Genomic DNA, 72,089 nt, shown 5'->3' on the forward strand with positions numbered 1-72,089 from the left:
AAGCTACCTGTGGCGTGTTTGATATGCCAAAAACAGTAACAACAAGTTTCACAATGGAAATGTTACTGGTGCCCGCTTGAGCAAATCGATGAACCATGGGACGACAGTGCTGCAGTGCTACCTTCCCAGCTAGGCAGCAGCCAAAAGTCAACTGTGACCTACACCTCCCAGATACATACAAGAGATTTCCATTTTTTTTCTCCAAAGTGAAGTAGAATGTGTGAGGATGGTTTTTGCAAGGTGGAAGGGAGGGAGGAAGGGAGGAAGGTTTGGAAACAAATAGGCAGAATCCACTGAACAGGCAGAACCTAATCTGCAGAGAAGGGAATGAGATTGATATATTTCTTTTCTTTTTTCTTTTTCTTTTTTGGATGGGGGATGCAGAGGGGAGGGATCTGGGGCCACTTGATTGAGTCTATTCCTGGCTCTGCTCAGGAGGGACCTTTGCTAGGGCTCAGGATCTGTGGTGCCAAGGATCGAACCACGGTCAGTGGGATGCAAGGCTAAGCCTTACCCGCAGTGCTCTCTCTCCAGTCCCAACATGAGTGTTTCTGAAGGACGATAGGAAGAGCTAAATTCCTGCTCTCTCTAGACTAGTCTGAGAATAACAGCTGCTCAATTGGAAGGACAGGGACAGGAATGGTTTGGGTGTCCTGGGAGGTTGGGGAAGCAGAGGGAAGAGAAGAAAGGAGGCAGGTGGAGGATGGTACCTAGGAAAGGAAGTAGGAATAAAAAGGCAGCAGGAGGGGAGGCTGATCTGGCAAGCAGGTGAAGTGAGAAGGACCAGAGGTGGGCATTACCTCCATTCACAGCAGTTGCTCCAAAGTTCTATTTGACAAGTTGCCATATATTCTTATTTAGTCCCCCCCAAAATGGTTTTATGTGATATCTGACATACCGTAAAAAACTTTCTGCAGCATCTTTCATTATGTAGCACTGTAGCACTGTCGTCCCATGGTTCATCGATTTGCTCAAGCGGGCACCAGTAACATCTCCATTGTGAGACTTGTTGTTACTGTTTTGGGCATTTCAAATATACCAGGACTAGCTTGCCAGGCTCTGCTGTGCAGGCGGGATACTCAAGGTAGCTTGTCAGGCTCTCTGAGAGTGACAAAGGAATCAAACCTGGGTCGGCTGCGTGCAAGGTAAACACTCTACTTCTGTGCTATCGCTCCAGCCAGTTCTTATAACCTTACATTATGAAGAATAACAATAAACCAAGCACAGATGAACCTACCACCCACTCAATGAGCCAGAACAGGACCAGAGCCCTGGAAAACCCCAGGTCCTGAGGCCCATCCCCCTCCTTCTAAGGGAAGCTGACTTTGAGTTTTATGTTTCCTTCCCTTGCTTTGTAGGGAAGAGAAATGAATCAAATATCTACACAAATACTTGCATTTCTTCTTTTTGAGCTAAATACAAATAAGATCACATTATATTATCTTCTGTAATGTGTTCGTGTCACGTAGCACTGCTTCTGCTATGGGTGTTGGTACATGTATTGATGATTCATATTTGCTGCAGCGGAATGCCTAAGTAACTTGGTCAAGTTCACCAGGGATCGCTTTTGTAGTGAGCACATTTTGTGTTTAACAAATTCTTCCCTTGGGGCTGGAGTGATAGTAGAGTGGGTGTTTGCCCTGCATGCAGCTGACCTGGGTTAGATTCCCAGCATCCCATATGGTCCCCAGAGCAGTGCCAGGAATAATTCCTGAGTGTAGAGTCAGAAGTAACATCATATGCTCTTTGTTACCAACAATAGGAAACATACAATCTAATGATGCCATTCCGACAGGTCTGACTGTTGGGGGAAAAACTCCAAATAATGATAGTCAGTTTCCTGTCGAAAATTGAATGTAATCAAAGTAAGGAAAGAGTAAAGTGAAAATCATCTGCCACACAGGCAGAGGGGGAGTAGGGAGGGGGGTATGCTCGGGTTATTGGTGGTGGAACTTGTACACTGGTGAAGGGATGGGTGTTTGAGCATAGTATGACTGAGACTCGATCCTAAAAGCCCTGTAACTGTTCTCACGGTGACTCAATTAAAAAAAAAAATCTTGACAATAAAAAGTTTATGGTAAGATTTTAGTGAAAAAAAAGAAAAAAAAGAAGTAACCTCTGTGCATGGCTGGGTGTGACCCAAAAAAGAAAAAAAGAAATTCTTCTCTATCCTGGGGAGGAGTACAGAGGATATCCTGGAGAGACAGGACAGGGGATAAGGTGCCCATCTTGCATGTGGCTTACCTGGTTTGCTCCCTGGCACCGCATACGGTGTCTCAGCATTGCCAGGGGCACTCCTGAGCAAAGCCAGGAGAAGCCCCTCAGCACCTTTGGGCATGGGCCAAGCCCAGACTCCCCTGAGAAATTCTTAGTCTGAAAGTCCGTACTTTACTTAAACACTATACGAGCCTTTCCTATGATTGTTACCTTTAAACTAAGGCATTTTCTTTTAAGTTTTTAATATCTAATTTTGGTTTAGAATCAGGGATGCAGCTTTAGGGCTGGAGCACATGCTTTGCATGTGGCAGCCCTGGCTTTTATCCCTAGCACTACATGGTTCCCTGAGCACTGCTGGGCGTGGCTCAACAAACAAACCAAAATATTTAGTTTATGTATGTCAGAGAGAAGGATATGATTTTTTTTAAAGGGGGGCTGGAGTGATAGCACAGCGGGTAGGTTGTTTGCCTTGCACATGGCCAACCCTGGTTCGATTCCCAGCATCCCATATGGTCCCCCGAGCACCACCAGGAGTAATTCCTGAGTGTATGAGCCAGGTTATCCCCTGTGCATTGCCGATGTAACCCAAAGAGCAAAAACAATATGGATAACAATTATATCAACATGAAGTATGAAAGAGTTCATACTGCTCATTTACCTAAACATTAATTCAACAAATATATACTGAACAGTTTATCATGTATTAAATACATTCCAGGCATTCAAATTTTAATATAATCAATATCACAGAACAAACATATATTTATTTAGTTTCCTTATTGATATTTCCTTTTCCCATGGGAAAGTCTGTTTTTCTTTAAAACAGCAAATGTTTTTAATCATGATTGCTTTATAATGTTACTATTTAGTAGGACTAATCCCTCCACCACCTTCTTTAAGTGTCTTGTGTTACCTGGGAATATTTTCTCTATAATAAATTACAACAAAACAGCTTGTCAAGATTTCCCAAATCTTGGGTTTGCCATGTGCAAGGCCAATGTCTCACTCTACTCTTCTTCAGCTCCCCTTCAGATTTTTAAAAAAATATTTTTTACCAGGGCTGGAGCAATAGCACAGTGGGTAGGGCATTTGCCTTGCACATGGCCAACCAGGTTCGATTCCCTGATTCCCTGATTCTAATTTGAAAGAAAGTAATCTTGAATAAATGACCAAATACACCTTATGAATACACTCCCAGCACCCCACCCTCCACACATACACACACACACACACACACACACACACACACACACACACACACACACACACGATCAGCTGTGTGAAACACTGATGAGAGATTAAGGACTGACAAGGTTGGGGTTATGTCCTTGACAAAGATTACTTCAGTGGAACTCAGTGAAGGTGAGCATCGCCCAGGGGAAATGCAATTTGAGGTGAGGTGTGGAGAAAGGATGTGAGAGGCTCCTGAGGTGTCCAGCTGATAGAGGATGTGGGTGCACGGGAGGCACTCTGCCTCCGTGGGTGGGACTTAGCTATTCCAGCATGTGTTTACGCTGAGAGGACTGATGCCTGTCGTGTAAGAGGAAGATATAGAGGGCTCAAGGGAAGGTGGGGGTGTTAATTCTTTTGTTTACTTTTTTGGGGGAAAAAATGGAAAAAAAGTAAGACCAATAAACAAAAACTAATTCTAAATAAGAAATTTAAATTTATTTAAAATTATTTAGAAATTTAAAATTATTATTTTACTAGGTAATTTTTTGGGGGGGTTTGTTTGTTTGTTTTTTCTTTTTTTGCTTTTTGGGTCACACCTGGCGATGCACAGGGATTACTCCTGGCTCTGCACTCAAGAATTACCCCTGGCGGTGCTCGGGGGACCATATGGGATGCTGGGAATCGAACCTGGGTTGGCCGCATGCAAGGCAAATGCCCTACCGCTGTGCTATTGCTCCAGCTCCTACACGGTCTAATCTTTAAAATTCCAACAAGAGACTCTGTATAAGAGTCACCAGAGTAGTGGGGGAGAGTCTAGCGAGAACCAGGCTGAGTTCCTCTTTGGTTCAGGAGACGTTACTCTGAGGCTTGCTACATGTCACACCCTGTGTTAGCACCCAGTGCTTCTTTTCAAAACTTCTAATTTCCTTCATAAAAATCATGGCTAAAATTAAAGACAAAATTAAAGACAACGTCTCACATAAAATGAAATGATGTGTGAAATATTTTGGTATGAGCATCTGGGGAAAAAAAAAGTGGGAGGAGGACTGTCAAACCTATTTCCACACTTAAGATGACTGTTCTAGCACTACGGACATTGCATCAGCAGGAGGGTAACAACTGAAGCAGAGTGATAGTACATTTTCTCTTCTCAATCTTCTTTCTCCTTATCAACTAAAAATATGTCTTGGTCATTAAGAAAATAAGGAGGACTTCTTCTCCAAAGAGGGAGTCAATTTACTTCCTCCCCTCCTCCCCGCCATTGCCCCCCACTTTTTTTTTTAAATCACAACTGAATACCAAGGACATCACATATAAGCCAAATAAAAGAATTTTCTGGGAAGTAGAAAAATGAAGACTGGTCAGGGACTTGGTTGGGGAGGGGGGGGCAAAGAAATATACAGCATAGTGGTGAGATTGCTTTATTTTCTTTTTACCTCATAACTTTTAGACCTAGAACTGAAGAAAGTGGCAATCTGGTCCAGACCCCACCCCATGAAAGTCTCGATGAAAACTGATTCTGTACTCAAAAAGGTATTTTCCTGTGACAGAAAACACTGACAATAACCACTCAACCAAACACCACCAAGAAAGCCGGGGGCACATCCACAATTCCACTTGCTGTGGCCGATGGCCAGCCTAAATGTCCACCCAGGGAGCTACACAGAGAAGCTGTCTCCTCTCGGCTGGACTCAGTTCTGCTGAGACTGAGCAGCGGTACAGAGAGAGGGCACAGGGGTAATATGCTTGCTTGCACACAGCCAGCCCCAATTCAATCCCTGGCACAGTATAACCCAAACACTGCTAGGGATTACTTCTGAACAAAGAGCCAGGGAGTAGCTCCTAACTACTACTGACTGAGGCCCAATTCTTCCTCCCCCACCATCAAAAAATAAAACAAAATAGGACACTGAAGACAATTCCTGTATCTCATATCATAAAGCCTCCAATTTGGGTTTTTTTTTTAAAAAATCACTCATGCCACTGAAAACAGATATTTGAGTGAAAGAATGAAAATCAATAGATGAAAACACTGAGATAAACAGAATCTAATATTCAGTAATGTTAACAGAAATACTTCACCAAGCAATTATAAAATGCTTGAAACAAATGAGAAGAAAAAAAGAGAAAAAGAAAACCCCAAACCAAACTACAATACAGTCTCAGTAAGTAAATGAAAGAAGACCCAAATGGAAACTTTAGAACTGAAAAAGCCAATAACTAAAGCTCAGAGGATGGGATAAACTAGCATACAGAAAAAATAATCTGTGGGCTGGAAGATAGAATAGAAATTACCCAATTTCTAGAGAGAAAATAGACCACAAAGAAAAAGAATGGTGGGAATGAACAAAAAAAAGCGAAGGAAAAGTCACAGAGCCCTAGAGGGGAAAAGCGTGATGGATAAAATACTGCCAGAAGAAGTAAGAGTAGAAAACTGCATTTGGCTACATATCTAAATTGACAGATTTTTGAAGTGGAACAAACCCCAAACAGATAAACCTGTTTTGCCTGATACACCTTTTTTTCCACTGTTTTATTTTTAACATGTCATCTCCTTATTTACATAGGTTTCAGTTAACACAGATTTAGACAATGAAATCAAAAGCTTGATACATCGGACCAACACAACTGCATACTCAAAGGAACAGACTTCTGTTGGCCACAGCAGTGTCCCTTATCACATTATTCCAAAGGGTCAGCGGCCACCTCAGAGTATCAACCAGAGGTGCGGGACGAGTAAGAACAAGAAGGGCTAAAGGGGATGAAAAATAATACAACAGGTTAAAATCCCACCTTTCTTCCATCAGATGACCCAGGGACACAGCTAATTTCCGAGAAAGAAAACATAAGTATTAGGAAATAGTTAGGGCACAGAGAGCTAAAAGTGCTGAGCGCAGACTTGGCATGCAGCAGATCTAGATCCCATCCCCAGCAACACATGGTCGGTCCCCCAAGCACCGAAAAGAATGATGGTCTGACATTACCAGAGCTGAACAGGCAGATCACCTTCAACCCAGAGATTCCACTGGAATATTCAAGATACAAAAACTTTAAGCCACAAAATGGATAGTGTGGTATAGTGATTCAACGATTAATGAAGTCCAACTAAGTCCAGCAACATGGATAAACTTCAAAAAAGTGTCTAACAGGGACAGGGAGATAGTGCTGGGATTAGGATTTAAGGCTACTGTTGCACATAGCCTTGCCCCCGTTCAAACTCAGATACCAAATATGGTCCCCGAGCACTGTCAGGAGTGATCCCTGAGCACAGAGCCAGGAGTAAGCCCTGAGCACCACCAGGTTTAACTCAAAAACAAAACTGAAAATGTCAAACAAATAAACATGATTATCATTTTATAAGCTTCAATGGCAGACAATCAAAACCATATAGCCTTTAGGACCCTAAAAGCTACAAAGAAGGGGAGAGATTAACTCAATATTTAGAACTGAAGGAGGACAGTGAGGATTCTCAGTGTCTTGACCATTGCCTATATATTTTCTGACACTTCTACATATACTACTCTCTCGCTTGACAAAGCTATTTCTGAATGCGAGAGTAGGTTGCAATATAACCACCCAAAATTATTAAATTCTAATTCTTACCATTTGAAAGTGTTAACTTATTTGGGAAAGGGTCTTTGCTGAGTGACTAAGGATCACAAGATGACTCTGGATGGGGGCCAGAGAGATAGTACAGTGGGTAGGACACTTGTCTTGCATGCAGCCAACTCTTGATTTGATTCCTGGCACCATGTATGTTCCCGAGCACCACCCAGGAGCAATCCCTGAGCATGGAGCCAGGAGTAAGCCCTGAGCACAACTAGATGATCCTAACTCCTCTGCCCCCTCCCCAATAAAAAAAACAAAAACCACAACATGATTATTCTGGATTATCCAGTTAGTCCTAGAAAGGGCATCATAATTGTCCTTTGCAATGGCAGATACTCAAGAGATGATGTGAACAATCTCTTGGAATGGAAGCAGACTAGAGGGACGTAGTTACTCGTGAGGGAAGCTGACAACCACCAGAATCTGAATGAGGCAAGGGGTGGGTTCTCTCTTAGGGCTCTGGCAGGAGTGTTGCTAAGGAGAGTCTTTGTCCTGCCCTGAAATGTCACACATTTACGGTCATATTTACACAGTTGAATAGTTTTTCATTAATATTCTAAGGCATTAATGTACAACCAAAGGAAGCAGACAGAATGATGCAGTTGAGCTTTTACAAGGTAAAAAAGCAGAGAATAAATATAGGCATGGCAGTAAATATGCTAGGCAGGGGGAAAAATGATGCCAAAAGAGTGTTAGAGAAAGTGAGGAGAAAAGGTACCAATCTCAACATCAGAGATGCAATGAGACTCAGTAAAGCAAGAAAACTGAAAGCAGGTAGGTTGTGGTCAAAGAAAATTCAGAATAAAGCAAGATAACTGAAAGCAAGTGGGTTGTGGTCAAAGAAAATTCAGAATAAAGCAAGATAACTGAAAGCAAGTGGGTTGTGGTCAGGGGAAATTCAGGAGAAAGGTAAAGATAACTTTAGAGCAGCATTTTACAACAGAGCAGTCCTCCGTGGCTACCCAGGAGAGCCCACGGCAACCACAAGAAGAAAACAAGGTCAGAAAATGCATGAGTTATGGAGCTATGGGGCCGGGAATAGCAAAGGAGATGGGGATAGGCAGATCACTCTGCAGGTTCTGAGGATGACACTGTGATTTAGGTCTGTTCACGGATCTTTGATCTCTGTAGGGTTGTACCTCCTCCTTCTCAGTTCCACAGAGAGACTTGAACTCAAGTAAATCAATTCTCAAAGCAGTCTAGCCACAGTCAAAATTGCTTTTCTATTCTTCCGAGGGAACAATGACTTGAAGCTCCTTTCTGTCAACTGTAAAGCTAGTTTTTAAGATATGTCCAGAGTAAAGATCCAGACGATCCTTATTGTCAACAGGAAGTAATGCTACTCAGATGAGAATAGGTCTACACATCACCCCAGGAACTTGTTAAAAAGGCAGATCTGGTTCAGGAGATCTGAATGGAGACTGAAATACTGTATTTCTACTACCTTTAGTGAAAACATCAGATGAAATATTTTCCTCTAAAAAAGGTGATTCTTGGGGTGCTGGGGAGATAGTACAGTAGGTGAGGCACTTGCTTTGCATATGGCTACATTGACCACAATCCTGGTTTGATCCCAGGCACTGCATATGAACGCCTGGTTGAGAGCAAGGAGTAAGCCCTGAAAACCACCTACTGTGTCATGAAAAACACCCCTCCCCTCAGAAAAAGCCAATTAAAAGGAATGAGCTATTGACACTTGCACCAAGGATCCCCAAGTCATTGTTGAAAGAAACCATAAAGAGAACACTTATTATATGACTCCATTTACAGACCACTTGGAAAATACAAACTAATTGGGACAAAGATCAGTGGTCTCCGAGAAACAGGTAGAAAGGATGTGTGAGAGAAATTGCCAGGAGTCATGAGAAAATTTGGAAGTGATAACTATAGGCTCATTCTTTTGCCATCATAACAATGTCACACGTAAATATTCTTCTCAGACAAGCAAAATCCTAGTTTCATCAGTAAGAAACTCTTTGTAGGAGCCAGAGCGATAGTACAGTGGATGTTTGCCTTGCATGTGGTCGACCCAGGTTGGATCCCTGGCATCCCATATGCCCATATGGTCCCCTGAGCACTGCCAGGAGTAATTCATGTATGTAGAGCCAGGAATAACCCCTGAGCATCTCTGGATGTGACCCAAAAAGAAAAAAAACTCTATAGAATTACTGCATGCATAATAGATTGTTTTCTAAAGAGGTGCATGAGTGCCTAGACTAGAACCACTTCTGGTGAAAGCTGGCCAGAAATATGGCTCTGATGTTTTGATGCTGGGGCCAGGCCATGCTTGGGGTCACACAGTACCAGAAATCAAACTCAGGGTCTTATACATGTGAGGCACATGGTACATCACTTGGGCTATAAAGGCTCCATCACTTTCATATAATTTTGTTTAGATTGAGGGCCAGAAGTGCCTTGCACTTATTCTACTGGACATAATTCTTACTAAAGTTGTATATATTAAGACTCATGTGATTATAGAATAGTGAGTAGTGAATATAGACACAAATAATATGGAAACAATATATAACAGCTTACTAAAAGATGAACAAAAGTTCAAATAATGGGTCTGAAATTTTTCATCAATAAATATTCATTACAAAAATTAGATCCCAATGGTATTTAAAAAAATCTCTCACAAAGGGGAATGCCCTGCCACAGAGGCAGGGTGGGGTGGTGGGGGATGGGGTGGGGGTGGTGGGAGGGATACTGGATCATTGGTGGAGGTGAATGGGCATTGGTGGAGGGATGGGTAAACAATCACTGTATGAGTAAAATGCAAACACAAAAGTTCGTAAGTTTGTAGCTGTACATCACAGTGATTCTCTAATAAAAAATTTTTAAAAATCTCTCAATAGTTTAAAGACAATTTAACTCTTAAGACACAAAAAGCACAAACTGGACTTGGATTGATAGTACAGCGGTTAGGGCGTTTGTCTTGCATGCAGTCAACGCAGGTTCAATTCCTGGCATCCCATATGGTCCCTTGAGCACTGCCAGGAGTAATTCCTGAGTGCAGAGAAAGGAGTAAGCCCTGAGCATCGCTGGGTGTAGCTCAAAAATGGGGGAAGGGGGAAGAAAAAGCATAAACTATGAGGAAGATAGCTAAATTGTTTTCAGTTTCTGTTAATAATCTTGTTTTTTTCTAGTAGAGACATAGTTTATCCTTAGGATAGGACACAAGAAACTAAGTATGTATTTTCTTCTGATAGTAAACTTTGTTTGACAAGTTAATTATCATTCAAGACTCATAGGAATCTTATAATCCAAGACAATACTGAGATTGCATTTAAATAAATATGCCAGGGTTCCTTTGCAAACTAGGAACTATAATATGGCTTGAAGATGAATATAGTTAGTCACCAAACTATACTAGGGATAAGGAACAATAAACCATTTCAGAGGGTTGTAAAACTACCGCGCGCTCGCAAGCACACACACACACATACACACACAGAGCGAGACTGTAAATGGTCTGCAAGGTCTAATAGGTCTAATATATTCATTATCTGGTCATTTACTTAAAAGTCTGTCTGATGCTAAGTTAATACTTATGGTAAATTCACCCAGAGACCAGACGTTGCATGCCTCTAACATAAAGCTGCAAGCTAAGTTAAATCAATATGAAGAACAATCAGCAACAATTACAGGAACACAAATTAAAAAGCATCATTTTGCCAAGCCCATAAGATTGCAACGGTTCAGTAACCGCAAGTGTTGGCGAGAATGTTTGTATTCTTGAGTACTGGCAACGAGAACTCTCAGATATTGGTGGGAGGCTGAATTGGTATAAACATTTGACTATTCTGACACACCTACACTCCGAAACACCTACACTACAACCAAAGATATGAATGCTCACATTCTAACAGGGGGACTCCTAGAGTAGCATTCGTGTTTCACAAAAATATTTATTTCAGTACAACCCTTCCATAAATGATTGTAGGGCAGGGCTGGGGGCTGGGGGGAGAAGGAAATATATCTTAAGAAGAAGGCTGTATCTGTAATGTTCTATTTCATAAAAAAACAAAAGCAAAAAAAACCCAGCTCTGACATGAAACAAAATGTTACCATCTGTTTAATCTACTGGTGGGTATTTATTTAATTTTTTATACTTGTTTATTTGAAATACTAATTAAAATATTGTGTGAACATAATATGCCTAACAGTACTGCCCTTGTTTACAGTTGAAAATTCTTTTTTTGACTGTTTTGGGGACATACCTAGCTTGCTCAGGGCTTATTCCTGACTCTGTGCTCAAGGATCATTCCTGGAGTTCAGAAGGTGCTATGTGATGCCAAGATGTGAACCAGGGTCGCTGTGTACAAGGCAAGCATTCTACCTGCAGTACTCTCTCTGGCCCCTACAGTTGAAAATTCTTTATCCAGGCAACTTCGATTCTCAAAAATATATCCTATGCATGAAAAATTCTCTACTAATAAAAGCTTTCATTACTTCTGTCCTTGGAAATTTCCTATAAATTGGTTAATTTTGTAGTTTTTTTTTTTTTTTTTTGCTTTTTGGGTCACACCCAGCGATGCTCAGGGGTCACTCCTGGTTTTGCACTCAGGAATTACTCCTGGCAGTGCTTGGGGGACCATATGGGATGCCAGGGATCGAACCCGGGTCGGCCGCGTGCAAGGCAAACGCCCTACCCGCTGTGCTATCACTCCGGCCCCCATTAATTTTGTAGTTTTTTTAACAAAAAATTCGGGGGTCACATCCTGCAGTGCTCAAAGCTTACTTCTGGATCTACACTCAGGGAACCCTCCTGGCAGAACTTGAGGAATCATATGGGCTGCTGAGAATCAAACTTGAATTAGCCACATGCAAGGCAGGCACTTTGCCTGCAGTATTATTTCTCTGGTCTATTTGCTTTTATTTTTATATTGCTAATTGCACAATGAGAGTACTTTAAGTCTGCCTCATGAGCTGGGGGAGAAGGCAGCTGGAATAGAGAATGCATCACTAAGTCAATGATAGTCAGGGGATCGTTCGGGATGGGAGATGTGTACCAAAAGTAGATAAAGGACTAGACGTGATAGCTTCTCAGTATCTGTATTGCAAACCATAATGCCCAAAAGTAGAGAGTATGGGGGAAATTGTCTGCCATAGAGGCTGGGAGAGGGTAGGATGGAGGGGGGGGGGGGATACTTGGGACATTGGTGGTAGAAAATGTGCACCTGTGGAGAGATGGGTGTTCAATCATTGTATGATTGAAACTCAAACATTGAAAGCTTTTTAACTGTATCTCATGGTAATTCAATTAAAAAAATTTAAAAATAATAAATGTACTTTAAAAGTGGAATAACCTTCTGAACAATACCTTATGATCAAAGTTAGTATCACCAGTAATGGGACAAATTGGTAGTACCGTCTCCTGATGTGATAATCTGAAGATATTTATTATTATTCCTTCCAAAAATGCACTACCTGAATCATACAAAAAAAAAATTGGACAAATCCAAACTAAGTGAAATTCTAAAACACAATAAATTATACTCTTATAATTCGTCATGTCGGTCATGAATAACAGAGCAAGAAACTATTCCAATTTAAAAGACAAAATTAACATGGCAGCCAAATAAATACAAGGTATGATTCTGGAATTGGAAGAAATAAAGGTTGCTCTTGGGAACTTAACCCCAATACTGGGACAGTTAAACAACTGCTGTCAGACTTGAACTTTACTAACATCTGTTACAAAAGAAAAATACCTAAACATTTGGGATTCTACGGAATATAGTGATACCCATGCAACCCAGAGACTGCTTCTGAGTTGATGGTCAGGTGGTCAGCAGAGCTGCCTTCCAAAGCTTCTACCTCTCTCAAGATCCCTCTTCAGTTCGATGACAGGTTTATCAATCTCCAGGTGCTACTGCACTATTGTGTTAGTAACTAACATTTATAAAATACCTGTTATATGCTACATACTAAACACCATTTATAATAGTTTAGGTAGTTACAAGACTTAAAGTTTATGGTATCAGTGTACTTTACTTATACATAAATGAAATTTCACCACCAAAATGTCCCTAACTTCCACCACTGTCCCTATGCCACCCTTGCTATGATCTTCTTTCCCTACACCCTTCCAAACAGTGCCAGGTATTATTCTAGGTATTCTATGACATTCGTTAACTCCCTTGCTCCTCATACCCATTCTTTGAGATTAGTACTTTTACTTGCATTTCCTTTTTTTTTTTTAAACTTTGCAATTTCAAGTAAACAAATTGAGGAATTAAAGCTGGTAATTTGCCTCAAGTGAACTAACTTAATTCCAGGCAGTCTGGCCCACAGCAGGTACTCTTAACAATCTTTGCTGTCTCTAAGGTAGCCAATTAATTAGAAAAGGTTGTAACACAAAAACTAACCTGAAAGTTACAAACAAGCATGTTTTTAAATAAAAAAAGGACAGAATCAAGAGCTCTTAAAGCACTTTTTTGTCTCTTATTTCTTGCCAAAAGAAAATTGGGGGAGGGGTGGAGGGGGTAGGCCCACACCGACAGTGCTGGCTGAAGGAAAATGGGTATGAAATGGGGGCTTCTCTTGGCTCAGTGCTCGGCAGCTGCTGCCAGTGGTATGTTAGGGCTGGGGGGAGGATTGGACCTTGGCTCTCTCTTGCAAAGCACACTGAGCTAACTTCCAGGCCACCTTATAAAAATAGTTTTAAAAATACTGTGATTATGTGTTTTCTGTTTTGGAAATCAATTCCATTTTCTACTTCTCATGCCTTTAAGTTGTTTTTTTTTTTTTTTGCAATACAACAATCAAAGCACTTTTTTAACTTTTTATTAAGTTGTTGCATAAAAGATACACATTTTCGTATTGACAATTCTTGTCATTAACAAAAGCAACAAAAATGAGGCAATAACAAGAGACGCTTCACATATAAACAACCATGTCTTAAGAACAGGAAATCTTGCCCTGGACAACAAAAAAAAAAAAGCAAAAGTGAATAAGCCTACAATTCAGAATATATCCAAAGGTGTGTGCAAATACAGTGCACCCATATAGCTCACTGACGTTCCCCTGAACAATGCATAATTCCTTAATTATCCTTTAGTAAAGAATGAACATTAAGAAACAAAATTTGAATCTCATTTCCACAATATCAATGCTAACTCAAAATAGCAACGTCACTGAATTTAAATGCTGATTCATGTTCAAAAGTAGAAGACAATCATAATTTCTTTCTTCTATTTTTTTTTAGTGAAGCAAGAAGGTAGTTTTTATTGAATGAATTAGAAAGATGTGAGGGGAGAGAAAGAGGAATACATCTGAGTTCAAGAGCAAACACAGGCTTCTCCAGAGTGAAAACAAGGGGGGAAGTGGGAGAGGGGGGGGGGAGAGAGAGAGAGAGAGAGAGAGGGAGAGGAAGAGAAAGAAAGAGAAAGAGAAAGCGAAAGAGAGAGAGAAAGAGAAAGAGGTGTTCAAGGGAGAACACAAGCTAGGAAGAGCAAGCCCATATTTTTTTTTTTAACCCTACCAACAGGACCTAAAAACAAAAAATGTTGGATCATTTTCCTCTATCTGCAAGACCAGATTTCAGCCTGCCTTTATGTAGCAGGAGCAACAAAGGACAGCAAACATCATTCAGAGTAATGCCCATACATGTCAAAGATCTACTTGGAACATGTTCTACTTATGCAGCAAAACCAACATAATGGAATCTCATGCAACAGAAGTACTAAATCAACTGTACATCTATTAGAAATTTCCAAACTCCACTCCCCGAACAATTTTAGTACACCATCGGTACTATAGGTCATTTAGAAAAACAGCAATAAAACATACACCCAGTGTTTGCAATTAAAAAAAAAATTGTAACATAAACAATGCTCAGATATAAAGTCCGAATTATGCTTTTTTTCTCCTAAATATGTCTTCTATAATTAAGGCTTTCTTAAACAAAGATAGGTCTTAAGTATATGATCTGTACAAGCTTACAGTAGTGTATATACCAAATAGCGATTTTCTTCCTATTATGATATGACAATATAATTCTGTTCTGAGTGAAGGTACATGTTAAGGCTAAGGTGTAAACACTTTGGAAGGCAAACAACTTAGTGAAGAAATTACCATTCATTTAAAATTATGTATCACCTCATAACAGACCCTGAATTTTACATGTGAGAATACATTTACATCTTTAATTTTTAGGAAAGGCACAGGCTTTATGTAAAAAAGCAGCAAAATTTTAACCCACCAATTTATTGAAAGAGCCATTACTTTATTAGGAACAAATAATGGTTTTCAAGATGTTGGCAACAGGTCAATAGTACAGACATATTTCTCATCCAGTGTATTTCTCCCTTGCATTAGACTCCGGCGGGAGGTGGGACACCTCCTTGGCTTTGGGAAGCAGCTGCATCTGATGGACTGTGTAAGTTGGTCTCCTTGTACACAAACCATGCATTTCCTCCCCAAAGTATCATATTCAGAAATCCACAGATCTGAGAAATAGAAATTTAAACAAAACAGTCTACTTAAAAATTCACATCTATGTTAGTTTTCCTTTGAAAGCTTGACATTTCTTTTTTTTCTTTTTGGGTCACACCCAGCAATGCACAGGGGTCACTCCTGGCTCATGTACTCAGGAATCACCCCTGGCAGTGCTCAGGGGACCATATGGGATGCTGGGATTTGAACCCGGGTCGGCCGCGTGCAAGGCAAACGCCCTACACACTGTGCTATCACTCCAGCCCAGCTTGACATTTCTAGACAGTGTACTACTACTTCACTTAAACTTAAAACTCCACAGAAAGAGAAGCCTTTCTATTTAGCTACCAATTTATAGATATTTGATTATTCCTAGTGACAAGAAGTTCAATCTCCATGTGTACGATATAAAATCATGACTAGCAGAAATCTTATTTTTACATGCTCATTATTACCTAGAGGATATTATTAGAGAAATGTAACTAAATCCCTCTCTTTATTAGAATCCAATCCTACTGGGTTGAGGAATATTTGCATTTCTCCAATCTGAATGGTTATAAACTGCCCCTATTTCCCTTATCCTATTTTCCTACTTTTCCCCTTCCTTCTACCATGTCCCCTACTCCAAGAGCTGCAATCAGAAGAAAAAAAAGGAGCCACAAAAGAACTTTGCTTCATATTCTGCATTAGTCAACGCTCGGTTTTCATAGATAGAAAACCTGACAAAGTTTCTATCAGAGAAGGGGCTGAAGCAATAGTGCAGGGAGTAGGGCATTTCCCTTGCACAGCTGACCCGGGTTTGATTCCCGGCATCCCACATAGACCCCGAGCCCTGCCAGGAGTGAATACTGAGCACGGAGCCAGGAGTAAGTCCTAAGCACTGCCAACCCCCCAAAACAACACACAAACACACACACACACACACACACACACACACAATCTCAAAGATGACTAAACTAAGACTGATTTTCAAAGCTTCTCAGAAATAAATGAAAAGAATAACAAAGATGTGTGGAAAATATGGAGTAATGACACTTGAGTAATATTGCTAAAGGCCAAATACTTGAAATACAAAACCAATTGCTAAAACTGTTGCTTTCAGATCATTGTCAAGATAAATACAAAACTGACCTTAATGTCACAAAATTACTAAAATACCTAGCCAAATTTCTGTATAAAGTCAGGAGGGATCATCTTATGCTAACCAAAATATTTTCCTTAAAAAGATATGACACCTCAGGGACCGGAGAGATAGTACAACAGGTAGGGTGCTTGCCTTGCCAATGGCCAACCTGGGTTCGATCCCAGGTACTCCATATGGTCCCCTGAGCGCTGCCAGGAGTGATTCCCAAGTGCAGAGCCAGCAGTAACTCCTGAGCATAATCAGGTGTGGTCCAAAAACCAAAACCAAAACCAACAAAAGATATGACACCTCCCTAAAAAATATATTTGACTCTCTCTCCTCCCCTTTCCCCTACTCTGGACTAGGCCTATATTTAGTATATTAATAATATATTTAAGGGGCTGGAGTGATAGCACAGCGGGAAGAGCATTTGCCTTGCATGTGGCAGACTCAGGTTCGATTCCCAGCATCCCATATGATCCCCCAAGCACCTCCAGGAATAATTCCTGAGTGTAGAGCCAGGAGTAACCCCTGTGCATTGCCGGGTGTGACCCAAAAAGAAAAAAATATATATATACCGAGAGTATCTTGCCCGCAAAGCAGAGCCCAGCAAGCTACCCATGGCATATCCGATATGCCAAAAACAGTAACAAGTCTCACAATGGAGACATTACTGGTGCCCACTCCAGCAAACCGATCAGTAACGGGATGACAGTGATACAGTGATATATGTACACACACACACACACACACACACACACACACACACACACACACATACATATATATTTAAGAATGTTTATCTGTGCTTTGGAAAATTAGATATTTATTTATATAGATAACAATTTTTTAGAGTAGATTTTAGATTCAAGAAACTGGACACTATTAACTTTCCTAGAGCCACAGCAAGTCAAATTAGAGAACAGGCTCTAGAATTAGAGTGGGTTCAAAGCTTGGATCTCTACAAAGGAGTTAGGCCACCTTGAGGAAATTAACAGATGACCTACATATTTCCATCAGTTGTATGAAATATTAAATTGTAAAATGAAGACAGTAACACCACCTTCCATACCTATGACAGTAACTGGGTAAGTAAGTAAGCGTAATGTTCTTATCATAACACTTGCTCTAGAGTCTTAATAAATGTTAGTGACTATTAGTACCTTTCAAAGTCTTGCCTGCTTAGCCAATTCTACTGAAAAGAAAGATCTGAACATGATTGGTTTCAAACCTGGTTACTAGTAGTAATTTTCTAAACCAATTCTTAATCATTATTAAGGTAAACACTGTGTGTGTGTGTGTGTGTGTGTGTGTCCCCATTACATAATAACTAGGATTATGATGATTTAGTAAAAATAAACATCAATCTATTCATGCAGAGGCTTATTAAAAGTTACTGTTTTTCTAAACTACTGTAAGGTTTTTCTAATAAGTGATGAAATACTGTATACATACCACAGATACATTTAGGGATCCCATACTAGACACAGAGCCAAAAGAACACTTCACAGATTGACCAATACATGGGTCAAGTTCCTCGACAATATTGTGGCCAGTAGCGATTTTAATATCTGTAAGAGCTTTAGCCCAGGCTGAGGTGCTCACCAGCCACAAAAAAGTCGCCACAAGAGTAATGATAAAGTCCTAAAGTAAAACCAGATAAGTATGAGTTAATAATGAACAATTTGAAAATACAAAATTTCACATCTATGATAAAAATAACATTGCATTCAACCCTAGGTTCTGAGGACTGGCATTCACAACATACTTAATTTTTTTTAAATAAGGGTCATAATCAACAGTTAACACTATTTTTACTAGCCTAGCGATCAAGATACAAAAGCAAGCTAGACTAATTTAAAATTGAAGGAGTTTAAGAATTTTAGACTATACGCTTTGTAATTTTGCACAAACAGCCCACACCACAATGTGACCTCTGCCACAGTCAGGACAGATCTCATCGTTACCAATAAGTACATCCCTCCATAACTGGCTTCAGTCGACCCACTCCCCAATGTCACTTCTATTTCCAGCTTTACTAGCACCCAACTCCCCATATCCTTTGAGCCCACCCATTACACAACCTAGTATTAGCACTTTTTCACTGTTTCAGCCTGGCTCATGACTCACTGTAGTCAATCTGACTTGTGATTTTTCACTTCAATTGAGGGGTGGGGGATTGAGTGAGGGTTCTCTCAGGCAATGCCAAAGAGACCTGGGAATCACGCCAGGTGATACTCAAGACAACTGGGCCAGAAGACCCTGGGAAGCAAAGCACTAGGGGGCCCTGTAGAGCTGAAGACCACCAGGCCTGCCCCTAATGGTCGCCAGGGGCCTCTAGGACCAACCCAGAAATATAAGGCAGGATGGCATGCAAAGCCAGGGATTAAACTAGGGCCCTGACCTCTATGCCACCTCCTTAATCCCAATGCCTCTTAAAAAATTACTGATCACAATATTTTATCAGATGAAGACAATCCATATCTTCATGTATATTATACACACACACATACACACATGAATATATTCAGTTCATCATATTAAGGGAAAGTTTTTAGGGGGCAGAAAAATAGTCTAGGGGTCTTAAGTCTTGTATGTTTGTCTTATATGTGACTGACCCCGGTCTATACCCCAGCATCAATGAGTGGTACCCCCAAAACAACCAGGAGTCAGTCCTGAACACAGAGCCAGGGTAAATCATGAGCACCAACAGGTGTAGCCACAAAACAAACTAAAACCATAACAAAATCCCCCCAAAATAACTCACATCCCCCACCCGAAGTTTTTAAAAATCTCAAGATACTTTACTAGTAATTTCTACTACTTACATTACCAGTAACAGTACAAAGTTTTAAATATTGTAGAGAGTGATCCCTGAGTTTATAGCCAGGTATAAGCCCTGAACACTGCTGGGTATTGCCACAAAATATGCCAGAAAAAGAAAAAGAATTTAAGTTATAGAGAATATAATTATCTATTATTATAGTTCCCTTTAAATTCAGGCTGAAAAAATCTGCATAAGTTATAGATTCTCACTAAGAAATTTGTTGACTACTGTAAATTTAAAATGTTTTATATATCTTGTTTGAAAGGCACCTTACAACCAAAAAATTCTATGAAAATGGTTTGACTTTTTTCTTAAAGATAAATGGAGTAAGTATGATTGATAAAAGACTGATGTATTCCTTACTTACCATTTGCACTCCTAAGATCCAGGTAGCAAAAATTAAAAATAAATAAGTAAATAAATAAAACCTGCTATCTTATTTAATGATTTTATCATAGTCTTTCCTTTAAAGTAATTTTAAAAACTAGTAGATGTCATTGGTTTTCCATAGATATACATGACAAGTATCACTAAATACATCTGTTTTCTTCTCATATCACTAATACTGCCTTCATAGTTATTCTTTTACAGTGGAGTTCCAGGCTCATCTCTGGTTTTGCCAATAAAACTCCAAGTTACACTGTAATCAGATCTCAGAGATCTTATGATCTCAGGAGAAGCCAGGTATTAAGGTTTCAAATCCAAATTCTTTGTTGATTCTCAAAGATGTAGAATTAGCTCATGACTGTCATGAATGCTAACTACAAAAATTATCTGGGTGTGGGGCCAGAGTAATAAACAGTACAGGGCTGATCCAGGTTTGATCCCCAGCACCCCATATAATCCCCTAAACTCTACTAGGTGTGATCCTGAGAGCAGAGCCAGGAGTAAGCCCTGAGCACCACCAGTGTGGCACTTTCCCCTGCCCCCCCCCCCCAAAAAAAAGGATTATCTGGTTGAGATTTTAAATTAGGGAATTTGAGAACACAGCCCAGTAATGTCAAAGAACTTTACATTCCTGCAAAGGAACAGAGAGCAAAGATAGATATTTTAAATTTACTTCACAACTAAACTCGGTATAGTAGCAAAAAACATATTCCTAAAACAGATAAATGACTTGAAATGGCTGCATTCCAAAATAACTTTATTTTAATAACTGAGTCCAATTTGGTTTTTGGGCCAAAGATTGTTCATTACCAATCTAGACTATGAAGCTCAATAGACACTTTTGTGGCATAGAAGAGTCTTTTGAGAAAAGGTGGTGGGATGGGTTAAAAAATAGAAAAAACAAAACAAAAAGTCATAAATAAAAGGACAATAGTAGAATGCAAAAAAAAACTATTAGCAATCAATGATTACTTCTTAATCTTATTGTATTATCTTTTCTGGAACTGTACACAATGGAATTCATATACTTTTTTAGATTTTTATGTCTAGCAGTTTGTGTTCATTGTTAAATTTTAGACTTAACTTGTGTCTTTTTTTGTCATTTTTATTTATAATTGTTTTACTCTTAATTTTAGGCATTCAACTAAGTGTAACAATTTCATCATTTATTTCCCAATCCATTTGGAATTTTCAAGAATATTGACACTAAACTTTTTTATGTGAAAAAAAAATAGAAAAAAGTTATGAAACTACCAATAATAGTGACAACAATACTTAAAGGCTAAGGTACTAGCTTCTATTTAATTTCCCATTACTTGCAACCTAATATGTTCTATCATATGCTTTAGTGTTTTTCAGGTTAACATAGTTACAAACAAACAAATCTCTGCAATCCCAAGAGTATGTAGAAAATGCACAAAAGGGCTGAAAGAATTGAGTCAAGCTTGCCCCCATGAGAAAGCTCAACTTCATGCCAAACAGTCAAAATATGGCTCTGGGTTGTGCTAAGAATTTCTACTGCCAGTATTTATGTTCAAATATAACATATACTTACATATACACAACTTACTTTTCTATAAAACAATAATTACTTACAATCATGGGAAGCTTTCGACTATCCCGATACATGTTTGTATAACCGAGATAAAGCAGAAGAGCAGCAATGCAGTATAGGAAGACGAAGACTGCAAATGTAACATAGAATTGTGCAGAAGAAGCATAATCTCCAATAAGGACATATTTACTCCAGTCTACTTGACACACATTTTGTTGCGAAGATGACTGAAATGATGCCTGATTCAACCTATAAAAAAAAAAAAAAAGGTTGAGGCCTTTCCACTGCTGCACGAGCATGACCCCAGAGGCCAGCTAAACTACTTTGGGCACCAGCAGCTTCTTGCAGAAATGTCTCTAGACTGTGAACTGAGCCACTGCCCCATGATGCACCAGGACGGAAAGGGTTTTTCTCTCTCGGCTTTTCCATTTTATGAGCACCACAAAAGGGAGGTAAAAGCTTGCAGTGATGCAATTTCTGGCAGAAATTTCCCTGGACTTAGTTGCTAAAATACAGAAATCCAAAACCGCGCAGCCACGACAGCATATCTCTTAATATGCAACCTCATATCTCTTAATTGCCAGCAATGGAAAAACATTATCAAATGGTTCCTTTTCAACAGGTCTGACTTTTGGGGGGGTGAAACTCCAAACAATAATAGAGAGTTTTCTGTTGAAATATTGAGGGTAATCAAAGTAAAGTGAAATCTATCAGCTACACAGGTAGGGAGGGAGGGAGGAGGTATACTGGGGCTCCTGGTGGTGGAAAATGTGCACTGGTGATGGGATGGGTGTTGAGCATTGTATAATGGAGACTTAAGACTGAAAGCTCTGCAACTTTCCACATGGTGATTCAATTTAAATAAATAAATAAATAAATAAATAAATAAAGGTTGAAATAAATCCATAAATCATTGGCCTCTCCCGTTACAGAAATAACACAGACTGGAATTGAAGTAAAATTTTGAAAGATATTTCCAAATACATTAAAATACTTTTCTTTCAAGAAAATTAAACATTCAAGTAAAATTTCCGTAAGAAATGTATATAAATGAGGGGCGAGAGTAATAGCACAGGGCACTTGCCTTGTTTGTTATAGCACACCCAGGTTTGATCCCCAGCATCCCATATGACCTGAATCCCCCAGGAATGATTCCTGAGTGCAAAGCCAAGAGTAACCCGAGCACCACTGGGTGTGGACCCCAAAAAACAACAAAGAGAAATATACACAAATCATACCTGGGAACTTAATTGTGAGATTGAATATAGGCTGAATTAAATACTGTCATACCCAGTTACTGTCCTTTAGATAGTCCCCAGATACTACAAAAAACTAAGGGGCAGGAGTGATAGTACTGCGGGTAGGCTGTTTACCCTGCAAGAGGTGCAAGAGGCTGACGAGGCTGATCCAGGGTCAATTCCTACCATTCCATACGGTCTCCCACACTCACCAGGAGTGATTTCTGAGCACGGAGCTCAAGGTTAAGTGATCCCTGAACACAGAGCTCTGGACCATGCAGTCAGGTGTGGTCCAAAAAGAAAAAAAAAAAGTTGGTGGGTTAGGAGCGCTGGGATAACCCAAGACAATTGTATTCTAGAAGGAAAAAGTTACTATGTGGAACATCAGAGAAGCCCATTATAATGATGCACAGTTTTAACCCTGGGTTAACTGTTAACATCTTTAATTTCCCCCACCCCTAAATCTGCTGTGTATGCTTTCTTGTATAGGATATTAGAAAAAGGAGAAGCCTGAATGAGTACCAAACACCTGCTAGCTGACAAGTATTTTCAAGTTTTATTTAACATAAAAAAATCATAAAAGGTAATTTTCCCACTTTACTGAACAAAAAATGTAAATCCAGAGAGGTCAAGTTAATAAGTAAGGAAAAGAAGATTTACACAGGATGCATGTAATAAACTTCCCAATGAACACTGAATTCAAAGGAGTAATTCACAAAAATCATTTAAGAGTAAGCAAATGGTATTTCATGCCCATATATAAAACCTAAGAACTACTCACTTTATATACATGCAACCTATATAAAGAGCACCATCATTGGGAACTGCAAAGGCATGAGAAATCTGGATTTTCCAGGTTTGTCTTGCTTCCACATAGCTAAGGTGAATAAACACTACCCTGTTTAATTCTACTTAAAGGTTCCCAATGGAATACACCAGAGGAATGTAATACAAGTGTTTCCAAATGCTCACTCTCCTTTCCTATATTTCTTCATCTCAGAACATGGAAACAGTTTATAGACACTGGCCTATGTACCACACTTCGAGTAGCGATAATCACTACTTACTTACAAAGGAATATGCAACATGAAATTTTCTACTCCCAACAAGATCGATAACGGTGGAAATATTAGTTAATAAGAAAGTGAGGTTTCGAATTTTAGGGGAGGGGGGCCTAGGCCACACCTGGCAGCACTCCTTACTTACTGCACTCCGGGAGCCATATGGGATGCTGCGATCGAATCTGGATCAGCCGTGCGCAAGCCAAGAAGAACCGTACCCATGGTGCTATCACCTTGGCCCCCAAAGTGAAGTTGTTTTAACCATAAGAGCAAACAAATAACTCACCTGAATGGATAACCAAAATCCGCTGTAACCGTATGATTTTGATTTTCTTTAGGACAAGAAACTACAATACTTGTTTTTCCCTTAAAACCTCCACATGTGGCAAAAGAAAAGATAGAAGCAACCTAAACAAAATGAGACAAAAAAGTGAAATATGAAAAAGAATCACTGTACCCAAAATATGGATCATTAAACTTTTTAACGTATTATCAAAAGCTGATTAGCACTCTAGAAAGACTAATCCAATGTCATCTACTTAAATTTCATTCTGAACAAGGTTTAATCAAAATATTCATATACAGGGTCTATTTCTAGTTTCTAATAATATTTCACCTTGCATTAGAACAGCTTTTCTCAAGCATTTCTTGGGAAGTATCTGAGATTCTCAGAGAGGTCACGAGGTTTAAAATATTTTCAAATATTTAACTAAGCCTCTTACATTGTACTGGCATTTCCACTGACTTGAGCACAAGCATTTAATGAAGGGAAAATTAGCAGCATCAGTTCTTTTACCTCCTGGCACTCACAGTTCAGAGAAAAAGTCACTTTCCCTCATGAATAACTTTGATGAGTGGGGAAACCACCCAAGCACATGCTGAGCATGGGGGTGCATCACCCTGTCCCCAAAGAACCACTCGATAAGGCTGGGGATGCGGTTCAGTGGGAAAGCAAAAGCACTGCCTGGGAAGCGTAGTTCAAACTCCCTCACAGCAAGAGAAAGAAATCACTTTGATGAAGTAGTAAAAAATTCCAGCTACTAAATTCTGACTCTTGAATATTCATAAATTCTGTATGATAAAACGGTATATGCAGATATACACCTCCACTGCTGTTCAACCTAGAATAGCATTTAAATTTTCAGTACGATTAACTAGTTGTATTTCCCACCTTTGGTTCTCATGGAATACCATTGTCACCTGAAAAAAATAATTAACAAACTATGGTTTTTCCAAAATGATTTTTGGCAGGTGCGCCTTCCTCTTCCAGACAAACTGGCAGCATTTATTGCCACAGGTGTAATTCAAGCTTGCAAATAATTTACTATGTTTATCTTAAAATAAATATTTTAAATGTTTAATCTTAATTTCAATTATGGTAATACCAATAAATACAATGCACATAAACAGAAGTTCTTTGAAGTTCCCAATATTTAAGAACATAAAGGTGGGGCTGGAGCAATAGCACAGCGGGTAGGGTGTTTGCCTTGTTAGTAGCCAACCCGGGTTCGATTCCTAGCATCCCACATGGTTCCCCTAGCACTGCCAGGAGTAATTCCTGAGTGCATGAACCAGGAGTAACCCCTGTGTTTTATTGGGTGTCACCCAAAAAGCAAAAAAAAAAAAAAAAGAACATAAAGGGGTTCTAATCAAGGGTACCTGAGAACCACTGTATTAAAGCACTGCTCTATTTTCTTAATTTTCCTTTCTATATTTTATCAGAGATTGACATGTGAGTACATGCATTTGTGCATTTTGCAAGCACTGACTATATGTCATCTATGAAAATCTGTTCTATCCAAGTGTTCGTAGTAAATATTGAGTGATTCCAAAACAAACAGCGCGTAGGTAAGTAAATAAATCTGTTTTCAAGCTTTACATGTACATCCAATCATGATTGGCAAAATGCTATCTGAATTCCCTTCCTACTTTTTATACTTGGGGGAAACAAGTGAACACAAATGATAGCAGAGTTAAGGAAAGATAAATTTCCTCAAAAGTCAGTGTCAGGCTTAGAAACATTAAAAATATATGCCCCCTCTTCTACAACACAAACTATTAGTACTTTCTGGTATGTTCCTCTGTGCTTTATCATAAAACTACAGAATTAGAATAAAATGTAGTCCTTTTGGTAAAAATTTCAATCTATTTGAGATTCTCCAACATTATGTATTTTATAATGGAACAATGTACATTTTTTAAGTCTGCTGTTTAAACAAATGGATGTGCATAATGTTCAAAGGGTTACAGAAGTTCTATTTTCACACTAATTTTCATGCATAATAATTTATACTGTGGAGGGGTGGGTGTTGGAATATTGTATGACTGAAACCCAATCATGAAAGCTTTGTAACTGTATTTCACAGTAATTCAATAAAAATAAATAAATAAATAAAATGTCAGCACTATCATCAGCACTGTTGACCCCTTGTTCATGGGTCTGCTCGAGCAGGCACCAGTAACGTCTCCATTGTGAGACTTGTTGTTACTGTTTTGGGCATATAGAATACACCATGGGAAGCTTGCCAGGCTCTGCCGTGTGGGCGGGATACTCTCAGTAGCTTGCTGGGCTCTCCAAGGTCAGCCATGTGCAATCACTCCCAAATAAAATGTAGGCACAAAAAAATTATCCTGAAGAAACATATTTTGAAGTCCTTTTGAATTTTCTCATTTAGTATAAATAAAAGGACTGGAGTGATAGCATAGCAGGTAAGGCGTTTGCCTTGCATGAGGCCGACCCAGGTTCGATTTCTCCGTCTCTCTCGGAGAGCCCAGCAAGCTACCGAGAGTATCCTGCCCACACGGCAGAACCTGGCAAGCTCCCCGTGGCGTATTCAATATGCCAAAAACAGTTAGCAACAAGTCTCACAATGGAGATATTTCTGGTGCCCACTCAAGCAAATTGATGAACAGGATGAAGACAGTGCTACGACAGTATAAAGAAAATCAGAAACATGGGCCAGGGATGTGACTCAGAGGTAAAACAGATGCCTGCATGCAGGAGACCTGGGTTAAATCTTTGGTACCACCCCCATCCCACCTGAAATAATACTCAAATCTGATAAATGACCCTACTGGACTCGTTCTTCAGGCCTGTGTCTTCACTTGAACATGTATTTCTTCTCTTCCTCTCTCACAGCTCAGTTTCATTCAATAAAAAACTATCTTGCTTCATACATACAAAATAGATAAGTGGCCAATTTTTATTTAAGAATCTAGGGGCCCGAGTGATATTACAGTGGGGAGGGTGCTTGCTTTGTACATGGCTGACCCAGGTTCAATTCCCCACATCCCATATGGTCCCCTGGGCCCACCAAGAGTTATTCCTGAGTGCAGAGCACCACTGGGGGGGTATGGCCCCAAAAACCAAAAATCCACCTCAAAATCAAATAACAATTATTAATATAAAGTCTAATTGTCAAACCTTGTATTATAAACATGCATCTTACAAAAGAGAAAAGTTACCTAAAATATGCCATTACTTTTTAAAGTTTAATTTGGGGTATTTTTATTAATGTATTAAAAATAATTTATTTATAATAAATTAATAAAAGGTGAATTATCAAAGTCATTAAGCACTAACCAGAGTACTGGGTGTAGTAATCATAACCACAGGATCTGGGTAAATCAAATATTCTAAGCCTCAAGTAACATAGAGATAACAGTGTTTATCCTCAAAACTGGTCAGAGAGAAATACAGGAGAACACAAAGGAAATAGCCAAGACCTAGCACAAGTGCCCAGCATAAACAAGGCCCACGGCAGCTTCCAGCACCACATGTCCTGTCCACCACAGATACTGTCCATGGGCCTGACTGTTCGGGGCTTAGCTCCGCACTCCTGGGGATGATCACTATTATAAAATATCCAGAGACGGTTAAGAACTCTAACATTCAACTCAATTAACCAAAAATCCTTATATTACTGTCCAAATAGTATATTTTTCACAATTTTAGTGTGGAATTAGTAGAGCCAGTATTTAAGATTCATTCAGGGCTAAATATTTATCACTTGTGCACCCAACAAGAAACCGTCCAAGCAATGCTTACACTAAGAGGAAATAAAATTTTCATGAAAAATTTTACCTAAATAATAGGAATACCTGACTATAAACTAAAAGTGAAATCAAAATTTACTAGAGACATGTTTAATTCTGCTTTAGTAACAAAAATGTTTAAAAGCTGCTTTGATATAGTTAATTCACAATTTTTACTTCTTTGTTAATATGGAACTGTTCTTACCTAACTTTTACAGTCATCTTGGTAGGCTGCTAAAGACAAAAACCATGCAGACAAATAGAAAGCACAAAACATACCATTTCTTTTTTTGGAGTGGGGAGGGTGGGCCATACCCAGCAATGCTCAAGAGTTACTCCTGGCTCTGCATTCAGGTATTACTCCTGGTAGTGTGACATAGGGGGACCATATGGGATGCCAGGATTTAACCTAGGTCAGGTGTGTGCCTGACTCACCCACTATTCTATCGCCCCAGCCACAACATCCCATTTCTTAAGTAGAAAATATGCCAAGAGAAATCCTAGTGTTGTTGCCATACCACTAATTTATGTGCGTTGATCATAAAGAACTCTTCATTGCCTGGGTCTAGTCTTCCTAGAGACACGGCATCCAGTGCTGAAGAACTGGGAACCGTTCACGGGCACTAATCAACACGGACACATTTATGTGACAAGGCAATCATTCCAACACCTTTGTGAGTATTGCTATTCCCATGTAAGTACTACAAAAAGTCAACTTTTAGTACATAAAGAGAAGCAAGTCATCACTGCTAGGTTATAATAACTAGATTCGATTTCTGTTTGGTTTTGTTTTTTTGGGCCACACCTGTGCTCAGAGTTTTCTCCTGGCTGTGCACTCATGGATCATTCCATGAGGGGCTTACAGGACCACATGCACTGCCAGGGAGCAAACCTAGGTGCACCTCCCCTCACCCCCACCCCACTCCCACACACTCCTCTGTACTAACCCTCCAGCCTCAGATTATTTTCTTGTCTAATGCCTTCTAGAAGTTTGCTGGTGATAAATACATTTGGAGAGCTATTCTTTTAGTCATGTAATTGGCTTCTGTCCGGATTTTGGATATGTGTAAAATCACTTAATATTTTTTTTTTTTTTTTTTTGCTTTTTGGGTCACACCTGGTGATGCACAGGGGTTACTCCTGGCTCTGCACTCAGGAATTACCCCTGGCCGTGCTCAGGGGACCATATGGGATGCTGGGATTTGAACCCGGGTCGGCCGCGTGCAAGGCAAACGCCCTACCCGCTGTGCTATCTCTCCAGCCCCAATCACTTAATATTTTTTTAGATAACCCTTCAGCACCTCAATCAATGCCTTATAAAACTTGAAGTATGGGTCTTTATCTTCTCAAACTTTATCATTTATCTCATAATTCACCCCCTTTTTTTATTTTAAACATTTTTATCATTAATCCCATCTCTGACTCTGTTCTTTTTGTTTTGGGGCCACACCAGGCTGTGCTCAGGGCTTACTCCTAGCACTGCACTCAGAGACATCACTCCTGGCAGGCATGGGGACCACAAAGGATTCCAGAATCAAACCTAGCTTGGCTATGTTCAAGAACAGTGCCCTACACGTTTTACCATCACTCCAGTCCCCTTTTTCTCTGTTCTTAATCTTTAACCTCCAGTAACTTTTCTCTTCTTACAACCCATATATATTTAGTTTTCCTCATCACTAAGATGAGGAAAATGATGCCAAATCTCTCCCATCTTCAGAAATAGTGGTTTATTCTGTCTTCTTTCTTAATCCATTCAGCTTCTTCATTTTACTTTAAGTGTAGTGAGGAACTACACTTACTAAAGCCACCACTAGTTTCTTGATTACCAAGAGATATATTTTAGTCCCAACTGATACTGATACATTTACTTTAATGCCCCTATTGCAGCTGATACTGTTAAGTAGTATTTTCTTGAAATCCAATAGTGATGCCAAGATGCTACTTCCTTCCATCTTAGCCATGCTTTGTGTCCTTCTCTGGCAGGTATCTGTGGAATACTTTTCATGAAAAGATTTTGAAAAGATCCATAGTTTTAAAAAGTCACTTTAAAAAATGATTCTATATTTTTTGGGGCCGGAGCGATAGCACAGCAGGTAGGGCATTTGCCTTGCACACGGCCGACCCGGGTTCGATCCCCAGGATCCCATATGGTCCCCCAAGCACCGCCAGGAGTAATTCCTGAATGCAAAGCCAGGAGTAACCCCTGAGCATCGCTGGGTATGACCCCCCAAAAAAAGCAAAAATAATAATAATAATAATAATTCTATATATATATATTTTTTTGCTTTTTGGGTCACACCCGGCGATGCACAGGGGTTACTCCTCGCTTTACACTCAGGAATCACCCTTGTCGGTGCTCAGGAGACCATATGGGATCCTGGGGATCGAACCCGGGTCGGCCGTGTGCAAGGCAAACGCCCTACCCGCTGTGCTATCACTCCAGTCCCGAATAATTCTATATTCTTAAGTTATTGCATTTGGGGCTAAATCCAGCTGTGCCAGGAGATGAAACTGTTCTGGGAATGGAATCCAGGGTCTCTGCACATGCAAAGAAAGTGTTGGTTCAAAAAACATTGACTGAGCCAGATCCCTGCCCCGTAATTTTTTATATATGTTAAGTTTTTGGGTTCCACTTGTGCTCAGGGTTACTCCTGGCTCCGGCTGAGGGATCAGTCCTGGTGGGGCTCAGACAGAACCAGGATAAGTGTCTGTACTAGGCAGGCGTTTATAGGGCACTATACAAACTCTCTGATCCTGCCTTATTTTTCTTTTTAACTGTAGATCCATTTAGCTAATTGCCGACACAACATCTTCACTTTCATAATCTAAAGAGCCTGCAATCAGCATATCCCTAACTTACCTACATTCCACCAAAATTTTGTTCATTAATGATTTATCTCAGAGGTATCACTACCAATCCAAATTAGAAATATAACAACAGGGGTTGAAGCAATAGTATAGCAGGTAGGGCGCTTGCCTTGCACACAGCTGACCCAGATTCAATCCCTGGCCTTTCACATGTCCCCTGAGCAGTGCTAGGAGTGATTCCTCAGTGCAGAGCCTGGAGTAACCCCTGAACCCCTGAAAGTAACACCTTTCAGGTGTGGCCCCCAAACCGGAAAAAAACGGAAAAAAAAATGAAAAAATAGAGCAATAGTCTGAGTCTTCATTCTCCAAATAAATTCTACTTTCTATGTTTCTAATGAGTTTACTTTAAGGGACTTATTCTCAACCAACAGATATTCTTTCCTCCAAAAGTGACGTTTCCCAGTCATCCTCTACAATGATGGAAAAAAATTAAAATTTCTGAAAGCCAAACCTAATGATATGATTCACTTTTAAAATCCTTGAATAAGTAGAGTTCCTACCGTGCACAATAGGCATTCTGGGCTTAAATGGAAACCATTCAGCGAACATGAAATTCTGAGCCCTGCATTTTCCCATGGAATAAATCCAGACTTCATTAGGTTAACCCTAGAGAGTTAAGATTTCCCACAAGACAAACTCCAAACCTTTGAAGCCTTTCAAAAGCATTCCAAACCTCACACTCCCTTTCCATTACGTTCCAGCCCAGCACATGATTTAAATTCTCAAATAAGGATAAGGTGATGGTATTTCATGCCAATAAATCTAAGTTCCGCTTAAAAACAGGTGCCTGAAAAACAACTCCCCTACCCCAACAGAACTAATTGTCAAGTGTTTTTTGACCTACGATATCCTAACACCACCAACCAACTGCTCTTTTGACCTGTTATTCATTGTCTATGCCTTGTATTTTTATGGAGTTTTCCTGTTTGCTTTCATGTATTTTCAATAGTTCATAAAGAAAAGACCTTGTTTTATTCTAGTGCTGAGCATAAACACCAATATCTAAAAAAATTTAAATATTTATTGAATATCCAATTATTAACAGTACATATCTTTTCACAAATGGTTCTCCAATGTAGTAAATCATGCAAACAGACCAGTCTTTCCTTAAGAAGCTTACAAAGGAGGACCTCAGAAATAGTAAAAGGGGTAGGGCTTGCCTTGCAAAAGGTAAACCATTCACCAGACTTCAAGTACTGGCATCACACTTGGATCCCCGAGCATAGCCAAAAGCAACTCCTGAGCACAGAGCTAGGAGTAAGCTCTGGGCACAGCCTCGAAAGAACCAAAGAAGAAAAAGAAGTTTAAACGGAGATTTTTTTTTTCAAAATATATCATCACTAGCAAATTTTAAGCATGAATCTTTTAAAATAGTAAGGGGAAAAAGTCTGTGGTTTTAAAATTTGCATATAATGTCCGTACTTAGAAACAAGTGCCTCTTCATTTAAGTGAAAATTTAAATGCAATGCTCAACTAGATTAAATCTAAGCCTTCTTCACCTTTATATTTAAATGTCCTAGTTAAAAACACGACTTTCCTTCTGCGATTTTGAAATCACATTTTCAAAAAGCAATTTTCTTTGAGGTTAAAACTAGTGCAACCAACCCTAAGTTTTACACATTCGCCAAGTCCTTAAAAGTAGACGTTTGGGAGCTGGAGAGATAGCACAGCGGGTAGGGCGTTTGCCTTGCACGCGGCCGACCCGGGTTCAAATCCCAGCATCCCATATGGTCCCCTGAGCACGGCCAGGGGTAATTCCTGAGTGCAGAGCCAGGAGTAACCCCTGTGCATCGCCAGGTGTGACCCAAAAAGCAAAAAAAAAAAAAAAAAAAAAAGTAGACGTTTGTGTGAAATCACGACTGCAACTTTCAGCAAAGTTTTCAAAAGGGATGGTGGGTAACCTTGGGTGTGGAAGCCGAAAATCGGGACAGAATCTCAGTTTCCGTCAAACATCCTTGGGGAGGATTGTTTGGAGGAGGAAATCGGCCTTGACCTTTCCCACTTGCTCATTAAAATACAGGATCAGAGGGTTTTGGATGTCGCTGTAATGCACTCTTGGGGGTAAAAAAAAAAAAATCGGCATTTACAGCATGCCTGCACTCTGGCCAGCAGCCAGCCGCCGCCTGCCGGCCTGGGCCTCAAAACCCAGCCCCGCAGCCCGCAGGGAATCACCGGGCCAGGGCCAGAGCGGTGTTCGCTACCTCCTCCGACACACGGGCCCTCACCATGAGTCGCAGGTGACTTCAAGTACCAACCTGGGCGAGTCTGCTCAGGAAAGGACATAATATTAAAGAATGTTTCCTGGACAGATTGAAAACAAACAATGTTGATGCCTAGGGCATGGCACTGAAGGCCTTTTTTGTTTCAAAGAACAACATGCACCGGGGATTATTCCCGGCACCTTAGGGTCCCTCCGAGCACCACCAGGAGTAATTGCTGTGCACAGAAGCCAGGAGTCAGCCTGGACACCGGCGGGTGTGGTGAAAAAAAAACAAAACCAAACCCAACCCAAAAGTAAATCAATAAAAGAACGACACGCACCGGGGCCTATTCCCGGCACCCTGGGTCCCGCTGAGCACCACCAGGAGTGATCACCGCGCACAGACGCCACGAGTTTGCCGGGATACCAGCGGGTGTGGTTAAAAAAAAAAAAACAAAAAACTAAAACTAAAATCAATAAAAGAATGACACGCACCGGGGCCTATTCCCGGTACCCTGGGTCCCTCCGAGCACCACCAGGAGTGATCGCCGCGCACAGAAGCCAGGAGTCAGCCCTGGGCACTAACGGGTGTGGCGAAAACGAGAGAGAGAGAAAAAAGAAAAACGGGAAAAAAAAAAAACAACACCCAAAAGTAAATCAATAAACGAACAACACGCGCCACCACCCGCGCCCCCACTCGCTTCCCAGACCCCCCAGCACCGAGCGCTCTAGCGCGCCCGGGGACACCGCTCCCGGCCCGGCGCTTTCGAGGCAGCGCGGCCTGGAGCCGGGGCCGGAGCCGGCCCGGGCGCAGAGAGGCCACTCACTGGCCCGGCCCGCCGGGTTCCGGTGAGTCCGCACAGCAGGAAGTGTCCCCGCCTCCCCTCTGCGGGAGGCCGAGGGGCCCCGGAGCGGACGTCTGAACTCGGTCGCCGTGTGCGTGTGCGTGTGCGGCGAGCTGCGGGTGGGAGCGCGGCGCGCCCGGGGCCGGGGTGGCGGCGGCGGCTGGTGGAGGGGTTGTTGGGGGTTGGGGGGGGACACGCGCTGATTCCGTCCGACACCCGACCTAGCGTCCGAGTGCCCGGGCCCCCTCCCGCGGCGCCCTGGGCGCGCACTGTCCCGTCCACCTCCCCGCGTCCAGGGCGCTTGCACTCACCCACTCGAGAACCTTGATGAAGCCCAGCGGCTCCTTGAGCGGGCTGAGGTTGAGCTGGAAGGAGGACATCCTCTGAAGGAAGGAGCGAGAGAGAGTCAGGACGGCGGGGCGGAGGCGGAGGAGGCGGCCAGGACGAGGAGGAGGAGGAGAAGCAGGAGGAGGAGGAGGAGGGGGACCGCGGAGACTCGGCAGCCCCGCGACTGGAAGGGCAGGCGCGGCCGGAGGGCGGAGTCCGGCGGCCGCGGGGCGGGGCGGGGCGGGGCGGCGGCGGTTAGAGCCCTGGAGGGATGAAGGTGCCGGGGAGGGGTGCGGGGGAGCGGGGCGGGGACCCGAGGGCGGCCCCGCTGGACGCGAAGGGCCGTGAGGCTCTGGGCAGGGGCGGGGCCTGTCCCGGCCGCACCTGGCCGAGCCTGCTGAGGCGCTGGCGGACTAAGTAGATGTTGGACGCCATGCTACTGCTGCGTGCGCCGCGCCCCCTTCCCTGAACGTCAGCCCCACCCTCCACCCACCCACCCCCGCCCCCACCCCCACTCCCACCCCCGCCCCCACCCTGGACGCCGTCCGCGCAGGCGCAAGTCCACGCGCCGTCCGGTGCCCTCCGCGCAGGCGCGTGTCCAGTACCTCCCGCCGCCCTCTCCCTCTCCCTGTGCGCCTGCGCAGGTGTGACCAGCCACCGCGCTGGGCACATCCCAGCTCCCCTCTCCCCCCTCTTCCCCCCCACCACTCTCAATCTAATCAGCTTTTTTTTTTCTTAAAGGTTCCTGATAGGTTGGGGTTTTGTTGTTGTTTTTTAAAATCAAGCAGGGATTTTTTTAAATTTTATTTTTATAAAGTTGTTCAGTCATTTATTACCAATATTCCAGTATCAATCCCACCACCATTACACCTGCCCACAACCATTATTTCGAATTGTTCAACCACCACCCAAGCCTGCCCCCAAAGCAGGGCCGAAATAATTTTGTATTGCTTGTTATGAATCATCCGTCATTATGAATCATCTTGTCATGAAAAATGACAAGCAGGGATCTCTTATTAAGTGAGAACGAGTTCTTGCAGAACAGATTTTTGAGCAATCATGCTAGGTGGTTCAGAGTTCTCTTGGAAGCGCTGTTCGCTCAAATGTTTGTTTGTTTGTTTTTGTTGTTTTTTGTTTTACTTTTTGTGGCACACTTGGTGATTCATAGGGGTAACTCCTGGCTCTGCACTCAGGAATTATTCCTGGCTGTGCTCAGGCCGCGTGCAAGGCAAACGCCCTGCCCACTGTACTGTTGCTTCAGCCCCGCTCAAACGTCTTTGCAGGGAAATTTATTGTAGACATTGTTAGCCTTGGAGTCAGCGCTGCTAACTGTACTTGTCGACAGTTCATCTTGGCTCCAGTTTCGCAACTCCCAGCATGGAGCTTCCCGCATGGTGGGCTCCAAGTGGCTGGCTTCCTCCTCTCATCACACAGAAAGGCATCAGTGACAATGCAGAAGGTGACCAGTTGTGGTACTCAGTGCTCCTTTTGGGAGGGGAGGAGGAGTACCAGCACTTTCTACTTGGTTTCTCTGCCTTTTCTCCTAAAACCCAGATACTGGAGCTCTAAAGCAGTGGATTTCTAGCTGAATCTCCAGTCTTTTTTTAAAAGTTCTCCATTCTGTTGGGGTTTTTGGGGTGAGCACTGAGGGGGTGGGTGAGTAGTAGTGATATTTGGTTTGTGTTTCATGTTAGCATAGATTGATATTTTCACTCTTCTCTTCCTCCCCCCTCTCTCCATTTTTAATGTTCTGTGTTGTTGCAGTGGCAGGGTGTGGTACCCTTGGGCTGCTCTCACACTTGGTTAGGATGCCAGCACACATTGTGGTTGCAGTGCTCACAAGGGTTGGACATTTGGCTGCAACTCACCAGAGATGGGACACCATGTTGCAGGAGAAGGAATCACAAACTGAGGGGTTATGGCAGAGAATCAGGTCATCAGGCTTTCGAAGCTGGTGCTCTATCACTGAGCTATCTCAAGCTCTCAGGTCACTCCGAATGCTCTCTCCGAAGGTGCTGTGCATTGATAGACCAGAATCATATTCACGTTGCAATTTTATTCACTTAAAAAAATCTAAACTAGGGTCAGGAGATAGTATGGTAGTTAGAGCCCATGCCTAGCATGGGTCCAATCCAATTTCCAGTCCCAGCATCGTGTGGTCCTCCCCATGCCTCACTGGGTGCAGCCCTGGAGGTCCCAGAACACTCCAGGGTGGCCTCCAGTGTCCCTGGCACCATAGGGCTTCAGCAACCTCACATCCTTGGGCTTTTCTATTGAACCAACGCGGTTGGCTAAGAAATGCTGGTGGAGCCCGGGACTTCCTAAGCACCCCCGCCAAAAATTTGAAATATACTGATGCTCAGCAATCTAGGTTGGGATTTCCCGCCCCCCTTTCATTTTTTAAAAGATCTTTGAAATTAGGTTTCTCAACTTCTAAGAAGCTTGATTTTCTGTTGCCTTTCTTCCGCATGCCCTTACTCCTCTCCTGTTTCTTATTCAGACCCTTTAGTTGAAGGTTCGGTTATTGTTTAGTGCAAGAGTCAAAATCCTTGAACGCTTTAAGAATTTCTCTTCCCGAGACATATATCTCTAGTGTTTAACTTGGGGTGAGCAGAAGACTAGAATCTGATCACTTTGTCAGAACTCATTCGCCGGCTCTGCCTGGAGGAGCCAAGCAGAGGTGAGGTGCTGCAGCCACAAATAGCCCAGCTCTGTTGCTGTCAGTCAGCTGAGCCCGGGCCGCACCTGCCTCTCTGTGAAGAAGCTGGCGGCGGCTGGCAGAGCAAGTGGGATCTGATGAGCAGCCAAAGAGCTGTGCACTTTTCAAATCCTCAAAAACAAGAGTGTTTAGAGAGTGGCTGTGCATGGATGGTGCACTTGTCCAAAATCTGAGAAGAACATTCAGGTGATTGTTTCACCTTGGCTACAACACTGGTCATTTTCTGATTTGTTCTTCAAGTCTGAAGAGGAGACAGAGGTTCTGTGTACAGCCTGTTCCATTCTTAACCAGGGCTGTTACGATTTTGTCATGCAAAATCGTCCTGACTATCAGAGGTAGTAGTATTGAGTCCTATTGTGCCAAACCATGATTAAGTAATTTACATAATTTACCAGTGTTTTACTTTCTCTTTCCTGTTTGTACAAGATGTGCCAGGTTATGATACTTGGGATTTAGGAATGTGCAAAAGGCCAGAGGTCAGAAGAAAGTTGTATCGGGAAATCATGTCATTGGCTAACTATAACATACTGTATTTCTCAATAGTAATACAAAGTTCTGGTCATTTATTTGGGAATATGAGACTTTGTAACTCAGTCTGAACTAATATATTTTTCCTGAAAAGATATTGTTTGAGGAACTGGAGCAATAACACAGAGGGTAAGGCGTTTGCCTTGCATGCAGCCGACCTGGGTTTTATTCCCAGCATCCCTTATGGTCCCCCAAGCACCGCCAGAGTAATTCCTGAGTGCAGAGCCAGAGGTAACCCCTGTGCATTGCCGGGTGTGATCCCCTCCCCCCAAAAAAGCAAAATATAAAAAAAAGAGTGTTTGATACCAATAACTACAAAATCTTGATTTTTTTGCCTGCAACCCAAATGTTTCTTTTTACTGATAAATTCAACAATCATTTAGACAAATCTAAAAACCATTCTGAATTTATTTAAATTGTGTAAGGGATGGACTCAATGATTCAAATATATTAATCTCGAGATAATTAAACATATTTTCAAATTTGCTTCACTTTAAAAATTAGATTTACAGGGAAAATACCACGAAAGCTCCTGTGGACATTCAGCCAGTCCCCTACCCCTAATCCTAACTTCTTCATATTCACTGATACATGTGTCAAAACAAATTCATGTTGACTTCTTGCTATTAACTGAACTATAGAATTTTTCAAGCTTCCCTGCTTTTCTGCTAATGTCTTTTTCTGCTTCAGTATTCATTCCAGGATACCACATTGAATTTAACGAGGTCTATTTTTGACCGGGTGTTCAGGGGTGGAGGGAGATGTGGAAGACAGAACCATTTCTATTCTGTTTGAATAGGTCACTGTCACTGTCACTGTCATCCCGTTGCTCATCGATTTGTTCGAGCGGGCACCAGTAACGTCTCTCTCATTGAGAGACTTACTGTTACTGTTTTTGGCATATCCAATACTCCACGGGTAGCTTGCCAGGCTCTGCCGTGCGGGCGCAATACTCTAGTAGCTTGTCGGGCTCTCCGAGAGGGGCGGCGGAATTGAACACAGGTCAGCCACATGAAAGGCGAATGCCCTATCGCTGTGCTATTGCTCCAGCCCCTGTGGAATAGGTAATAGAATATATGAAAGGGATTTGGTCTTGTACAAATGATCCTGCGGCAAATGATCCAGACAAATGATCCAGACAAATGATCCAACCCTCTGTGCTCTGTGGTTGCTGCCTGGGCATAGGGACCTGCCTCAGCTCCCTTCAGTCTTGGGTGCTTCCAGAGTTATGGCTGTGACCCACTGATGCCTGGAGGTGAGGGGCATGCCTGGAACCTGGCGTCGGCTCCACAACTGTGTGCCCACCACTCACTGCTCCTCATTTCTGGAGCATGAGGGAGCCCCCTCCCCGCTCTTTTGGACTCCTTTAGAGCTGTGGTGCAAGTCAGTGGTTGAGTAGGGCTCGGGGACCAGGGATCTGGCTCAGCTGGTAGAGCAGGTGCATTGCAGTGTGACGCCCTGGGATTGCTCTCTGGCACCACACGTACTCCTGAACACCACGTGGGGTGTCACCCACTACAAGAGGGCCCACAGCAGCTACACCAATAAAAACAAGACTGGGTTATCAGACGCTTGGGTTTTAAACCCTGCCTTTACTTTGTGACCTTCAACAAGGAGGCTAACCTTCCTAAGATTCCATGTTCTCATTTCCATTTGCAGAAAGGAAACAGGAGTTGTAGTGACATTTACATTTTCTTATCTTCAAAGATCAAAGACAAGAGTACCCTTACGGCACAAAGTTAGCGTTTAGTTAATGTTACCTGTTTGTTCTGCGGAGCTCCAAACCATAGGAGCTTCAAATGTCTATGAAAGACTAATCTGGTGATAAAAAGGGAAACATAAAAGAGAAAGAAACTAGGCAATAGATTTCTAGAAAGCAGCAAAAATGTAATTTTTCCTTGCAGAAATCCTGAGGACAAAGGTCACACTAATCTCTTCTGTATGGGTCCAATTTAATCCATTTGTGGTTTTAGTGATCATAATCCTCATGACCATTTTAAGCTTATCTACATTTAAGTAATGAATAAACTGGGAACATGCTCTAATTTGTAGAGGTTATTTTTATAACAATAATCACAAATACTGTAATTTGATTTCTAAGGGAAAAAAGGCAGTTTGTATAATGTTTGACATTTTTCAAAGACCTTTCAGAATCTTTTGATCTTTCTTTCTTTCTCTCTCTCTTTTGACGTGACCCTTGATTTCAGGGAGGGAGTAGGAATAATGATCCCAATTATTTGCTGAGAGGGAAGCTCAGAGGGAAGAAAGCATGTGAGCAAAGCTTCCCAGAAGAACCTGAGTCAGCTTGAGAAATGTGAAGGGGGTTCCTCCAGCAGATGAGGGTCCGCAGCAGAAGCACAGAAGACAGCAGGGCATGGTAAGAGAGAAGAGGAGAGTGTTCTATGAAACCAAAGGCTCGGATAGGTCTGAGGCTTTGGGTAAAGAAGACAGACTGGAGACTGGGCCTCAGATGCTACTCTAGGAGTTTGGGCTTTCTTATTTTACAAAGCAGAGCGATAGCACAGCGGGTAGGGCGTTTGCCTTGAACGCCACCGACCCGGGTTCGATTCCTCCGCCCTCTCTGAGAGTTCGGCAAGCTACTGAGAGTATCTCGCCCACACGGCAGAGCCTGGCATGCTACCCGTGGCATACTCGATATACCAAAAACTGGTGCCCACTCTAGCAAATCGATGAGCATCGGGATGACAGTGATACAGTGACAGTTATTCTACAAAGCAGCAGTAAGTTGCTTTGAGGTGTAGGAGGGTAACAATGAGATTTCAGGTTAGGAAGATCACTCTGGCACTGTAGAAGCTGGGAAGATTTTAAAACAGATAGCCAATATTTTCTATATTTATGTGTCATAGAAGCGTAGGTTCCAGATATGGTGACAATAGGCAAGAGTAGACAATTGGCATTTAGCAACACAGTACCCTTTGTAGCCAAAGCATGAGATTATGAAGCAAAAGTCAGTGAGTCCTGACTTGGCTTCACCAGGTCTACAGACTATCCCAGATCACTCTTATTTAAGTTTCTATTAGGCTTCACTTCTGTGTAATGAGAATGCTTGGCACCAATTTGACCTGTGTTCATTAATGTCCACAAACTGCATCCGACAATAAATCAGTTTGGGGGAGTAAGGACAAATCTGAATATATTGGAGACTGGTACCTCAGAAAACAAGTGGGATGGAGGGTTTAGCAGCTTTTAAGAAAACAGGGTGCATATGGAAACTGTAGGACTTGATTTGTTTGAGCTGCCTGGATTGCAAGTAAAGGTTTGAAGAACATCTCCGTTTTATGAACTCCCTGGAAGGCAGAGTGCTCCACAAAAGATTTATGTAGAGATTTCAAGTTTAATATGGTATTATAACCAGTACACACACACACACACACACACACACACACACACACACACACACACACTCTCTCTCTCTCTCTCTCTCTCTCTCTCTCTCTCTCTCTCTCCTGAATCTTTATGGCTGAATTGTTTATTCTATATCCAAGCATAGAAAACTGACTTCCTGCAGGGAAAGAACAGGCTGTGATAGAGCCGGGACAGTGAGCTGAGCGGATGAAGGGCTTTGTTTCTGGTTTGCTGGGCAGAATTGCCTGAGGATCCAAACTTCCTGCATGTAGCTTAAGAAACACAATGTTTCCTGTATCTAGTATAATAAACACGGTAGCCCTGCCCTGCCCATCTTGGCCTTGCAGAGTAGCCCTGCCCTGCCCATATTGGCCTTGCAGATTTTGTGTTAGAACAAGTATTTACAGATACTTGATTAAGAGGAAACGAATCTCCCAGATGTCCATCCCACTTATACAGTTCAATTTTTGTTTTGCTTTTGTTTGATTTTTTTTTTAAATTTGTTTGCAGCGACAGGCTAGAACCCAGGGCTTCACATATGCAAGACATGTGCTCCGCTGTAGAGCCAGCTCCTCAGTCAGATGTCTGCTTTAAATGAGAGCCAGTCACATGCACAGAAAGTCTGTTATCTTTTGACAGCAAAAATAATTTCTCTAGCCTAGAAAAGAGGACTGATTTTCAATCCTCTAGGAAGAAGGGAGTCAAGAAATACCTAAGAAGAAGCTGACCGGAAAATCCCCAAGGAAATGAAAGCAATGAAAGTTTGTTACAACTTCTCTAGAAGGTAAAAGAAAGTTTTTATTAGTAGCCTAGTTAATTGGTTCTTTTGGAGAATCTTTTGTATCATTATTTGCATCATAAACCTTGTCTTTTTTAAAAAAAACATATCAGAGGTTTGTAGCTTTTTAAAAATTTTATTTGTTTTGGGGCTGAAGCAATAGCACAATGGGTAGGGCGTTTGTCTTGCACTCGGTCAACCCCGGTTCAATTCCCAGCATCCCATATGGTCCCCTGAGCACCGCTAGGAGTTAATTCCTGAGTGCATGAGCCAGGAGTAACCTCTGTGCATCGCTGGGTGTGACCTCAAAAAAAGCCAAAAAAAAATGTATTTGTTTTTAATTTTTTTTTATAGTTTCCATCCATCCCATTCTTTTTGTTTTGTTTTTTGGATGAGGGCAACATCCTGAGTTGCTGAGGGCTTATTCCCGGCTCTGCACTTGAGGATCACCCTTGGTGGAGCTGCGGATCATATACGTGGTGCTGGGGATCTAAGCTGGATGGGTCCTGCACAAGGCAAGTGCCCTCCCCACTGTACTCTCACTCCAACCCACCCACTCTTTTAAATACAGTAATCAATTTGTAATTGCCTTTCAAAGTTTATTTAATTGGTCTTTGCACCTTCAAACTAATTATTCATGCTACTTACCTTGCAGAAAAAATCTTTCTCCCTGTTTGCTTGTTTCTCTCATTAAAAAAAAAACTTTTGTTATTTCTAGCAGGACCTAATGATGAGAGGTCTAAGAATTTATTAACTTTGACTGTGTTATCAAGGCATAATCCTGAGAGAATGAGAAATGCCTCAACCTCTCCAATATTCATCCAGGGATAGATCCATTCACCCATCTATCACGCTGTCACATGAATCTTAAAATCCCATCTTAATTCATTAGTACATAATACATGACTGAGAGTATCAGCTTTATCATTTGAAATACATTCCCACAGATGAATTACTGCCTTCAGGGGTTTATTGCACCCTAACCACCTTAAGGAAGCTTATCTGATGATCATTTTTATCCTGGCCACGAGAAAAAAAACAAGAGTCTAAATGGGAAGGTAGGGAAGAAAAGAGATAAATCTGGAGCACTGTCATACAAGGACAAGTAAAATGAAAAACTCTAGGCTGCCACAAAAGTTACTACAAGAATTAAAAAGTGAGACAGTGGGAGCTGGAGAGAGATGGAGGGGATAGTAGGAACCAGAACTCAAGAAAACTTGGATTCCTACACCAGTTCACTTGGGAAGACTGAATTTTCTTAGCATGTTTAATTTCTCAACAGTTACCCATTATTTGAGAAGATAGATCTAAAGGCACTCTTTTTCATATTTATTGATAAGCCATGTGAGCCATGATAAGAATTAATCATGCAGGGTAGAACAAGGTATTCTTGTCCTTAAAGAAGAGAGACAGAAACAAAAGAGAAACACACTTGTGGTTCCTTTTCTTTGTTCCTCATTCCCTTCTCTCTCCTGATGTTTTAGTGATGGGGCATGGTGACTGGTACTCCCACACTTAGTTGTATCTGCTAGGGATGCTTCCCAGGGCCTTGTTCCCTACATTCCTTGCCCTTGTGCTCCTGGGGCATTGTACCTACTTAGTGGTGGCACTGTGCATGTTCTAGTTGTAGAGCTCACAAAGGGTCACTGTGATGCTCACATAAGTGCGTCCTAGGGGCTCTTGCACCTGCTGTATTGCTACTCATCTTTTTCAGTTGTTGTGCAACCAGAAAGCACGGGCTGGGATGGAGATGACAGGTGGAACTGCCAGGATCGCACTCAGCACAGGCAGTAGCTTCTGTGATCCCACACCAGCTTTGTGATCATAAGGCAGATGCCTGAGCACTGAGCCAGTATCAGAGTCCTGAAACTCTCTTCTCAAGCTTGTGATGCAATGAAAAAAGAAAGCACACACTTCTAATTGTTGTTGTTGTTGTTGTTATTGTTGTTATGTTCTCTATAGTTGGACTCCCCTGCAACACCGCTGGTGAAGGAGAAACCTGTCAGCAGTGACTGGAGTCTCTGTCATCTACATGTGTGAATGAGTGCTCCTCACTTAGGGCTGCAGAGATGCACACCTGACTCTCTCAGGACCCTTTGAGATTCTGTCAGCATTTTAAACGTTGAAGGGCTCCTCAGAGCCGACTTTGTGAGGTGAGATTAGTTGCTGCCCATGTGGTTTGATTTTAGTACTAACCTTTTTTTAAATTGAATTACAGTGAGATGCAGAGTTACAAAGTTATTCATGATTGGGTTTCAGTCATATAATGTTCCAACTCCCATCCTACCACCAATGTAGTTTTCCTCTCCCCCCCTCCTCTGTATGGCAGGCAATTCTCTCTCTCTCTCTCTCTCTCTATCTCTCTCTCTCTCTCTCTCTGTTTCTCTCTCTCTGCATTATGGCTTGCAATACAGATACTGAAAAGTTATCATGTATGACCCTTTACCTACTTTCAATAGTCAGTTCTTTTTCAGAGTGATTATCTCCAACTATTATTGTCATACTGGTCCCTTCTCTAGCCTAACTCTATCAGTCAGTTCATTAATGTTAATACCAGCCTTTTGTGTTATCCCCGCCCCTGTCACAGAGCTCCTCCTCCAGATGCCTTTTCAGAATTCCAGGCAGATGATTTGAATAGCCTAAGGAAAAGAAACAGAAAGGCAATTAGTCCTAGAACTGCTGGTGACAAGGAGGTGTCCAAGGAGTATACTCAGAGACCCAGGGGGATAAAATCTCACACACAACACACACACACACAAAAAAAAAAAACTGCCAGAAAATGTTTTAATGTTTCAGGTAGGAAAGTCAGCTCACAAGAGTCCGAGATAAGAAAACCCAAGTAAGTAGCCTCCAAGAGAGCAGAATTAATTCCTAGAATTAACTTGAAGTAGAACGTGAAGAGTGACTTGATATCTCTGCTTGCCCAGTTATCAACTCCTCCAATACATTCTTTTCTGCATTTAGTTACTAGGAAGGAGGAAGCTGGGAAGGTGATGTGCTATTTTTTTAATATTACAAGAATATAAAATATTATAAAATATCGAAGAACATAGAATTATGCCCTGTTCTCATTGACTAGTAAAAGGCTTCATACAAAGGCAATGAACCAGTGTGATCAGATAAAACTACTGTCTTCTCAAGTGTTTCAGTGGGTGAACACTTTTATTTCTGCCCAGCATCCTCATTGGGGAATATTCCCACTCCGATTGCAAAGGATGGGTCAGCCATCCAGACATAATCCTTCAGAAACAAGGCATCCCCTGGTCACAGCCATCAGTTCATGAAAGATTACACAATGTAAGTGGGACGCATCACTAGTTTCTGTGGCTATTTCTATGGCTGTCTTGAAAACTACTATCTCTCTGGGCTTCCAGGCTGAAAGTTCTAGAAGATGGGAAGCACAGGTCCACCTTACTTCCAAGTGGTATTTGTAGTTTTTGTTTGTTTGGTTGATTTCTCTGGTTTGTGTGCCAGACCCAGTGACACTCAAGCGCTTACTCCTGTTCTGCACTCTGCAATTACTCCTGGTGATGTTCAGGGGAACAGAAGTGATGCTGGGAGCAAGCCAAATGCCCTATTCATTATATTATTGCTCTGCAGCCCCCCACCCCCATGGAGTTTTAACTCACAGAAAATGTATCTGACAAGGTGTTTTGTTTGTTTGTTTGTTTGTTTTTGTTTTGTTTTAGTTTTGTTTGGGGACCACATCCAGTAGTGTTCAGGGGTTATTCTTGGCTCTGCATGCAAGAATCACTCCTGGTAGTGCTCAGGGGATCATATGCTATACTAGGAATCAAACTGGGTTTGGCTTCTTGCAAGGCAAGACATAAAACCCACTGTTTTATGTCTCTAGACTGATGAGGGATTTCACAGAGTTGAAAACAATCACTATAAGAATATAGATACATGTGTGGTTGCAATAAGAATAATATTTTATAAAGCAAAGGAATTCTGTGGGGGGTTCTTATTGTTGTTGCTTGTTTTGGGATTTGGGGGAACACTCAGCAATTTTTCTTGGCTCTGGGCTCAGGGATCACTCCTGGCAGAGCTTAGAGAATAATGTGGGGTGCTGGGAATTGAAACTGACTTGGCCACATGCAAAAGCAAACAGCCTACACACTGTGCAGAGGCCACCAGTGGAGAGGGAATTGGAAAAGTGAGATTCTTATGCTATAGTCTCTCTTGGACAAAGCTGAGTACAAGGACAGATCTCTATCAGCTTCTGAGAATGGGGCAATCAGGGCTGTGACTCACTGCAGAACCAGTTGTCCTTGTGAGAAAAGGCCAGATTCTCCCAGGAAATTTGCCCTCGAAGGGGAGATGATAACACACAACCAGGCAGGGGCTACTTGAAGTTTCTGGCACTTTAAGTAAACTGTGAAGTGTAGACTTGCCCACTCGCCCAGCAGTCTCCCTGTGCCTCCAGCCCCTGCCCCCTTTACCTGACTCACCAGGAGAAAATGAAGTGGGGAGACTGAGAGAGCATCCAGGACCCATATGATTGTCTTCTTGTCTTCTCACACATCAGACTAACATTTAGATACCTGCAGGCAGGGCCATTGTCTCCCACTCCTGGATCGCCAGGTCAGTCCCTGAAACACAGAGAGCAACTCAAGAACAACTTGAATTAGTCAGAAATGACGTACATGGATGGAGGCCAGGAAATATTCAGCCTGAGAAATTCACTGCTTCGGAATAAAGAAGCCTCATAAAAATGCAAATATCCAGAGGAGAGATAGCATGTTTCATAGCAAATCAGCAACAATCATTTTTTTTGGCAACTATCAGAACAAGGGGAACTATTAAACTTGGACTTGGGAGCTCCAAAATAGTCTCAGGGTAATAAAACACAAATCTCTGTAATTGATTTGGAAGAGTTGAGCTCCTAAAATGAAGCATTCTCTTACATCAGATGTAACTGCTCACTTCTGGAGGGGTGGGTCCCAAGGGAAATTAGGACAGATAACCAAAGGGGTCCACCCCAGCCATACCCATCACACAGGCCCTGGAAACCATATCAGCGGGAAAGTGATTACATGGCTGGTCCTATATTCATTAACTCTGGGATTTATGCAGCAATTAAAAGAAATGAACTGTGCTAATTCACAACCATGTGAATATATCTTAGCAAAGAAACAAGGTAGTAAATGAAAAAGGTGAACACTCAAAATGTATCTGACAAGGTTTTTTTTTAATTAGTTTTGTTTGGGGACCACATCCAGTGGTGTTCAAGGCTTATTCTTGGCTCTGCATGCAAGAATCACTCCTGGTAGTGCTCAGGGGATCATATGCTATACTAGAAATCGAACTGGGTTCGGCTTCTTGCAAGGCAAGTGTCATACCCACTGTTTTATGTCTCCAGCCTGATGAGAGATTTCATAGAGTTGAAAACAATCACTATAAGAATATAGATACATGTGTGGTTGCAATAAGAATAATATTTTATAAAGCAAAGGAATTCTGGGGGGGGGGTTCTTGTTGTTGTTGCTCGTTTTGGGATTTTGGGGCACACTCGGCAATTTTTCTTGGCTCTGGGCTCAGGGATAACTCCTGGCAGAACTTAGAGAACAATGTGGGGTGCTGGGAATTGAAAGTGGCTTGGCCGCATGCAAAAGAAAACGGCCTACACACTGTGCTGTCTCTTCAACCCAGCAAAGGAATTCTGGATGATGGTTCCCAATAGGAGAACATAGCTAGGTGACAGAGAATGGAATACAGGACCACGTGATTAAATGGTTACGTTCTTGCTTTATTTTGGATGGTGGGTTTATAGGCATGTGTTATGTTGTTAATAACATAACTGTCACTGTGTCACTGTCATCACTGTCATCCCGGTGCTCATCAATTTGCTCGAGCGGGCACCAGTAACATCTCCATTGTGAGACTTGTTGTAACTGTTTTCGGCATAACAAATACACCAGAGTAGCTTGCCAGGCTCTGCCGTGCGAGAGAGATACTCTCAGTAGCTTGCCGGGCTCTCTGAGAGGGAGGGAGGAATCAAACCCGGGCAAACACCCTATCCGCTGTGCTATCGCTCGGGGGCTGATTAATAACATAAGTGATTAATAACAAAATTAGGAGTCTGGGTTGCCTGGAGTCAGCCATTAGGGGAATTTATCTTTGAAGAAAGTATTGCAGAGCCACGAGTGAGGACTATGGGGAGGGAGGCAGGGAAGTGGGGCGTGAATGAGAGTGGATGCTTGAGAGCTACTTCACAAAGAACTCTGGGGAGACAGGGCTGGAAGGCAGCAGCCGCATATGTCCAGCCCCTGGGCCAGGGTGTATGGTGCATGTTCCCAGAGACAGTGCTCCGCAGAGGTCACTGGGCGGGAAAGGGAGAGGACAGTTCTCAGCCTGGGTCTCCAACCAACAGGCAACTTTCTGGCCACCACATCTTGGCCACATGCCAATTTCCCTAGGTCAACAGCTCAAATCTGGTTCTTTTGTTCATGTTTTAATTTTGGGGGCCACACCTGGTGATGCTCAGAGACTACTCCTGGCTCTGTGCTCAGGGATAACTCCTGATAGGCTCAGGGGACCATGCACTGTAGCACTGTTGTCCTGTTGTTCATCAATATGCTTGAGTGGGCACCAGTAACATCTCCATTGTGAGGCTTGTTACTGTTTTTAGTATATGTGCTGCCAAAGCAAGCACTGACTTGTAGCTGTTTTTGGCATATCTAATATGCCACGGGTAGCTTGCCAGGCTCTGCCATGTGGGCGGGATACTCTCAGTAACTTGCCAGACTCTCCGAGAGGGATGGAGGAATCGAACCCAGGTTGGCCACATGCAAGGCAAACACCCTACCCGCTGTGCTATTGCTCCAGCCCAGGGGACCATATAGGGTGGTAATGACTCAACCTAGTTCTGAAGCTTGAAAGATAAGCTTCCTACCCACTGTACTGTCTTTTCGGCTCCTTCAAGCCAGGTTTTAAGGAAAGTCCTGGAGTATGAAGAGAAAGTCACAGTCTCAGGACATGCTGCCTCTTAGCAGAGAGGCCTTAGACTTCCCACAACCAAGATAGAGCAAATTTCCTGCCTGTGGAATCTTGCCTCCGTGCCAGGACCCATGGGTCCCAGGGTCCAGGACGGGTCAGAATGGCCCCAAAGGAATGTAACAGGGGCTTCTATGAGCAGCAGGTAGAGCTCAGACCAGGCGTGAACACGTGGGACTGTGGAGAAGTTCCTTCGTGCCTCCAAACTTCCTGTGGGAATGTGGGAATAGCAATGAGTATTTGCAGGGTCAGAGAGCTAGTATAGCAGGTAGGGCATTTGCTTCGCATGTAGCTGACCTGGATTCGATCCTTGGCATCCCATATGGTCCCCCCAAGTGCCATCAGGTGTAACTCCTGGATGGACAGCCAGAAATAACCCCTGAGCATCTCTGGGTTATGTCCAAAAAATAAAGATCTGCCCCTCCCCCCAACAACAGCAACAAAAGGACCTGCAAGTACTGTTGAGTGAATTCAAGGGATCCTGCATATAATGCCACCACCAGAGTGGTTGGCCCCTAAGAAATCCTCAGGAAAGAAGTAGCCCTGTGTTCTACCCCATAGCATGGAGCATAATGCATTGATTGCTGAGTAGTGGGAGAAGGAAGCTGCCTTCGTTTCCCTTCCCTTTTCCTTGTCTCACTCCTTCCTCTTCTGGTCCCCTGACAGCCTACACATGGGGGTTTGTATTAGCAGGTAGAAAGGAGACAGTTTTTACTCACTTGGAGCCGCCCCCTCTGTTCTTGTTCTGAAGAGGGGTTTGTGGTCCAGAGAAACAGTCCCAGGACAGCAGCTTCAAACAGGGGAGTGATTTTCCACCCCTTCAGAAATGATGTTCACTGGGCAACAGTGCTGGGTTATTTCTGGGGGGGGGGGGGACAGGGAGGACAAAGGCACCTCGGACCTGTATGTCAGGAGTGGTGTAGGAGGACTCACTGTCTCTGAGAACAGATTTCCAGTTCTTTTTCAGGATGTCTTTGCCTCATGATAACTTGCTTGCCTGATGGTTTCTTCAGAAGTCTTTTTTTTTTAAATTGAATCACCATGAGATACATAGTTAGAAGATTGTTCATGATTGGGTTTCAGTTATATAATATCCCAAAGGCCCTTCCCTTTACCAGTGTACATGCCACCAATGTTTCTAGTTTCCCTCTTGCCCTTACTCTCCAACCCCCACTTCTATGGCAGGCACTCTCTCTCTCTCTCTCTCTCTCTCTCTCTCTCTCTCTCTCTCTCTCTCTCTCTCGGGATTATGGTTTGCAATACAAGTACTGAATGGTTATCATGTATAGCCCTTTACCTACTGTTAACACCTAGTTCTTGTCCAGAGTGGTCATTTCCAACTATTATTATTTTTATCATTTTGGTCTCTTCCCTTTAAGAGTCATGAGCCTCTCTCAGGGTAATGTGACTCTGTGGTAACCCAAAAACCAAAAAACATAAAAGAAAATTCATGTTGAGTCAGGGAGATGACTTGAAGGACTGGATTCCCGGTTCCAACCTCAGCGTTGTGTGTTTCCCTGAGCATCACCAGGAGTGAATGCCCACAGCCCCTGAGTGCAGCCAAGGGTGGCTTGAAAACATAACAAAATTCTAAAAGGTGTGTGTGTCAGGGGCGGGGGGACGGAGAGAGTCCAGGGGTGACATGTGACTAAACATGATTCGATTTCCTGAGCCCAGCCATGAGTGAGTCCCGAGCACAGAGCCAGGAGTAAACACTGAGCACTGCTAGGTGTGGCCTCCAAATCAAAATCAAAACCAAAACAAATGCATGTCCACTTCCGGGCTGGGGCTGGACTCTGGTTGTAGGCAACAAGCGAGCCCTGGGCCCTATCCCCCAGCACTGCCCTGTGACCTCTCAGCACCACCACCACAGGAGAACAAAAAGAATCCCTGTTCCCAGTGGTGCCTGCCACTCAAGTGCAGGGGCTGTGTCATTCCACCACCACGGGTCCTTGCTTTGGGCCAGGTGCCAGAAACTACAATTCATACCCATTGCTATTTTGTCAGTGAAATTTAAAATTGCCTAAGGATTGGTTTTAGTGCTGCATAAGGGATTTAAAACCTTTCTTTCCCTGTTTTTGATTTATTTTCTAATGTCTGGGAAAGTTAGGTTACCTGGAGGCAGGAGAGTGCTCTCCAAAGGGCCTCTCCCCATCACCAATGCATTTATTCATTTATTTATGTTGAATCATGGTGAGATATACCCTTAAAAAGCCTTTCATGACTGGATTTCAGTCATACAGTATTTCAACACCCACCCTGAGTGTAAATTTCCCAGCACCAGCGTCCCTAATTTCCCTTCCCATCACTCCCACCCAAACCCCAGCCTGCCTTTATGGCAGGCATTTCTCTCTCCCTCTCTGTCTCTGTCTCTCTTTCTCTCTCTTTCTCTCCCCCCAAATGCTTTTTTAAAATAATTTTTTTGGTACATGCTCCAATTCCAAGAAATGCCTCTTCAAGGCCTTGTCAAGAGAACATTTCTAAAGCAAAGGTCGCCCCTCTTCCTGTGGCATTGACACTATGCCTCCACAGGCATGTGAAAATCCCAGAGCAGTGGCACCCCTGCACTTTCTTGGCAATTTTGTTTTTGTCCTCCTCTCCCTCCTAGCTCGCTTCCTTTGTCTACTGATTCTGTGGGCTCAGCTTCTTCCTAGAGGGCAGTGGGCAAAAAGTAGGGCATCCTTTAAAGGCTTTTATTGGGACTGGGAAAAAATGATTTCCTGACTGTTCTCGTAACCCCTCTTGGGCCCCCCTGAAAATGAAGCCTGGGTTTCTATGCCTGAAACTTCTTTCACTAAATTTTGTTTCTGAAATATCAGTCTACCGGTGGACTGGCATCTTCAGCCATCTGAATGTCTGTGTTTGATATAAATGGCACGCAGCATGAGCCGGCAGGGGCTCTGCTGGCTGTAGGAGGAGAGCTTGTTAGATCATTCTGGAAGAGCCTGTTAGATCATTCTGGAAGACGAGCAGGAAGCAGGAGCTCCCACTTTGATAGGGGCCTCCCGGGCCTGCTGACAGATGGCAAGTAAGTCACATTTGACTTAGAATCCCTCCCTCTCTTGCTGGCAATGCTGCATCTGCTTGTACTAGTCAGAGATGTTTATTTTCAGCAGTAATGGAAAAACAAGCACGGGGGAAGGCTAAGTAGCAGAGGTTGGTGAACCCATAAAAAAAATAAGAAAATACCAGAAAGCTGTCCACTAAGAACATATATTTCTTTAACAAGTTAAACATTAAATAGACTCTGAGAGTCAAGAAAAATGAGCTCCTTGAGGGAAGAAATGTATGCTATGATCTCTGCACAACCTCCGTCTTCACTTTTGCCCCACGATTTAAGGCCCTCTTAGTGAAGACCATCTCTTACGGAAATCAGTCACTTCCACGGGTGTTAGCGTGTCTCCAGAGGCAGTGTGGGGGTGTGCAGTAAATAAACAGCAGGCTGTTGACGAAAAGACAGGGTCGTTTGGGAGCACAATTAGCACACATGGAGCTCCCTTTAATTAGACACTCCCTGTCTGTGCGCTCCCAGTCTGCCCTGCACTTCCTGCGGCTGCTGGATGAAAGGCCTAAGAGAGAAGCCTCGTTTCCTTTGATTTATAGTCAGAGAGAGAGTCATTTATTACCCTTATCACTAGTCAGGACCCATCCCAGAGAAGATTAAGTCTGGGGGGTGTGTAGCTCAAGCACCTGCCTCACTGAGAGTCCAGTCCCCTGTGTCACCTGTATGTGCGGGTGAGATTCTAGCAGCTCTGCTGCCTGAGATGCCCGGTGGCACAAGTCAGGTGTGCGGGCACAGCTAAAGAATGCAACCTTGGGGTCAGAGCTAGAGGACAGTGGGTTGGGCATTTGCCTTGTATGTGCCCACCTGGCTCAACCCTGCTATTCCATATGGTCCCTCCAGCACCGCCAGGAGTGATTATTGAGTGCAGAGCCGGGAGTAACCCCTGAGCACTGCTGGGTGTAGCCCCTCCTCCCAAACACAAAAGCAAACAAAAGGAATATAACTTTGCTTGAGCACCAGGACTAATAAGATGTTCAAGTACAGGGCTGGAGCAATAGCACAGCGGGTAGGGTGTTTGCCTTGCACGTGGCCGACCCGGGTTCGATTCCCAGCATCCCATATGGTCCCCTGAGCACCGCCAGGGGTAATTCCTGAGTGCATGTCACCAGGTGTGACCCAAAAAAGCAAAAAAAATGTTCAAGTACTATGGCCAGGAGTGTGGTCCCCAGCGGGCACCTTTGCTGCCCCACAACTACAGGTGTTGGAAACCCAATGCACCCTGTGGCTAAGTGTGTGAGGACTGCAGATCCTCACCCCATCCACCAATTGAAGGGGGCAATACACCAGGTGTGAATAGTACTTACTAAGCTCTGGTTTCTCTGTAGCTTGAACAGCCCATATGCATGCATTGGGACATTTAGTCCTAGTAATAATCCTCTGACATAGGTATTATCATATTAGTATTCCAATTTTGCAGCCATGCAAAGTAAAGCTCAAAGAGGTAAGGGAATATGTTTAAAAGCATACAGAGATGTTAAGAGAGAGAAAAGGGGAATAAGCAAGTGTTTGAGAGAGAACTAAGGCTTGTCCAGAGTGGATAAAGCAAGCAAGCAAGCAAAGATATTTGTTCAAGGGAGAACATGAGCTTGAGAGAGTAAGCCCTGGATGGCTTTCAGAAAAAGCTTTTATACAATTTTTCTAAATTTTTTCTCTAAGAGTTCTGCAGGTAAAGCCTGAACGCCACCAGAAGTGGCCCCATCACAAAAATAAACCATTAAGATGCATATTCCTATTAGTATTATATTTTAAACACTTTACCATATATATGATTTTCCTCAAATAAAGTGAAAAACAAAAGGGAAAAGAATTAAATAAAGCATAGAAAGGGAATGGGGCTGGAGCGATAGCACAGCGGGTAGGGCATTTGCCTTGCATGCAGCCAACCCAGGTTTGATTCCTCTGCCCCTCTCAGAGAGCCCAGCAAGCTACGAGAGTATCTCGCCCCCATGGCAGAGCCTGGCAAGCTACCCATGGCATATTTGATGTGCCAGAAACAGTAACAACAAGTCTCCACAATGGAGATGTTACTGGTGCCTGCTCGAACAAAATTGATGAGCAACGGGATGACAGTGATACAGAAAGGGAATGGCTCTAATTTGGATTTTCTGGTTCTGTGTCCTTTGTTCCACCGACAACTCTGTAATGCCAGTTGTCCGCTGTGCTTCTTCCTTCATTCGTATGCTCTGAGGTCATCTCCTGCACACTGGATAAGTAACCTGCCTTTACATTAGCATGAACCAAGGCTTGGAGAGGTTGCAGTGTGTCTTGGATACATTTTTTAGCCACTAGTAAAGCACTGGAGCGATAGCACAGCGGGTAGGGCATTTGGCCTTGCACGCGGCCGACCCGGGTTTGATTCCTCCATCTCTCTTGAAGAGCTTGGCAAGCTACCGAGAGTATCCTGCCTGCACGGCAGAGCCTGGCAAGCTACCCATGGTGTATTTGATGTGCCAAAAACAGTAACAACAAGTCTCACAATGGAGATGTTACTGGGGCCGCTTGAGCAAATCGGTGAACAACGGGACGACAGTGCTACAGTAAAGGACAGAGATAAGGCTCAAATCCACCTATTTAGCTCTCTAGCTTTTGACCATTTCTTTTTGATCACTTCTTGCTCTGTCCTTCAGTTTCTCTTTCGAGACTTCCCAAGAGTTTTGCAGGTAAAGCCTGAATGCCACCAGATGTGGCCCCAAGAGTCCTTCCAAACAATCACGGCTGGAGCACATAGAGTGCGTTCCAGGACAAAGGACCAAACTGAAGGCTGTAGGGAGTTCAAGAAGATGAACAATGGGTCCTCCGGGACTTAACAAGTGGGAAACACAATGGCCGGCAGAGCAAACCTGGGATTACAAAGGCATTCAGAGGAGGCTGGAAGGGGAGCAGGAAATAAACCCCACCGACCAGTCCCCAGGGAGACTGTGATCCCTCACAACTAGATTCACTGGGAGGTTCTTTTTATTATTTGGGGATCACACTCAGCAATGCTCAGGACTTACTCCTGACTCTGTGCTCAGGATTTATTCCTGGAAGTGCTTTGGGGCCCAATGCCAGGAATTGAACTGGGGTTGGCAGAGTGCGAGGCAGACATTTTACTAACTCCTATACTATCTCTCTGAGCTACCCCCGCTACCCGCCCCCCCACCCCGTACTAATTCTTGCCCCTGAATTTGCTTTGTATTTTGTTGGAGGAGTCTGCCTACCACCAGGGCGTCCCTCACCCATCATTTGAATCACAGGGAGAATGCAGTGCCCCCATTTGGGCATGAAAGGCACAGCCAGTTCTGAACCCAGCAGTGTAGACAGTGAATTCGAAGGCCCTCAGTTTCAAGTGCTCCAGTGTTGAGTAGATCCTAAACGATATACTTCATTGAGGCAAAGACTCTAATTCATTTAGATGCCTCTTAGGATTCTGATATAATTAACAACTAGAACAAGTCCCTGGCTGCCTTTAGAGATTTATAGCTCCTGGCCTGGCTGATTAAGGAGGGCAGAAAGGTGGGAGGAGTTAGTCAGAGATGGTCTGGGAACAGACCAAGGAAACCCTTGGGAGGGTGTGGTGAGTCCGCCAGTCTCTCATCTCCCACTGTCCCCTGGGAGAGTCACCGAGTGTTTCTCTGCATCATGGCTCCTGGTTCTCGACTGGGAGGGCATCAGTCTTGTGGGGGTGGGAGATGGGCTGCTTTTTAACTTCTACTGCACTTGGGACCCATCACCCAAGAATCTCTTAGGTTGCAGCCCAGGGCCAATGACATTTATAAGCTGCCCAGATGATGGCGAGGCACAGAGATGGTCACTACTCCAGAACCGGAATCCAAGAACCGGAATCCAAGAACTCAGAACTGGAATCCAAGAAATGAGGTGTATGCCCGGAAGAACATTTTACCTGTTTGATGGGTTCGCAAGGAGCCAAGTATTGTGGGCCAGTCTGAAAGAGGAGCTGGAAGGCCCAGAGACAAGAAGCAGTTCTCAGGGCAGATGGCTGCCAAGGGCAGGCTTGGGATAAAGGCAGACAGCAGCCTGCTTTGCTTTTTTGTTCTCCTCCATCCTTAAAATAAAAATTTTCTAGTCGAAATCTTGAAGGTCTCAGTTGCTCTGGCAGCTTTTCTTTCTAAGACCCCAACTATGAGATTTCTTTTTTAATTGGACTGACCTTTTCAATTATACCCATACTACCCTTTTAATGTGTTTCATGGACTGGAATTCCCTTTCTTTTCTAATTTTTAGCTTTTTGAAGTGAGGCCTCGAGCTGTGGGTCAACTATGGATGTGAGCACCGAGACTGGGGCAACCAATTAGAAGGAGCCCAGGGCCACACGTTGTGCCTTTTACACACAGTTACAAAATGAGCCGGGCTGGAAAAACACCCGGTTGCGGGAACTCAGTCTCAACTGTCAGTCCATCAATGAAGCTGGCATGCTTATGCCTGTGTACCCAACTGTTCATTCTTTCAGAAAAACAGGGCTGTACCCCTGCAAAGGCTGGTCCTGGCGAGGCCCTGGAACTGCCACCCTTTATGGTTATGGTACACATCTGTCTCTTGCTCTCACAGGCCGGTCACATTGGCTGCTGCTCATGCTTTGATTTTGGACAGGGCTCAAGGCTGGCTTCAGGGTTGGCGATTCCCAGAGAAGGTGGCTTGGAGTGACTGGGACAGCTGTTCAGGAATCCCCAAGAGACTGTGGTTTCATTTGGTTGCTGTCCAGGCCTTGGGACTTGCTGGTTGTTATGAGACCAAGTTCTATTTTTGACCGCAAACTTGCTCTGTCCAACTGGAATCATGTTCTTCAGACACTGCATTATGCAAGCTGGGCACCAAAGTTTAGCAGCCGCCATTGTCCCTGAAACACTATGGGGGCCAATCAAACAGCATGCTGATGACTCCCTGCAAGATAGACTTCTGTTGGGCTCAGTAAGGCGTTGGTGTCATCTGATGAGAGAGTCATGCCTGGTCACTTTGATCAGCTTCTCTCCTCTTGTCTTCTGTCTGATCCTGGAATAAATCCTGCGGGTCGTGAGCAGGGGCTTCTGGTGGAAGAGATTAAACAAGTCCTAATGAGGAGCTAGTAATGGAATGCTCATTGCTAAAGTCTCTTCTGGCTTGTAAGCAGGAGAGAGGAGCAGAGGGCTTAGATGGAGACACCCCAGTAAGAAGCGCCTTTGATTTCTGCATGCCCCCAGAACTGGACGTATCCTGAAGTAAGTGCGCAGGAAATCACTGGTAGGGTCTTGAGGGTGGGTGGGTTGGGGAGTGGACCTAGAGAAGCGGCTTTCAAGAATTGCACAGGGTCAGGCATCGTTTCCTTTACTTTTCCCAGAGGACTAACATTGGGCATATCCAGCAAGACCCAGAGGACAAGAGGAGCTAGAAGTTTCTGAAAAATGTTAAGTTCATTGTCAGGATTCTTTGGTGAAAAGTGATGGGAATCAACTCTCCGAGTTAACCTACCTGATCACGGCTGTGTCCCCAGTAGAATCATGCTCGAACATGGGAGTCCCTAAACCAATTTCCGTGGACAACAACAGAAGACAAACGGCAGGTGAAAGACTGGGTAGGAAGATTGGAAATGAGTTGTAGAAGAAGAAGGCTGAGAGCACCTCTGGAGGGGTCTTAGAGCAGGCCCCTATTAGTCTCATCGAGACACCTGCTGCAATGAAGCTCTTCAAGTATTTGTGTGTGTGTGTCTCCACTCAATACAAAACACAGGAAAGTGTATTTGAGCTTTAAAAATTTTTTTTTAATAAAGAGAAAAACCAGAACCGAGAGTATACAGGCACACACACAGAGGTGTTTATTAGCAGGGACTGGCTCCCTGGATTCTGTGGGCTGCCCTGGCAGGCTTTGTCTGCAGGGTAGGCAGGCAGGTTGGAATTGGAGGTGACGACGACGAGAGCACATGTTCTAGTGCAAGGACTGTCGGTCGGAAGAGCAGATATTACAGATAAATCCCCAGAGTGTTATGCTGGGAAGTTCTCCCTCACTGCACTTTTAGTTGGTCTTTTAGTTCTGCTATGCCCTAGTTTCAGATCCCCAATTGCAGAGAGACCAAGACCACACACGATAATGAAAAAGCAAAGGAACTTTATTACTAGCCCGAGCCAGCGCTAGTTCAAGCTGGGGTCCAAGTCTCATCCAACACAGTGGATACTTGAGAAGGACCCCAAATCACAAGCAGTTAATGTGGGGTTCAGAGTTAAGAAGCAACTTATATATTGGTCTATTTTTAGCATTGGCCCGATTACGACAGTGATCAGCAATTAGACAATGGTTAGTAACAGTTTCTAAGGAGGGTACAGTGACGCCTCATGACCTGCCAGACCCAACTGCCGTATTCCTTATCTAGACAAATTGCTTAACTGGGAGTTTATCAGAAGTTGCAAGTTCTGCTTCAGGGAAACAGAAACTGAGGCCTAGCTGATACTTAATGTTGGCTGCAGCTGGTCATGGCATCAGTTTCGTCCTCATAGTTCTATCCTGGCCTCCAAGTGATGGGTGAGGCTCACTCATGTAGGGAGAGCCATCTGCTCTACCCATTCAGAATACTAATCCCATTCAAAAGTATCCTTTCGAGAAGACACAGAATGTTTGTGTTTAGACACAGGCTCTAAAATGTCTGATCAATATCTGGGCACCCTGTGGCAAATGGACACACAAAAAATGGATCCTCACAGAGAGGAAACACAAAGCTGGCTCTGCCTGAGTCATATGTCTACCCCTTTGGCCAGGAGAAGGGTATTTCATTTGACAATTCCAGGGAGGTGATGCAATGGTATCAAATTTATTTGCCAAAAGGGAAATGGGGAGATGTTACTAGGAGAAAGGGAAATGTGTCCCGGGTACTACAAGAACACTGAAAGTTCTGTAAAGGGTCTTACTTCATCACTTGCTTCTGCCATGGTATCCCTGGCCAGCTGGGACTGGACATGGAAGGAGCAGATGTGGTCTCTAAGATATTCCTCCTACCAGTGTAATTGGTGACAGTCTGCCAAAGAGACTTAGAATATGATTTATCTTATCGATTCATTGATCCATCTATCCCCACATTGTCAGAAATAGGATTTCCATTCCTTACAGCAGAATTTTATTAGTAAGGAAAGGAGAACAGACCCTGGGAAGGCAACTGCCTTATGATGCCTAAAATTTCAGTCTCAGGGTAGCAAAAGCCCTAATTTATAAGGCTTCCTGAGACTTCAGGATCAAGGTAGATTTGAGGGGAAGGAGTAAACTCCAGGCAGTGTTTGGGAACAACCAGAGCTTCACCTGGCACTAAGTGGACCATGTTACGCTGTGAATGGATCCCAGCATCTGGCATATACAGGACAGTTGCTCTGTCACATCCCTGACCTGCAGACAGGCTCTAAAAACATTCAGAACCAGGGTCCAGACAAATGGTACAGGGTTAAGGTGCTTGCCCCAAGTGCTGCTGACCCTAGTTCTATTCGTGGCACCATGTATGGTTCCCTGAGCACCTCTAGGGGTGTTCTCTGAGCACAGAGCCAGGAGTAAACCCTGAGTGCTGCAGGGTATGACCCCAAGCGGGTGCACCCACACATACTGCCACAGGGAGGGTCTTCCTCCAATCTCTCCTTGCTGAAAGAACTCAGGGAATCCAATGGCCACTTAACAGTGAGCTGTGTTTCTCTGTAGCAAACAACAGGAAGGAAGCCAAAGCAAGGTGAAGTTAGTGAAGAAAGAAAGAGCAAAAGAAAAGGAACACCAGTGCAGGTTGCCTTGCTTCCTCCCTGTGCCTCCTCTCCTACCAATTGGCCCCCAAATCTTGTGCTATGGCCTTGCCACGTATGTGATTTTCACTTGGAGACCCTTGGAAGATCCTGGGGGCACACAGAGGGCCATACGGATGCCACTGCCCAGTTGAGAAACAGTAGTCTTCATGATCGTCAAAAGAAAACCTACCAAATTCTAGATTACTATTGTCTAGATGTGTTTGTCCCTTCCTCAAGAGAAATCCATGGTAAATGAAAGCAGGAGTCATGAGCTAGTTGACTGTTGAAGCCAGCTGCTGCTCAGTTTCCTACAGACGTGTGGGACTGGAGCTTCTTCCCTGAGAGTTGCACAGTGCTCAGGAACTAGGGGAAAGGTTAAAGGCTGGCTGGGAGGAGCAGATGTTGGAGCCTCCCACTAAAGACAGAAACCAAACAGGCTGCAGTCCGAGGGCCAGTGTGAGAAGCAGTAAACGGATGGGCCACGGGCAGAGACAGCCAGGAGACTTTCCAAATTCTGCCTTGACAACAGGTGGAAAGGAAGTGAATCTTCCCCCTGAGCACTCGTCACGGCAGGCTGAGTCCCTGCGAGCTGCGTGCAAATATATGGCGTCTGTGTCGTTGGGAAAGCCAACAACAAAATCCTCAAACAAAGCAATTACATTTAGAGTGATTCTTGGTGGATAGTGATAAGTGGGAGAAACCTGCTTAAACCCTTTCTGGAAGAACATGACCTCAGCAACAGCTTCTGAGACTGTCTATAGATTGTATATATATTGTATATATATTGTCTACAGACTGTTCCACTTCCAAAAAAGTGAGCAGCTCAAGGTCAGAAGTCAATCCAAAAGGAAGATGGCCTGTACATAAAAATTCTCTTGGGGGCTGGAGCGATAGCACAGCGGGTAGGGCATTTGCCTTGCACGCGGCCAACCCGGGTTCGAATCCCAGCATCCCATATGGTCCCCTGAGCACCGTCAGGGGTGATTCCTGAGTGCATGAGCCAGGAGTGACCCCTGTGCATCGCCGGGTATGACCCAAAAAAGCAAAAAAAAAAAAAAGATAATAATAGCACTATTGTGGTTTTGTTTTGTATTTCCCTAGAAATGAAATATTTTTAACATCTTTTAGAAAAAGAAAGATGGCAGAACAAATGAGGCACTTGCCTGAGAGCCAGAGAATATTGGGGTGTTTAGGGGGATTGATCAGTAAAGTCTTTCTCTCTCTCTCTCTCTCTTTGCTTTTTGGGTCACACCTGGCGATGCACAGGGGTTACTCCTGGTTTTGCACTCAAGAATTACTCCTGGTGCTGCTCAGGGGACCATATGGGATGCTGGGAATTGAACCCGGGTTGGCCGCGTGCAAGGCAAACACCCTACCCGCTGTGCTATCTCTCCAGCCCAGAAAGGTCTTTTCTTTTGTGGGGGATGCTAGGAGGGAAGAGAGTTCGGTGCTTTGGGCTATTCCTGGCTCTGTGCTCAGGAATGATTCTACATGTGGTGCCAGAATTCAAACCAGGCTCAGCCACATGAAATAAAGTACTTTATCCACTGTACTATCTCTCCAGTCCTAGGTCTTTTTGGTGGTGGTGGGGTGGTGACAGTTAACACACATAAAAGCTTGAAGCAAAATCTTAAAATGCTATCCTATATTATAAACCAATGGAAAATCCACGGGGAAAGAAAATCAGCTAGATAATAGAAAAACAGATCCTAAAGCCTTTGGATATTGGAGTTATTGGGAGTAAATTATGAAAGATATGTTGAAGTTGCTAAAATGAAAATTACATTGAAAATATGAATGGAAAAGAGATTGTAAGAAATGCCAAGTTAATCCGAGGAAACAAATAGAATTTCTGACCATGTAAAGGTAACAGTAATTGAAAATAAAAAATTCTAAGAAGGACAAATTTTTAAAAACTATCCGTAATGCAAATAAGAGGGACAAAAGGACACGCACCCCGAGAGAGACTGATTCTGAGGATAGAAGCAATCTAACAGATGACCATCCAGAATTTCAGGAGGCAGTGAGAAGATGTTGAAAGAGATGCACAGTGGCTGAGAATTTTCTACATCTGATGAAATCATCTGATGAAAGCACTCAGCCCCCCTCTAGAGGAAGCCCAGAATCTATAAGCATAACATTCTAAACTATAGCATTCCAAAGAGGAGAAGAGCTCTTCAAAAGAGCCATAATGAATGAACCTGATGAGTTCTTTCATTATAAGAAGAGAAGCCTACCAAACCAGAGGCCAGAAGCCAATGGCATTGACTCAGTGTCAGTAGGAAATAACTCATAACTAAGTTCTGTAGTCAGATATTTCTCGAATCATCATCATCCCATTGATCGTCGAATTTCTTGAGCAGTCTCAGTAATGTCTCCATTCGTCCTAGCCCTGAGATTTTAGAAGCCTCTCTCTACTCGTCCTTTCCAAGGATGCCGCATTGGAGGCTCTTTAAGGGTCAGGGGAATGAGCCCCAGCTTGTTACTGGTTTTGGCATATGAAGACACCATGGGGAGTTTTCGAGGCTTTCCCATGTGGGCAGGAAACTCTCGGTAGCTTGCCAGTTTCTCCCAGAGGGAGAAGTAGGCTATAAGATATCGCGAGGCCGCTTTGCTTCCAGGAGGTTGTTTTTCAAATATTGAGATAAAATATAAAGGTTTCTTTTTTTCTCTAGCTCCTGGCATTGATCCCAGGACTCCCGCATGGAAGGCATGCACTTTACCTCCTAAAGACGTTTTTAGAGGAATAAAACAGACCTATGCTAGGGGCAAGTTAGGGCAGCGTGTGTGTGTGTGTGTGTGTGTGTGTGTGTGTCCGAGTGCATGTGTGTGCATGTGCGTGTGTGTGCGCGTATGTGTGTGCGTGTGCGTGTGTGTGCGAGCGTGTGCGTGTGTGTACGTGTGTGCGCGAGCGTGTGCGTGTGTGTGCGTGCGTGCGTGTGTGTGTGTACCTTGTTTCCTTTCTGTGGCCCTCTGTCCAACCACTTGTCTCCCCAGTCTTGTGTAGTGGTCCCTCCCTCCCTGTATGTGATTTTCATACCTGTGGAGCCTTGGTATATCCTGGGGACCTCTGAGGGAACCATAGAACCTCTAGCTGAGAAATGCTGAGTTAAAGGATAAACTCGAGGAAGACCGGGAAATTTCCAGAGATGTAAAAAAGAATGATGAGCAAAGAGAATGTAACATTTCAAAAATATAAAACTAATGTCACCCCCTTTAAAGATTATTACTGAGTGCATGTTTGTGGAGGCAAAACTGAGTAGAATCATATGTTATAAGGTGTGACTTGGTTTAACGTATTCTGTTCTTGTATTCTTTGGAGTAAAGATATGAATACTAATTAGCATTAGCCTTTGTAAAATTTGGCTTCTTCAAATAGATCTTAAATCATCGGAGGGGCTTAATCACTGAGCAGTGGGAGGGGAAGGTCGGGAGATTGAAGATGGGACATGATGGGGAGGGGAGAGGGAAAGATGAGAAAAGTAAACAGAACTCAGTTAAATGAAAAAAAAAATCAGACTGGATTAAAAATAAAACCACGTAGTTAAATGAGACTTAAAGATTCAAAGTCAAAGGCCAGAAAAACTTGTCATTATATACTTGACTAGGAGGCTTAACAATTCAAAACAATCGTAATCAGCTATATAACTGATAACACAGCATCACAATATTTAAAGCAAAATGACAAATTACTGAGAGAAAGTGACAAGTCCATAATTATAGTGCAAGATTTTTAGCACATCACTCTGTAAGTTTTAGATCAAGCAGACAAAAATGAGTCAGACAATATGAGATTTGAATAGGAAAATCAGCAAACATATAACCCAACATTTATAGCATGTATGTGCATACATACCATATGTGAGCAATCGGAGAACTCATCCTTTTTAGATCATGTAGAATTCAATAAAATGACTTTCGAGCTCAGTGGTCCGCAACCTTTTTCTGACTGTGACCCTTTCTGACCTTCATTCCTTGCTGTGGCTCCCCCTTCAGCCCTACTGGTGACCCCTATAGTCTTTTAGCTTGCCCCCCACCCCAGTTTATGCCATCTGACCATATGGCCCCATTGGAGTATCCAGGGGGCCCACAGCTGTGGCCCCTGTTGAGAAACACTGCTCTAGCTCACATATCTAACGTCTACCATTTTCAAGGATTCAGTGTACACAGAGCACATTCTCTGTCAGCAGGTCCAGTTGTGCGGTGCAAATAGGGAACAGTGACATACAGCCCCCATGTCATGCAGACCCAGCTCTCTGAAGCTGGTCGTGTGTCTGGGTGGAAGGGACTTAGTACTGGGAATTCAGGTGATCATTGAATGGCTGGAAAGGATGGGAAATGGACTAGTAGCACTGTAGCACTGTCGTCCCGTTGTTCATCAATTTGCTCCAGTGGGCACCAGTAATGTCTCCATTGTGAGACTTGTTGTTACTGTTTTTGGCATATCAAATACGCCACAGGGAGCTTGCCAGGCTCTTCCATGCTGGCGGGATACTCTTGGTAGCTTGCTGGGTTCTCTGAGAGGGATGGAGGAATCGAATCTGGGTCGGCCGTGTGCAAGGCAAATGCCCTACCTGCTGTGCTATCGCTCCAGTCCAATGGACTGTTAGTGTTCATTTTCTTCTTAAGGTACCATTGCCCTGAGCTGGTCCCCAGGACAAAAGCCCCACGTGGAGCTACCCTTCCTCTGCCACAGGCTGGGAGGAGGGAACCAGGGGCCTCTGCAGGGACGGCTGCCACCGCCACAGTGTCCCCCAAACCCTAGGTCAGGGTGCAGGGATGACAACCCTTCCTTGGGGGCTACCATCCTCAAAATTAGCCAAAACACTCAAAAAGATCGACACTGAACTGCAAACAAATAAACGAACAAAAACTCAAGCATTCTTTCTTTGATCTTGCCTGGCAGCAGGAAGATGTATTCTTCTTGTCTCCTTCTCCTTTTCCTTCTCCCCGACCTCCTCCTCATTCTTCTCCTCTTCCCTCTTCCTCTTCCTTCCTCCCTCGTCCCTCCTTACTCCTCTAGCTTAATAGAAGTGTAATACTGACAGACTGCATCCTGCAGGTTTCAGGTGTATGATGTGTTGCTTTCATTTATTTATGTGTTGCAAAATGATTTCCCCAGCTACGGCAGTGTTAGCTCCTCCATCACATCTCATAATTACCATGCCTTTTTTGGGGAAGAGAATATATAAGATTTGCTCTCTAGCAATTTTAAATCAGGGTCACTTTAATTAATTAAAATTTGAAAATTGAACATTAATACTGTTATAGTTTAGGTAACATGGTTATAACAGTGTTAACACGGTGGTACTGATTTACAAAGATACTGCACCCCACTATAAGCCAGACTAAATTTCCCAAGATTCTCCACCACTGTCCCTATGTGCCTACTTTCTAGTTCACTCTTCTTTCCCTCCACCCCTCTCACACTTCATAATAGCCGTTTTGCAACCCAAGGCCAAGAGTTCGTCAGCATTTGATACTGTATATCCCCTTGTTTTGTTTCTCTTTATGCCACAGATGAGTGAGGTCATTCAGTGTTTATCGTCCTCCTTTTGATTTATTTGCCTATCATGATGCTCTCCAGTTCCATCTGTGTTTCAGCAAACTGTTCTGGGCTGGGAGGGAGGGAAACGGGGAACATTGGTGGTGGGAAATGTAGACTCGTGAAGGGCTGGGTGCTGAAACATTATATGACTGAAACCCAATCATGAACAACCTTGCAACTGTGTATCTCACTGTGATTTAATTTAAAAAATGTAAATAAAATTTTTAAAAAGGTCTATTCAGTTTCTTTGCCTTTTTAAAAAATAGTGTCTCTCCTTTTTTCTCCCCTCTCCTGCCAGTGAATTGAATTAAGTCTTTATATATCTTGGATATTAAACTCTTATCAGATACATGGCTTGCAAATAGTTTTTCCCATTTTGTAGGCTATCTTCACTTTGTTAAGGTTCTCTTTGAGTGTACACATATTTCTCAGTTCTATGTAGCCCCACTTGTTTATTTTTATATGTATTGCCTTTGATGTTGGTATCATACCCAAAAAGGAAATCACCATGAACCTATCGAGGAACTTCTTCCTTCTGGTTTCTTCTAGGAGTTTTGTGGTATTCGGTCATATCCAGTCATTTGTGGTATCCGATTGCATTAAATTTAACTGAACTTCCGTGAGTGGTATGAGAAGAAGGCCTCAGTTTCATGTTTCTTCTTGTGAATATTCAGGTTTCTCAAAACGATTGGAAAAAAGTTTTCCTTTTGACACTGAATGTTGGTGGCTCTCCTGTGAGAGATCAGCTAATTATAGATGTACGAGTTTACTTTGACTCTCAGCTCTATTCCTCTGGCTTGTTTATTTTTCAGGGGCCTCCCAAGGGGCTCTCAGAGGTCCCAGGAGCTATTCTTGGTGCTACTCAGCGATCATCGCTGGTGGTTCAGTGCTGGACAGGGAGATAGAGAGCTGCTCAGACTCCTTACTTCCAGGACTTCCAGGGCTAGCCTGGAGTGCCCGGGGGGCTGTGGGATGCCTCTGGTGATGCTCAGGAAGTCCTTGTTGTATGAGGGATGGAACCTGGACCAGGCACATGCCAAAGATGCACCCTACTAATGGTACTAGCTCCTGGCCCCTATTTGTTTTATTTTTATGCCCGTCCTATGCGTCCTATGGTTCTAAACTTGACAAACCTTGTGATTCAGGTTGAAATCAGGAAGTGAGATGTCTCTAGTTTTGTCTTTGCCCAAGATTGTTTCAGTCTTTGGTGCTTCCATACAGATTTCAGGATTGTATTTTCTATTTCTACAAAAAAAAAAAATCAGAATTTTGATGAGGATTGCATTGAATCTGTAGGTGGCTTTGGATTATGGGGGTTTTAGCATTCATAGTTTTCCTTAAATAACTTGTATCTCTGTCAAGCACCATGCCTTAAAATAGAGTTTAGAAGTTCCTCCCACCAGACTTTCAAAGACTTGATCATACCGATGGTAAGCAAGCACTTTCAGGGACATGATCACCACAAGAGCTCGATTTTCAAAATGACTTTCTATTTTTAAATGTTTGCGCCGATTCACACATGTTTGTCCGTGCAGACAAAACCAAATAGGCCCAGGCCCAGAGGTTTGGGCCACCACCGCCTGCCAGTTTGCAGTCTTTGCTGTAGACGTCGCAAAGGAGCGTGGATTTATGCCTCAGTTACATTGAAGATTTCTACACTAATTTTATGGAAAACTTGTCAACAGGGTGAGTCACCGGCATGCACTTAGCGGTGGTTGTGGGAAGAGAAGGGGAAGCCTTGGCACCTGCTGCTGGCTCTCCTGAGGCCCAGCACCTGCTACCGAGGCTCAGGAGCACCCTGATAGGGGCAGGGGGATATACACGGCGACCTTCCTGAGTTGCCTTGTGGATTATTTACTTATTTTTTCTGTTTGTTTCTGGTCCATACTTTCTGGGCTCTGTGCTCAGGGATCACTCCTGGTGGTGCTCGAGGGATCACACCAAATGCCAGGGGTCAAATCAGGGTCAGCAGTGTGCAAGGCAAGGGACTTACCCTCCCTACTATCTCTCTGCTTCCGCTTTGTGGATTCTTTAGATTTTCTAGAAAAAGTCATTTTGTAGTGGTTCCTTTTTTTTTTTTTCCTTTTGGTGTTACCTTTGGAACCCATAATGAACAGTAATTTGAAGCTCCCTGCAGACCTTGCATGTAGGGAAATTCGAGCTATTCTCTGTCTGGATCCGACTTAAACCGAGTCTTCCTGCAGTGTGAGATCCCTACTGAATTTCTTTTTGAGTTAGCATCATCGCCTCCATTGAGCTGATAAGGAAGCCAAGATGAAGATTGCACAGTCAGGCGGCTACTGCCTTGCAGATGACGGGCAGTGTGGGAAGGTGGATGAATCCCAATTCCCCGACGCCTGCTCCCACCGCAGAAAAATGCGGGAACATGCTGTCTCTGTAGTGATGAGAATTCACCAACAGGGCGTCCTGGCTCAGGCTTGGAGGAGCCGCCAGTTTCGCTGACCACGTGCCCAGAGAGTTCAGTTCTCAGAAGTTGGACATGCTGATGATTTATGATCGTGGTTTAGCGCAGTCTTTGATGTTGCCAACCCTCTATTTAATCGTCTCAGTGCCTCTATAGCTCTCTGATCCCCGCCTCTCTGCCCTGGGCTTTCTGTCATCTTCATTTTCCTTGCTGCTTTGGCTTAATGTTTAAATTTTTCTGCAGCATTCTCATCACTAGTTCTTTGGAAGGATGTTCTCACCCGGGCCCTTGGACTCAACGCAAACTAGGGCCTAAACAGGATTCCAGTGCCTAACGTGGACTTTTTGGCGCTGCAATAAATTTCTGACCCTTTGTTGCCCTCTAGTGGGCTCTCGACTTACTGCTTCCTCCAGACGATACGGTTCACCCTCTGCTGGCAGCGATGGTTGGAGCCAACAGTTTTAACGGATGTGGTTAATTACTGCATTTCATCTCTGGCGGGCTGATGTGTTTAAAGAATTATATATTTAAAGAATTATAGCAATTTAAAATAAAGATTAGAAGCTAATTGATGAAAATTGCTTCATATAATCCAAGGAATGATCTAGTTGCTGTTGTTTGTTTTTTTTTTAATACACTGAAGCCTTTATTTTTTTGACTGCACACTTAATTTTCCTCATTTAGTCATGATGAATATGCAATTTTATATTTAGTCATTTGTGGGTTTCCTGACCTCCTGTTTAATTCCTGTTCCAGCAGATGCTTTTCCTCTTAATGTTAATGAGGAATCAATAAACAAGTCAGTCAGCATTTACTGAATATCCTCCACACCAAACATGACTCTGCTATTGGAAATCAAATAAAATGAGAAAAAAACCCGATCTATGTGACAAGGACAAAAACTTTACTTTGCCTTTTCTCTCTTTCTTAATTTTTTGTTGTTGCTTTTTTTGGTTTTGGGTTTCGGCCACACCCTAGCATGCTCCCGGCTCTGTGCTCAGGAATTATTCCTGGTGGTGTTTGAGGGGAGCAAATGGGATGCAGGGGATTGAACCTAGGTCAACCTCATGCAAGGTAAATGCTCCACCCGCTATGCTATGGCTCTAGCCCATCCCCTTACCTTTATTAATCATGCCTTTCTTTAGAGGAGGGAGGAGTCTTCGAGATAATGTTTAGGAAGCTCAGGAATTCTCAGTCAATTGGGCTCTTCCATTTCGGATATGGTGTCATTCAGGCAACCTGGCAGTGCCAGGGATCAACCCAGTGTCAGCCCCATGTAAGGCAACTGCCTTAACCCTGGTACTATCTCCTTCGCCCAACACCATTTCTGTTGGCTGGGTTAACCATGTTAAGAGAGAGAGGTTCACAGCATATGACTTGTGCCAATCCACGCTTTCCGTAACAGAGGTACAGTGATGAAACCACGCATCACAAGGTGAAGCAAGAGTCTCAGGATGAGGGTTAGGGAACAGCAAGTCATTGCAGGTAAAAGAGAATTTCACAAGTTTGTGGGAAGCTAAATATCCAACTTCATGGTTTGAAACTTAGCTAAGATTTTTCGTCTCTTGAAGGTGAGCTGGTAGTCTTGAAGCGTTTGTGAGACGATATTGTCATTTTCTTAAAGCTGTTTTTCTTTTTCTTTTTGGTTTTTGGGTCACACCCGGCGATGCACAGGGTTTACTCCTGGCTCTGCACTCAGGAATTGCTCCTGGCGGTGCTCAGGGAGACCATACGGGATGCTGGGATTCCCATCTTGCAAGGGTTGGCCACATGCAAGGCAAACGCCCTTCCCACTGTGCTCTTGCTCCAGCCCTTTAAAATTATTTTTCAAGTACCATCCCATGATGGCCAACAGCAGACATCACCCTGATGCTGGTGGAGAATAAATTAGATCTGTAGAGGCACCTGGGACCAGGCATTGTTAAGCTTGGGGTGGGGACCTGGGCTTGAAGATATTTGCAGAAATGTTTGTGGAGAAGGTCTCCCTCACCTGCCCTCTCTGGCCCCCTCCTACCTCCCGCGCCCAAACTCCAGACCACAGAGCTTCATCCCTTCTTTTACCCAGAGGGGCAAAGTGGAGCCCAGGCTCTCTTCACTTCCTGGAGCAGCAAAGTGAGGGGAGGAGGCAGGGGAGAAGCCCCCAGGAGGAGACTGAAGCCCCAGGACACAGCAGGATGATATGGGGAGGTCTGATCCCAGCCCATCCAATATGGTCCCCTGAGCACCACCAGGAGTAATTCTTGAGTGTGTAGCCAAGAGTAACCCCTGAGCATTGCCAGGTGTGACCCTAAAAGCAAAAAAAGAAAAAAAAGCTCCTGTTCTTCAGTTCAGGGAACACTAGCTGATGCCCACCTCCAAGGCCCTTGGGACCCCAATATGTGGTTAAATCTCAATGCCAGGATCCTGATGTTTCACACTGGCTGCCTGGAAATGCGGGATTTGCAGATTTGCAATTCCACGGGGTCCAGACAACTTCCAGCACATTGCTCCCAGCACAAATCCTGCTGCAGGCTTGCGGGGGTACAAGAGTGATTTTTTTTTAATAAGGACCATACCCAGCAGTGCCTGGGACCCATCAGGGACCATGCATGCCTAGGGATTGAACCAAAGTCTCACACATGCTAGGAGCATGCTCTATCTACCACTTGGACCATCTCTCTGGACCACTCTTTAAAGCATTTCAACCAGCATCACCTCTCATATTAACTATAGTCAACCAAGGCTGGAGCAAGCTTCTGAAGCTTATAGTTTTCTGTTTTCACACTGACATTCTGTCAATGGTCCACCTTGTCCACCTTGCTGGTCACAGGAAGTGTGCACACGGGCCAGTTAGCACAAACACAGACCTGAGGACGCCAGCAGCAGTATCCAGTTCAGATCCCACCAGCGGCCTTGGCTGACAGCTGGGCTTCTCCTGGCCTCTCATTCACAGGGGTGGAAATATCCTGGTGCCCAACACTCCTGGGGGGTCGGGGGCACACCAGGTCCCCAGACCACAATGGATTGCATGCAGCCTTCCCCTGGGAGTTTAACATTGACACACCCTCTTCCACCCGAGTGCCTCCACCCCTGCAGCAGCACAATCGTAGGAGCTCTGAGACCCAGCGACGACCCCAGGGAGCTCTGCCTAGTGTCAGCACCACGCCTGAATAACCATGAACCCCACCAAGCACCGCAAGCAGGCATGCACGAGCCTCAGTCATTGCAAGGAGAGCAACAAAGGGAAGGGAGGGGGAGCAACCAGCAATGGAGAATTTTATTTTTCCTAGTTGAAAATTTTCATTTCTCTCTAAAACAAAGAGAACTCCTAGAGGTCTACTGTCACTGTCACTGTCACTGTCATCCCGTTGCTCATCGATTTGCTTGAGTGGGCACCAGTAACGTCTCCATTGTGAGACTTGTTACTGTTTCTGGCATATTGAATATGCCTTGGGGAGCTTGCCAGGCTATGCCTTTTGGGTGGGATACTCTCGGTAGCTTGCCGGGTTCTCTGAGAGGGGTGGAGGAATCGAACCCGGGTTGGCTGAGTGCAAGGCAAATGCCCTAGAGGTCTAACAAGGGAAAAAATAAAACAAGTACAAAGAACTCTGAGGCCATGAAAGAAACCAGACAGTGTAATGTGCAACCTGGCAGGGGACAAGCAGTGTACCATGCCTGCCACCCAGGAACCATCACATCTCTCTAGGGAGATCTCGTTTCTTTGAACTCCAAGTTTCCAAAAATAGATAAATAAAATGATCATCACCATTCATAGAGCACTCCCCAAAATCAAGTATTGTCAACTGAACAATAGAAAGCACAAAGGTGTGCCCATTCACACAGTAAATGATTTTACCCACAGCCGGCATCTCTGCCAGCAGTGACCATAGGGAGTCTGCTTCATATGGTCAGTGTCCACACTTGGTGTGGGTGGTGTGAGGTAGGATTGTCTGTGCCACTGGCTGGCTGGATCACCCCTTGGCTATTCCCAACTGCCATCTCCTCTAAAATGTCTGTTATCTTGTAGACTAATTGCCTCTGTTCCTTTGGCTCCCATCAACGCTGCTATATCCCCTCCTTGACAACCAGAGGGGTCTCAAGAGGGCATTTGATGTATTCCTGGAATTCCTGGTCCTCTTCTGTGAATCTTTTGGCAAACGTCTCTTGGAAATTTCACACAGCCAGTCATTTGGATATTCAGAAGGGCCTGTCATTTGGATATTCTGAGGCCTCCACTCTGGGCCGTGCTGGCAGAACCACACGATGTAAAAGTTCTTTTGTTTTGTTTTTGTGTTTTGGGACATATCTGACAGTGCTCAAGGTTTGCTCCTGGCTCTGCACTCAGAAATCATGTCTGTCGCTGTTCAGGGGACCATGTGGGGTGCCAGAGATCAAGCCTGGATCAGCTGCCTGCAAGATAAGTGCCCTACCCACTATACTATTGCTCTGGTCCACAACATAAAATTTTTAAAACCTATTCCACCGCTCCCCCCATTTTTCAGTTGAAGATTTTCAATTTTCATTTTCCTAGACAAACAATGATAAAGTTGGACAGTGTTTCTTAGCTGTCACCTACTTGAAGTATATTTTCCCTGACTCTATTTCTCCTCTTTGTCCAAACACAATTTGTTGGTACAAAGAGGGAAATATATTTAACTTAAAAAATAATTGTCCTTGAGTAGTGTTAAATATTATCTGAACCCCCTCCCTAACTTTTCCCAAAGCTATTTGTTATTAATATGTTAGTTGCACGAATACAGTATCTTTTTTGGTGATAAAATTCTCTTGGACTATGCAACCAATGAACATTGCATTCCATTACTAATATGTTGAACTTCAAGAGAATTTTAGTTCTGGTGGGGTTTCTCCCTAAGCAGGCTGCCAGGTGATACCCCAACAACCTTTCCCAGGGAAGCGGTAAAAGCATACTGTGACTGGGAACTGCAGAGAGTTCTCTGGGAAAGTCAGTGACATGCTAAGGAGGCTTTTCCTGAAGACTAGGAGAAACCCGTGGCATGAAAAGATGGCTGTGTACTGTAGTTCAACGCATAATTGTCA

General features: G+C 43.5%; 1 protein-coding gene across 1 annotated transcript; it reads right to left on the minus strand.

Moving 5' to 3' along the window:
- Positions 1-13,775: 13,775 nt before the first annotated feature.
- SYPL1 (synaptophysin like 1) lies at positions 13,776-34,342 on the minus strand. The gene is made up of 6 exons (XM_055121008.1): positions 34,292-34,342; positions 33,892-33,963; positions 23,919-24,040; positions 21,375-21,582; positions 18,020-18,208; positions 13,776-15,455 (listed from the first exon to the last, which is right to left on the minus strand). The coding sequence occupies exons 1-6, from the start codon at positions 34,340-34,342 to the stop codon at positions 15,321-15,323; spliced, it is 777 nt and encodes a 258-aa protein (XP_054976983.1). The 3' UTR covers positions 13,776-15,320.
- Positions 34,343-72,089: the final 37,747 nt, after the last annotated feature.

Source organism: Sorex araneus, chromosome 1, assembly GCF_027595985.1.
Source record: "Sorex araneus isolate mSorAra2 chromosome 1, mSorAra2.pri, whole genome shotgun sequence".
In the NCBI taxonomy this organism is placed as follows: Eukaryota; Metazoa; Chordata; class Mammalia; order Eulipotyphla; family Soricidae; genus Sorex; species Sorex araneus.

Bases quoted from the DNA above. Each gene is read 5' to 3' on its own strand.
- SYPL1 (XM_055121008.1), bottom strand. From the start codon at position 34,342: ATGGCGTCCAACATCTACTTAGTCCGCCAGCGCCTCAGCAGGCTCGGC. The intron at 21,583-23,918 runs GTGAGTTATTTG...TTTTTTTTATAG, and splicing joins GATTTTGGTTATCCATTCAG to GTTGAATCAGGCATCATTTC. The intron at 15,456-18,019 runs GTATGTATACAG...TCTATTTCTCAG, and splicing joins GATCCCTAAATGTATCTGTG to ATCTGTGGATTTCTGAATAT.